The sequence below is a fragment of the Manacus vitellinus genome, unplaced genomic scaffold, assembly GCF_001715985.3.
Source record: "Manacus vitellinus isolate BGI_N305 unplaced genomic scaffold, ASM171598v3 scaffold_19_pilon, whole genome shotgun sequence".
NCBI classification, from domain to species: domain Eukaryota; kingdom Metazoa; phylum Chordata; class Aves; order Passeriformes; family Pipridae; genus Manacus; species Manacus vitellinus.
The window spans coordinates 1,015,411-1,085,803 of NW_021939395.1; the positions used below are offsets into that span (position 1 = coordinate 1,015,411).

General features: G+C 55.9%; 1 protein-coding gene across 1 annotated transcript; it reads right to left on the reverse strand.

Annotated features, from left to right (window-relative positions):
• Positions 1 to 3,203: 3,203 nt before the first annotated feature.
• EFNB1 (ephrin B1) lies at positions 3,204 to 53,389 on the reverse strand. The gene is made up of 5 exons (XM_018070819.3): positions 53,293 to 53,389; positions 24,029 to 24,306; positions 9,768 to 9,860; positions 8,734 to 8,862; positions 3,204 to 7,763 (listed from the first exon to the last, which is right to left on the reverse strand). Exons 2-5 carry the CDS (start codon positions 24,300 to 24,302, stop codon positions 7,375 to 7,377), a joined length of 885 nt encoding a protein of 294 aa, XP_017926308.1. The 5' UTR covers positions 24,303 to 24,306; positions 53,293 to 53,389; the 3' UTR covers positions 3,204 to 7,374.
• Positions 53,390 to 70,393: the final 17,004 nt, after the last annotated feature.

A 70,393-nucleotide genomic window follows, 5' to 3' on the forward strand; every position in this document is an offset into this window, starting at 1 on the left:
TGGGGTCACAGGCTGGCTCAGAGGCAGGACCCCCCCAGCTCGGCTCCTGGGGTGGCCCCTGCACCAATATTTCCCATTTTCCTCTCACCGAGAAGGAAAATCTCTGTTTTTCCTTCAGACGCCATTCCAGCAGCCAGGGGACCCTCTCCAAGGGTTGTGTTTCAGGAACATTAAAACCTTGCACATAATTAACTGATGTTTGCTGTAGAGCTGTACTTGTGTTCATTCCTTCTTAACGAACAAAAAAACTACTGGATTTATCCTGAAGGTCCCTGTTTTGCTGGGAGAAAGCTTCCTCCTCATCCCTCCATGCTTCCCAGCACGCTCCCAAGGGTCCCTTGACTTTCCCAGCCCTGCAACCTCTCCAGCCCAGCCCTTTCCTCGTGGTTATCCCACCAGGATACCCAAGGAGGTTGTTCACGGGCTGTGTGTGTCCCAGCTGGCTGACCAGGGAAGAGCCTTTTCAGGATGCTGGAAGCCCAGCCAGGGGAACAAGGCTGCATCCATCCCCCTGGCTCTGGGCCTGCCTGAGGAAAAACCTTGGCAGCACGTGAGTCCTTTCTCCGAGCACTTGAGCTCCGCCGGGTCGAGCTCCAGGGAACTGCGGGGCCTTTGTGCGAGCGGGGCTCAGCCCGGCTCTGCTCCGCCTCGGGCACAGATGGCTGCCCTGGCACAGGGACGGGGCTGGCAGCGGCACAGGAACACAGGGAGAGCGCTGGAGCCCGACCTGCTGCCGTGACAGCACCAGCCATGCTCTCTTCCTCCTCTTCCTCCTCCTCCTCCTCCTCCTCCTCCTTCCATCCCTTCCAGCGCCCAGCGCCGAGAGAGACCACCATCCGCATTCCCATCCCCATCCCATCCCCATCCCCATCCCATCCCCATCCCCGTGACAAACAGCCCCCCGGTGCATTCCTGTTATTGCTCTCATTACGGAGCCCGCGGGACTCGTTGCATTCCACGACAGCCTAATGGATCTTCCAGGCTCCTCTCCGTGGAAACCAGGTGCAGGCGAGCGGGTGGATGCGGCAGAAAGCCTGGCTGTGGGAAAAGCCCAGCGCCTCGACCAGGGGAACCTGTTAGTTATTTTGGATATACTGTGGGGAAAACAAGGATAAACTTCCCAATCCTGGCTGCCACAGCTGGCCCAGCCAAGGTGATTCGAAGGAATTGCTGTTATTCAGCCCTTACAGGCTGGGGGGGTTCAGATGCTCCCCTCGGAGCAGAAATGCCGGAGGAGGAGGCTGAGTGGGCTGGGAAGGGTGGCTGGGTCTGGGAATGAGCTGCAGTGATGGGGGAATGGGGTGTGATATTGGAAGGGGAACTTGGGGTACGTTGCCCTGCTCACCCTCAGCCCAGCCGAGATCCAGGGAATCACAGTCAAGGCAGGGAGGAACAGGGGCTGAAGGCACTGGTGCTCCAGCTCTATCCCCGCTGCCACCCAGGGCTGGTTTATCCCATGGATGGGCAGCAGCAACCACTGCTCAGGGCGGGGAGGGAAGCTCCAGGGATGGCAATACCTCGGCAGTGTTGGGAATAGGAGGGCAAGGGCAGGTGGAACTCCAGAGAACCCTGCCAGCACCAGTGCCCCCAGCACGGCCCTGGCACATGGAGCCAATGATCCGGGAACCCTGGGGGTGCCCCTGCCCTGTGCTCCCCACACTAGGGCTCATTCTGAGCCCCACAGCGGCCCTGGGTGGCCTGATGTCCCAGCTCCAGTCGAGCCTGGTCTCAAAGCAGAGCTGGGAGTGCTGTGGATCTGTCATTCCCTGCCACCTCCAAGGTGCTTTGAGTTTCCCATCACTTAACCAGGTCATAAAGGTGCTTCCCATATGAGCTCCCCTTCCATGTGGGTGCCACCCTGGCCATGGCATGTGGCAGTAGCACCACTCCCAGTATCCCACTCCCTCAAAACGCTCCAGCTCTGCTGACCTAGCAGCTGCCCCACTCCCAAGTGGGATTCGGCCAAGGGTGAGTTAATAAACTCGACAGAAAGCTCCTTTATGTGAAATAATTAAAATAACTCCTCCATTCCTGATGGACATCCAAAACCATCAGCAGCTCTGCAGCTTTAATGAACTTTCCAGATCTGGAGGCTCCGGGGTAAGATCCTGCCGATCCCTCCCTGCCAGCCAGCCCTCAGGAGCGGAGCCACTGCATGTCCTCGGCTCCCGTGTCCCCATGGGCACAGGCACTGCGGCCTGACACCCCCTCCCACCACAGCCACAGGTGAGGGTGCTCCCAAGCAAACCCTTCCCAGTCCAGGGGCTTCCACGGGACCTTGCACCAGGGTGGGATCACGGGGAGTGCGGAGGCTCCCAAAACTCCGTGTTTTGGGATGATGCAGCTCCGTTGCACCCCCGCCCCATGGAACCCCCCCTGCAGCAACCTCAGGACACACGTGGAGCACCAGGAGCAATCCTGTGGGTCTGGCAGGGTCCACACTCCTGAGTCCATGTTGATCCCACCCGGAGCAGGGGGGACCTGCCGCGTTCCTGCTCCTCAGCCGGGTGTGGGCTCCAGGAACCTGTTAAAGCACTTCTCCCTCCTCTGGCAGGTCCCGGCACGTTTGGCACTTACAGTTCTCCCTTCGGGCATCAGGGACCAGTGAAGCTGTTTAAAATTAAAAGTGTTATTTCATTCCCACTGGGATCAAAGCACGCAGAGAGGGAGGATTTTCAAACCAGCAAACCACATTTGAGCACCGCTGGTGCACCCAGGGCCCCCCCAGCCCGACCCCCATCCCGGCAGTCCCTGCTCGCTCCAGCAGACTCTTGGCATGGTCCCAGTGGCTCTGGTTGTGCTCAAGAACCAGCCCCTTGAGCCCAGGGTTTGTGTCCAAGGGGAGCTGGTGGCCTCAGAGGAGCCTCTGTCTCCTCAGGGACAGAACCACGGAATCAGAGTCATTTGGGCTAGAAAAGACCTTTAAGATCACTGAGTCCAACCGTATCCACTGAGTACCCAACCATATCCATCCACATCCACTCCTAAAACCATTGAGTCCATCCAACCCTGAGTCCACGCTGCAAATATCGGACAAAAAACTCCAAACTTTGCTGCTGACCAAACCAAACCCAATAGATCCCTCCAGGACATGCCAGTGAGGATCTGCACCAGCCAACTCTTCCCAGTTCTCTTCAGCCCAGGCTGTGGCTGTTCAAAACACAACCTGGGGCAGGAAAAAAGCACACAGGAGACAGCCGAGATTCCATAGGAAAAAAACCCTTTTATTTAACAATATATCAGGTTCCATCACGGCTCCATGGAGTTCAGCTGCCACAGAGCTGGTTACCGATGCCGATGATATGCTACTGGGAGGGAGAGCTGGGAGAAGGTGAAAGGAATCAAACCGAGGAACATGACACGAAGAAAGAAAATCTGTGGTGCCAGGGAGCACGGCCGAGGGGATCCCGGCACCACCGGAGCCCCACCGGGAGCCCAGGAGGATCAACCAGCGCGGGGATGCCGAGGCCTGATCCGGGATGTGCCCCTGCCCGGGAGCAGCCGCTCCCCGAGGAGGTGCTGGCACAGAGGGGCCTCGTTCCCTCCGTGCCCGGCATCCCAAACCATTCCTGCATGACCAAAGCCCCATCCCGTGTGCCCCACACGGGCACCGGCCGCATCCGGGCTCCAAGCCCACATCACCTCTCGGCTAACGGCAGCGGAGGATGGACAAGGGAACCGGCAGCCCGGATGCTCCGGTGAGGCCGTGGCACAGGGCTGGGCAGCAGCCCTGCGGCTGGTTGATCGTGGGGACAGTCCCCCCTCGGGACACGGGACGGATGTGACGCTGTGGGATGTGGACGTGGTCACAGCTCTGAAATGTGGGAGCGTGGTGCGGATGTGCTGGTGTGAGGCACTGCTGGGATGCAGGGAGGGACGTCCATCCCTGCTCCAGTGCCTCTGGATCCTCCAAGGACCCCTCTGCCAATATAATGCAGATCCCAGTCCAGCTCCTGTGAGCCACTGGGAGGACTGGGAGCTCTCAGCTGCCTTCCGGCTGCCCACAGGGAAGTGCCAGGCATGCCGGTGACACCAGAGGTGGCTCTGGTGGGCACGGCCACCTCCCTGTGGGCAGGGACCCAAGGTGGGCAGGGCTGAGGAGGAACAACCCAGCCCAGGCACCAAGCAGAGACGAGGCTACGGTGTGCTGGCAGTTGGCAGATGGAAAACAGGGATAGTTAGGAAAGGAATCTGCATCAGGAGCAGCTCCACAGGCCTGGAAAAGCAGAGCAGGATCTCAGGATGTTGCACTGAGTTCTGCATCCCCAGGTTGGGTTTTTTTTGGTTAAAGATAAATAAGGAGATAAATTTGATGCTCCTTTAGGTCACCGTGTGTCATCGAGTCTCTGCCTGTGCCCAGGTCGGGGCTCAAAGCTCTGCCCGGAACCAGGGCAGCCAGAAACTCACTGGGAATGAGCCAGGTCTGACCTGGAAACAATGGAATAGAATCCCAGACTCCCAGTTTCCCTCTCTGCTTGGAGCCCATCCGTTCCCGCATTATATTGAGGGCACAGCCCCCCAGTGCCGCCCCCCAGCAGCCCCCACACCAGCACAGCCCGTGGGCTCCAGCGCTGAGCACTATGACAATGTTTTACACCCGTTCTCGTGGTTAAAATTTCTTTTTTTTTCTTTTTTTTTTTTTTTTTTTTTAAGTTCTCATTTTGTTTTTCTAAGAAAAAGCAACCAGAAAATAATTCGGAGTTTATACAAAACATCTTTACATTATTTCTTCCAAAAAAGACTAGTATTTACACAAACAAAACGGGGAGGAAACAAAAAAAAATTAAAAAAAAAAAAAAAAAAAAAAAAAAAAAAAAGAAAAAAGAAAAAATCAACCAAACTTCAATACTTTCCATGAAAAGAACCCGAGGGACACACTCTGATCCAGGACCCAGCAGCCTGAGGTGCTCGACAAAAACCAAGAGTTCTGATTTCACCCTTTCTTCACATATTTACAAGGTTTTCCAGCTGTTCCCAGCAGGAGCTGGACTGATGGGGACGTCAGCTGGGGATGGCCACTGTGGGAAGCCACCAGCACTGTCAGATCACTTTTGGTACAACCCGTGGCCAGATTCCGTCCCATCATCTGCAAAACCAAACCAAAACTACATTGTCCCTCTCCTGCCCCTCCACTCCGGCCGCTGCTCCCAAGGGATTCCACTGTCACTGTCACCGCTGCCACCACCGCCCAGCCAGGGCTCTGCCACTTTGGGAACCACAGGCCGAGGTTTGGCAGACGGGAAAAGGAAAGGGGGATTTTTTTAAGACACAATTTTCTGGGATTTCCAAGAGCAGATCCCATTCCCCAGCAGGGAATGAATGGAGTGTCCTGGTGGGGATGGTTCTCGGGCCAGGGTGGGCAGCACTGGCACGGATGCCATGGAAAAGAGAGGGACGGAAGGTGCTACGTGGGGAAAAGCAGTGGGGGAACAGGGAGAGGGGCAGGGCAGGGAGGAGCACCCACTGCAGCTCATCCCTCCCTAGGGAAGCAGCTGGTTTGGGGCCCTGGAAACCAAATCACCTCGGGATGCTGAGGGCAGGAGGAGAGCTGGGACACCCTGCTCCGCTCCAGCCCGAATTCCTGCCTTAGAACACCACAAACCCAACAATGTGACACCCCAGGATGCTCCCATCCCGCTGGGGGCCAAACCCCAGTGCAGCACCCGAGCCACCAGAACCCCCGAGTCACCGGACACCCCGAGCCATCGGGACCCCTGTCCCTGCTCTGCCCCCCCACCCCTGCCCACTCCTCGTCAAGGCACTTTAGCAGAGCAGCTCCCTCGCTCTTTGGGCACTTCCTAACACGGGATTTGGGGCCCTGGGGACAGGTGGGAACAGCCCAGGCGGAGCAGCCCTGCTGGCCCCACTCCTGCTCCCTGAGCAAAAGCAGCTACTGCTGGAAGGAAAAGAAAGTGAGGAAGGGGGGACAGCCAGAGGACAGGTGGGTGACAGGGCACAGCCAGCTCCACCATGCCCACTGGCATTGGCCACAGCGCCAGCAGGTCCTCCCAGGAAGAGGAAGCAGGGAATGATCCCACCAGAAAAGCTCAACCCTGTCCAGTTTTAGGCAGGAGATGGGCAAGGCAAGGGTGGGGGAGCCCGGGCTGTGGGACCCCGAGGAGGTGGCAGGACAAGGACACTCCTGTGCCAGGAGCAGGGTGGGGGGACAGGCATGGCAAAGGCTGGTCCCCAAAGCAGGTCTCACCAAGGGGCATGGAAAAGCCTTTGGCTCAGCTCCCAACCAAGTCAAGCCTGGTACTCCAGACTCCTGGGGGGCTTCCAGCCCCAAGTGCCGGCCTCCTCCTGATACCTCCGGCATGAGCTGTGGGTCGGGAACATTTGTTTTCCAGTTTTCCCTTCCAAGGACAACCTCCCACAGCATGCCCAGCTTGGGGGTTCTGCAGCTACCCCTGCCACCCCCTACTTTGCTTCCAGCAGGCTCAGCTCCAGCCCAATGGAAACCCAAAGGCTTTTCTCCACAGTGGGATGCTCCGGAGGGGTCGGGAAGGGCTGCCGGGCCACAGCTGCTCCGCACGGGGCAGGAGCCCCGGCCCCTCACGCACTGAATGCTTGAGACAGGGTGTAGATAGAATATTTTTTTTTCTTTCTTTCTTTTTATAAAGAGACTAAAACAAGAGTCAACAGCTACGAACACAAAGGTTTCCAGGGGCAGCGGCGGGAGCGGGACGTGCCCCGGGGCCGGGGGGACGGCGTGCTGGAAGGAGGCGATGGCGTGTGCCCGAAGGCGGCGGGCCGGAGTCCCGCCCGGAATTCACAAAAATAAAAATGTTACAAAAAAATTAAAATAATTATAATAATAATAATAGTAGTAGTAGTAAATCGGGTTTGCCAGCTTCCTCCCTGCACAGTTGTCTGCATCTTGGCACCGTGGCAAAGCTTCCTCCTCCTCCTCCTCCTCATCCCCCCGCGGCCGCTTGCTGCTCCTCGGACATGGCCCCGGCGTCGCTCCAGGCTCCCGACCCCCGCGGCGCCGGCACACGGCCACTTCGGCAAGGACGAGGGAAAATCCAGAACCGAAAAGGGGAGGTGGAGTCTCCGGGTTTGCCAGCGGTGTCCCGAGCACGGAAAGGCACGGCGCCTGCCCCCACGGCCGGCCACAGTCTGGAGAAGAAGAGGAGGAGGCTGAAGGCTCACCCTCGAGTCTCGGGATTACAAAAGCTGAGAACTACAAAACTAAATACAAAGGGGAGAATCAGCACGTGAGCGTGAGCCATCCGCTCCCCGGCGCAGCCCCGGCGCTGCCCCGCCGTGCCGGGGGGTCGTTTCGCTTCCTCCCTCCGGCGCCAGCCCGGGCGGGCGGCCCCCGCGCCCGGCGCTCCCGCGCTCCTGCATCGGCCGTTCCCAGGCTGCTCCTCACACCTTGTAGTAAATGTTGGCTGGGCTCTGCGGGGGCATCTCCTGCACGATGTAGACGGGGTGCCCGTAGTCCCCGCTCACCTTCTCGTAGTGCGGGCAGTAGTTGTTCTCTGTAGTCCGTAAGGGGATGATGATGTCGCTGGGCTCCGAGCCCGCGTTCCCACTGCATTTCGGGCTGGCCAAGGTGCTGAGGGACAAGGCTGCGGCTCGCTGCTGCGTGTGCTTCCGGTGCCGCTTGCGGATCTTGATCAGGAGCACGACGAGGAAGATGATGATGAGGATGAAGATGACGCAGCCGGCACCGATGGCCGCGAACACGGCCACCTTGGAGCTCAGGAAGCCATCGCTGGGACCTTGGGTCTCCTGGCCATCCTGGTTGACAGAGCCTGCAAGGCAAAGGGAGAGGGGATTCAGACCCTGCCAGGTAGCCAATTCTGTGCTCTGTCCGTGCATGGATCACATATCTGGAGCAGGTGGATGAGTCGTCCATTGGACCCCTCTCTGCCCCCCAAACATAGCACAACATCCGTGCCTCCAGGGAGGGGAGCAGACCCCTCACCACCTTCCCACCCCAGTCAAACCAACACATCTCTGGGAAGGACTGGGCAGGACCCTGAGTATCCGCAGGGAGGGGAATCATGTGTCCTCTCCCTCACTCCACATCACTGCTCCCACTTTCCATCTGCCACTCTATGGAGCAGAGCATTGCTCGTGTCCAGGTGACCATCAGCCTGCACCCTGGGAGCCCTTGCTCTCCAAAACCAACCTGGATGTCCTGGTGAAAGTGGGCCCTGACACCCGGAGCCCTCTAATATCCAATTATTGACCCCAGGGCCAGGGCAGCCACAGCTCCTGAGTGGGAGCTGATCCAGGTGGGAAGAAAAAAACAACTCGTCCCTGCTCTGTCTTGTTTCATTTTGCTCTCAGCAGGGTCAGGAACTCAGGAAACCATCTTCAAAGGGCTCTCACATGGACTCAGCTCACAAACCCAAGGACCTCACCTCCTCCAAGCACTCTCAGATGCACAGTGAGGAACAGATGGGCAGCGAGGAGGAGGAGGAGGAAGAAGAGTGCTGAAACAGCACTTCCCTGCAAAGCTCCTGCCAGGAGCTGGGATAACAAACCCAAGCTGCTCCACACCACAGTCAGGCTGTGCCAGGCCTGAGGGTCCCTGGGCTGGGGCAGGAGCTGCTGTGAGCAGCAGGGATGGCAGAGACGGGTACAATGCTCATGGGAAACCCATCCAGATCCTTGATCCAGAGAGTCTGGTATCCCTGAGATCCATGCAACAAGGCCAGCATCCTCCAGCTGTAAGACAGAGCCCCATCCCTCTGCAGGGGTCCCTGGGAAACCCACCCGGCTTGCCGGGCTCCTCCACCGCCGGGATCTTGCTGCGCGGGCTCTGCGTGACCATCTTCACCGTGTCGTCCGACTCCTTGCTCGGCCGACTCGTCGTCAGCTGCTCTGGGATCACCGCGTTCGGATCTGGGAATGGGGAGGGGAGGGATGGATGAGAAACCTCAATTCAACCTGAATGGTAGCAGCTTGTTCTGCCCCTAAAGAACAACTGCCCCTAAATCCTGGCTGCTCCCACAGGGCACAGGAGTGATGGGAGATGCTGAGAGCAACCGAGCAAGGCTGAGCTGCTCCAGGGCTTGTGGGAAGCAGGTCCCCACCCTAATTCCCTGGTTTTCTCTTTTCGGAGCTCCTGTGCGTGGGCTGGGGCAGGTTTCTTGCTCGGGCAGGGGGAGGAAGGGAAGGGCAGGCAGGAGGCCAAGGCTGCAGCACAGCTTTGCCTGTTTATTATAAATATTGGCCCCAACGTGCAAACACAATAATGAGAAGCAGAATCGGGAGCTGTGCATCTGAGTCGGGGCCGAAACGAGCCCGGGGCATGGCTGGGGCTGGGAGGCAGCTCAGCATGGGGAGCAGGAGCTCCAGGAGAAGAGCCCATGGTGATACCCCTGGTGTCCCACTGCCACCAGTGACAGCTGAGAGCTGCCAAGCCCAATCTCTGACCCCTGCCCAGCTCCAACCCCTCCTCGGATACCCGGGAAGTCACGAGGGCACTGCCTGTGCCAGCCCCTCCCCAAGGCACTCGCACAGCTCGTGGGTTCCATGCCAAGTTCGCTTCCCACTGGGACACGGACCACGAGGTGACCGGGAACAATCACTCCCTTTGAATCCCAGTGCTCTGCACATGTGTGATATTGGCAAGAGAAAAAAGGGAGGAGAAAAGATCCTAAAAATGGAATTCTGCTGAACTAACCCGGGCTCCCGGGAGCAGCTGGTGTGGCCTCAGCTTCCCTGGAATCCTGAACCACCCCCAGAGCAGCACAGGGACCCCAGCTGAGGGGCAGCAGGAGACCCCAGGGCGCGGCAGGACTCACCCTGCCCCACTTTCATGACAATCTTCATGGAGCGCGTCTGGCAGACCCCTCCTTCCCGGTTCTCCAGGCCATCCAGCGTCCCATTGGAAGTGGCTGCAAGAAAAGAGAGGGAATGTTATAGGAAGTTCCTGGGAGAACAGGCGGGCAGGCACCCACTGTCCCCTGGCACCACTGTGCAGGTCCGATTCTCCATGGGCACCACCAGGCAGGTCCCCGCTGTCCCCTGGCACTGCCAGGCAGGTCCCTGTTGTCCCCTGGCACTGCCAGGCAGGTCCCTGCTGTCCCTAGTCATGTCCCCGCTGTCTTCTGGCACTGCCAGGTCCCAGTTCCCCCCCAGCACCTCCCACCTGAACCCACATTACAGCCACATTTTCACACCCCAGTCTGGAGCCCACTGAATTCCCAGCTCCTGCCCCTTCAAAGCTGCCTGCAGCAGTGAGGACGTGATCCCTCCAGCTTCCCCTCACTGCCACATCCACACAAGTGAGCCATTCTCCCTGCCTGCACCCTCCTCCCCCTTTAATTCCTGGATAATTTCCTTTGCTCCTGGTGCAGAATGGGAACACTTGCATATGCACAGTTTAAATTATACATCTCTAATTACACCCTGTGCCTCGGTGAAGAATGTAAACTCAGAGCCCCAGTGGGCTCCAGGGGCTCTAATTGCAGGGCAGAAGTCACTTAAATTCACATTAACTTTTCGCTGGAGCCGGCACAGATTCTGAAGCCTTTGGATCCTGCGGGAGCGCAGGGAACCGCACAGCTCCTGCTGCCATCCCGCAGGGAACAGCCCCACCCTCCAGCCCTCTCCCCACAGTGGGGAAAGCTCAGGGCAGGGGGGACAGGAGAGATCAAAAACCCAAACCAGGAGATTGCAGAATTAAGCACCTAAAGGGCAGATTCTGCTGACCACACTCAAAAATCTGGTTTTTGACCCCAAAAGGGCCCTGGACACGGACGCTGTGCCAGGTGTGGAGCAGCGCTGGCACACAGCCAGCCCTGCCCAGGGATCACAATGGTTCCCAAACTGGCACCTCCATCCATCGTGGCATCCCAGTGCTCCACCAAATCCAAGCACAGGGATTTATTCACCCAGGGAAGCAACAAAACCCAGGCAGAGCTCAGCAAAGGCGTCGGGAATGCGATGCGACGGAGAATCACGGAGCTACGGGGATAGTTTTCCAGACACAAGGCAGGACTTGGCCGGCACGGCGCAGCCAACACCTACCCAAGCCTCAACACCAAAGCTCAGCCCCGGGGTTTCAGGTTCCCTGCACAGCCCAATTCCTGCCTCCATCCTGCAAAAACGGGAGTGTGGGAGGGCAGGTGTCCAGTGGAAATTTGGGATGAATCCATTGGACCCTGCTGGGTGTCAGTGAGGGGATAGGAAGAGGCTGGAGTACAGAGCAAGGTCATCCTTCCTCACTCCCCTTCCCACAACAGGACCCTCGGGTGTCTCCATGAGCCTCCACCCTGGGTTACTCCAGAAAGCACATCCAGATCCCGCTGGGAAGCAGTTCCAAGTCCATCAGCTCTTTCCAAACACCTCTGTGCAATCCAGGCTCTCATCTGAAGCACCAGTAAATGTTTTACTAATCACAAAGTCCTTGGGCCGAGTTCTCTCCTCTCCCACGGCCCCTGGGATGGAGCTGTGCATCCAGGCAGCTGGGATCCGCTGGCGGGTGATCCGACGGGAGCACTGTCAGCACAAATCCCCACACAAACGCCTGGGAATGCGGAGGAAGGCCCCCAACAGCCCGCTCAGGCTCTTCAGAATCCAACCAGGAGGGGCCTGACCTCAGACTCCCCATAAAAACATCTCGGGGAGAGAACGCCAGCAGAGAGTACAACAGCTCAGTTGTCCCAGGCCAGAGGCACTGGTCTGGGGGTGAAATAAGTGGATACATCCCAGCTCACAGCACTGAAGCTGCTCCATGAACAGCTTCCCACCTTCCCAGCTCCATGTCACAGGTTGCTCCATGTCAAAGAGGTTCATCCATTCGGGGAGAACGGGGCATTCTGTAAAAACCAGGCTCTGCGAGGCCACATGAGTCTTGTTTATAAATAATTACCTAATTATATCAAAACGAGGTACAGACAAATCGTGGCTCAAGTGTGGAAGCCAGGAGATCCCACAAAGGCAGCAGTGACAGGAGACAGCAGTTCCTCCAAATAACTACAGAGACGCTGTGTCTGGATACAACAAAAACATTAAAGGTCCAAAGAGGACAGAGGGAGCAGCTGGAGTCACAGGGACGGAAGCTGAAGCCACAGGGATGGCAGCTGGAGCCACAGGGATGGACAAAGGGACACAGCTGAGCATCTTCCTTCCCGCCCCACACACAGGACTTGGGCACGAAGGTTCTTCTTGTTCTGCTCGTGTTAATGATGAGGGAGAAAGTAGCTTTGAGAGGGAACCACCTGGAAAAACTAAGCAGTTGCTTGAGGTAATGTAAAAAGGAGCAGCTAGAAGGGCAAAACACTTGTAAAACCCACAGTGATGGTCTTGGAATGGCCTCTGGAAACAAGGACATGCTGCCACGCTCCATATAAATCCACAATGGGGCAGAGCAAAGCTGGATGCTCCACACGGCTGGCTGGGCTTCCAAAAGTCAAAATTCCAAAATCCATCCCAATGGTGAAGAGTCCAATGGCTGGTGGGTTTGATATGAACACGCAGGACAGAGGGATGTGCTGAGCAGCAGGTCCAGCAGGGCAGGGGCTGTGGCTGGGGGTCCCCAAGGACCCAGAGGTGAAGGCTCCTCCAGCGTGGTTCCCTGTGAAGTTCAGCCATGGAGAGCTGGTCCTCCCACTCTGTTTCCTGCTCTCCCAGTGGAAGAAGCCCGAGCAGAAGGCTCCAGGATCAGGTCAGCCCAGGTCCAGTGAAGACATGGGATCCAGGAGGCACTCGATGGATTCCCGTAGTGCCTGTGCCACTCGTTCAGGGTGAGCGCAGGTGACACCCCCAGTCCTCAGCTGCCCATGGAATCCAGTGTCAGCAAACCCACAGGAACACTGGGGGAAAAGGTTAAATCCACAGGCACAGCAGCAGCTGCAGGAGAGGTGGGAGAGCCCTGAGCTGGAGAGAGGAGCTGCAGGGAGGCAGCAGGAGGCAGAGCTGTGACACCACGGAGGGACCAGGCAGGGAGTTGGGAATACCCAGGCAATAGGAAATGGCAGGTCTCAAACAACACTGTCACCTCCACTCACCACAGGAGCGAGGCTCGATCCAGCTCCAGTGACAATGAGTGTACAGGAGCATTTTCCAGCCCTGTTACACTCTGGAGGGATTCACGGGTTGGCTGTAGGGCTGGGAGAGCAAAAACAACCTCTGGCCAGGTGACTTCCACTGAGAGCAAGGCCTCTCCCAGCCCCCAGAGCCATCAGATGCCTTTCCCTAATGGAGCATTAAGCCCCTCTGGTGAGTGATGAGGATTTACCAGTGATACCATTAACCATGTAATTGCTTGTCAATTTAGAGATGCTCAGCCACCATGGAAGCACAGACAGGACCTCCACTCCTGGCATTCCTCACACCAAGTCCAGCCTCATGACACACACCAGGAGCCAGGATAGATGACTGAGAGCCCCCACAACCTCTTAGTCCCATCTCCAAGCAGGCGATGGCATGTGCTCTTGCATCTCACTGCTTCCCCACACCAGCACTCAGTGTTACCAAAGCTTTTCTTCTTCCCCTCAAAATATTTCAGAGGAGAACTCGGGTTTTGGCAGATGGGAGACGCTGGAAGTAATACCTGGCAGGAGATGAAGGCAAGGGTCTCTTAAATGGTCAGCCTTGGATAGAGCGAGATGTTTGGTTTCTCTCCTGGATTCCCTCTAGCAGGGCTGCGTTATGATTTGGGCCCCAAAGCACAATTAATGTGCTGAGACTGTAGCGAATCCAAGTCTCTTTCCTTTTATTGCTCTTAATCACTCTTCCATCTGTGCACCACAGCCCTGCTCCAGACCCAGCCAGGCACGGTGTGGCCGCAGCCCGGACGCCTCCCCCAAGCCCCCCTTACCTCCAGACCTGCATAAGGTTCGTGTTTCCATCACTTTAGGTGAGGTGACTGCATCCCACCGGTGCCCCGCAGCCTGACCCCAATCCCAACAGAGCTGAGGGACCAATCCTGGCAAGGGGCAGCTGGTGCAGAGCAGCCTTGACTCAGCCAAGACACTCGTGCCAGGCTGAAAGACCCTCCTGGCACAGGTGAAGACCTTATGGGTCACCCTGGAGATATGTCTCACACATCTCCAGTGTGCTCCAACACCGCCACAGATCCTTGCAGGAATCCACAAACACTCTACTTAAAATAAAAATCCATCTCCTGCCACCTCCCCTCTCCTCCGGGTTCTTCAAGTTGTTTTATGTCCCTTGGTGCTGACACAGAGGTGCTGCACTGGCGCCCAATCCATCACGGGCACCGAGCTCCCTCCTCCCCCATCCCAGCCAGGGCTGGCACCCCAGGGGACACGGAGCCACTTCCAGGTCACCGAGCAGAGGCTGCACACAAACTGCTTGGGGCCTCCAGAGAGCACGGCTTGGTTACAGCCCCTTCTCCTCCTCCTCCTCCTCCCTGGCAGCAGGGACACGCAGCCCCCACTCACGGCATCCCGTTATTATTTGTATTAATATCACTATCACTGCTACTTCCTCACTGCCCTGCTGTGGGGAGATGAGCCCCCCATTTCATGCACATGCCCCCACCCCACACACCTCCCCCCACCCTGCACACATCTCCCCAGCCCTTTCCATGAGCTCCAGCACATTGGCTGGGGGGTTTGCCAGGCCTGGGGCAGGGGCTGTGTGGGGGGAGCCCACCCCACGCTGTCAAGCTGCCAGCGGGGCCGGCAGCAGCTTTCCAGCCTTCCAGCCTTCCCGAGGCAGCTGCGCCGGGAAGGGGCCCTCCGGCCCCCGAAACGTGTGTTTGAGCCAGCCCGGCCCTGTCCTGTCCCCGCTCGGCACAGAAGGTGCAAGGCTTGGGTTTCACACACCCTCCTGCCAGCTCCAGAGCTGCTCCAGAGCTGCTCCAGCCGCCCGGTCCAGCATGGAAAGAGGAGGCTGCTCCTCGAGCACCGCTGACCCCAGGAGTGGCCCCATTGCTCACTGACCTGGCATCAGGGGCACTGCCGGCCCATGCAGCCAGCACCAGTGCCATGGAGCCAACCGGGATCGTTCTGTCCCTCCCCATCTGTACTGGGAAGGTGAGGGAGCCCATCCCTGCAGTCACTCTGCAGACAGCCAGTGGAGCCCTGGGAATCTGGACATCCCAGCCCACACTCCTGCTCCAGCAAACACAGTGGGAAAATCCCCAGTTCAAACGCACTGCTGGAAATGGGAATGAAAATCGTCACAGAGGGTCTGGCAGGGATGGGGTTCCTCTCCCCCTGTCCAAGGCCAGCACCCCCAAAATCAAATTAAAAGGTTAAATTAGCCCCAATCTTTATAGGGAGTGGAGGGACACGCACAGTGCAGGGCTGGCAGTGTCAGCCAGTGACAGGGGAAAGAAGAAGGGAGGAGAACACACACCACACTCATCCTCACCTGCTACAGCTCCACTCTCTCAACATACTTTCCTGGGGCAAAGGGAGAACAACAGCAAACACTTTCACTTAAGTGAAAACCTAATTTCCCATTAAATCAGCTTTCTGGTGGAAAATTATAACCAACCCTAATTAGTATCATAATTAAGAGTCACTGTTATATTGCAGGGAACCTCATCCAGGCCGAAAAGCACATCTTGGCTGCAAGACCACAGCTTGCTGACTCTCTCACAGGCCCTTAAGCAGCAGCACTGCAAGCTGTCCATGTGGATGAGCCGTGGAAGCATCATCCATTTCTGCCCTGCTCCCTGCCCAGCACAGGGGGAACATGGTACTAAATAAACCCTTTGTCTCCAGGTCTATCCACCCCTTCCACAAAAACTACGTGTTGCTGGAAGAGGAAGATGATTTGTGCAGATTCTGTGGTCGCCCCAAGCAACTGGTTACAGGTCAGGAAGAAAGTGCCACGTAATTCCCCACCTGATGCTCTGCCAGAGTCATTTGTGGGCCCCGCTGGGAGCAGGAGGGGAGGAAAGCACTTATTGCCTTTTAACAGGGTGTAAATCTCTCCTGTTAGGTAGGAAAACATCTGCAAGATGACTCAGAAATCCCTTGGGAAGGGGATGGGGATGGACAGTGCCATCCTTAACGCCAGCTCCTCCCCACATGGAGCCAACGCTGCCCCCAAGACCACTAAGGGCTCCATCCTCGCTCCAGTGGCTCAGAGAAAACTCCAGGTTATCAGGGATGGAGAGGCTGATTCATGTGCAAATGTTCTGGAAGCTCCAGCTGCCTGGAGGAGGTGCCCTGCAGCAGGCAGGCACAGGAGCTCTGGGAGGAAACCCCACTGCAATTAAAGGCAAACTTTGCATAAGCATCAGGAACCTGCTGGAAGTGGGGAGGTGACATGGGTGCAACTCCTGGCCCAGAGATGCAAATAATCCCATGGCTGGGAGAGGAGCCAGCCCAGGCACTGCTTCTGCTGTGGTCATGCACCCACAGGAGCCCAGCTTGGAGCAGGATCACCCTTGGCTCCCAGTGCTTCACCCCACAACAGCTGGAGCAGGAGCTCACTGATCCACTGCTCCCAGGGAGCACACATGGCAGGACCCCAGGCTGGTCTCAGCCCTCTGCTCCAGGATACCAGCAAGGCACCAAACGGTCTCCAGCAACACCCTGAGCTGCAGGATTTAGACATTTCCAGTACATGCCAAATAAGCCCCTGATTATCCAGACAAGGACTTGCCCTCTTGCTGAGTAATGGTGGAGGAAGGGGCCTCTCTGGCCCCCAACTTGGGGAAGATCCCACTGCAGAGGGGGGAGCAGCTGTGCCCTGATCCTGCTGCTCCTGCAGCCGCCTCTCCCTGAGCTGTGTAACCCCTGCTCTGCACTGCCAGGGGGGATCAAAGAGCACAGCCATTACACAGCAGCAAGAAAACCAGCAGTCTCAGGGCAAAGAGGCTTGGAATGGAGAGTGACACCAATCCACTCTGGAAAGGTGAGATGCCAGAGGTGCCTCACACCGCTGGGCAGCCCTGCCTGCACGGCTGGTCTGGTCCAGAGGTGGACAAACACAGATCTTTAGAAATTAGGCATGGAAAAGGACCCAGTACACACTGTCATGGACCCTTCCACACCAGGTTAGAGCTGTAGTGGTCCCTACAAGCCTCTTCCCCGCACTTTGGCAGCTACGGGAGCAGTAGAGTGCAATGGGGATCCCAGGGGAAAAGCCCGGGGAGAGGGTCTGGAAGAAGAAGTGGTTATTTTAAAAAACATGCCAAGGAAGTAGCTGCCTGCACTTATCCATGCACAAATCTCCTGGACGCACCAGTATGCCAGGATTTGTTTCAATTCCTTGTCGAGCTGATGGCTGCTTCTGCCTTGAGAGTCTCTTAATTAAAGTTTAATCCAGAAGGAGCCACGTTATCTCTCTTTCGTGTCATGGAGGAAGCCCTCAGAAGTGACCACTGATGAAGAGCCAGATCCACGAATGCCTGTGCAGCTGCAGCTCCAGGAGAAGCCCTGGGATCTCCATGTCCTCCTGCTGCAGATGTGCTGGGGGAGCAGGGGTTGCAAGGGGAGGATGAGGAAGGGGAAGAGAGGATGCACCACAAAAACTACAGGGCTGCTTTGCTGTGGGCCCCCCACCACAGCTGCTGAGGGAGCACTTCTGGGGGGACAGGCAGATTCCCAATGTCCCAGGAGTGGGGGCAGAGCAGGATCAGGCAGGTGATGCAGGGGGAGATGTCACTTCTTCACTGCCATCACCCCTGCACTTCACTACTGCTTGTCACTCTGTTTTCAGGAGCACTGAGGAGTTAAACACGTTTTATTTTCTACTAATGGGTCGTGACAGTGCCAAAGAGACACTCTTGAAAATCGTTTCTGGTGGGGAACAGCATCCTGGGATGCAGGGAGCCCAATTTCCTGGGCAGACACAACCCAGTGGCCATCTCCAAAAGCCTTGGCTGTGCCAGGGCTGCGGGCAGGGCCAGGCTGCCCAGCAGCCAGGGAGTTAAGCGGGCACCGGGACCCCCGGCCGGGTGTTTGTGGCAGGCAGGGCCCCCCGGCCCCAGAGCAGATCAAAGCACAGGGAATTTACCTCCCGGCCGGGTGCAGGACACCGGCCCTTTTGGAGGGGGCTTTTCATCCCTATTAGGGCCATGAAAGGCTGAGCCATGAGATCAGCTGCCAGGGGCTGTCCGGGGACAGTGCTGAGCCGAAAAGGTCAGGAGGGAGGAGGAGAAGAGAAAAGAGGCAGAGGCTTAAGGGACAGGGCTCAACAAAATCGCATTTACTGTGGTCACGGTCTTCAGACAAGGCTCCAAGACAAGGAACCGCATGTTGTCTAAGGGCCATTATTTGGGTTTGACATGTCCAGAGCCCGGCTTTGAAGTCGGGAGTGGGACACGTTAGAGATCCACCGGCTCCCACGCGGCATCTCCCGCAGGAGAGGGTCCCACCCACCCTCTGCCATCAGCTCTCAGCAGGACAGGGACAGAGAGCAAAGCCCCAAAATCAGATGGATGCCACCAGCCTTTGCTTGGCCCAGGTATGTGACAGGTATGGCCAAGGACTTGGCACGCATTTGGGGGAAGAATGAGGAAACCGGTTAATTGGGTTTTTATCAGCAGAAGTTCACAGCTCCCATCATGGCATCAAACAGCACTTGGGCTTTCAACTCACCTCCACCAAACAAGTTGTGGGATGGAAGATGAGGAGCACATGAAAGTGGCCACATTCAAATGCAATCAGCAAAGAGCTGGCAGGCTGACAACCCCCCCAGGCACAGCCCCCATCCCAAGGAACCAGGGAGGAAATTATCAAATCCCAAGGAAGGAGTTCCAGCGGCCCCGCAGACACACGCTGGCACCAGCTAAAGGCTTCCCAAACCAACGGAAGCTGGAGGAGCACAGCCAGAAAGGCAAGTATGGCAACGTGTCCCAAAAAATTCCAAGGGAGGAAGGATGATCCTGGCAGCTGGAGTCCATAGGTGACCCCTCTCTCCACACTGAAAACGCTGACGTAGCGCGGCCCAGGGACGAAGCCGCGTTGCAGCGGCAGCGCTGGTTTACAACAAATAACTCTTGCCAGGTTAAGACTAATTGCATCTAAAAACAGAAATGCAAGACAAGGGGTTTAACGCAACCCTCGGTAATACATCCGCTCCCGCCGGATCCCGCTGCCAAAAAGCGTTAGATTGGATTACGGATGTTATTACATCAAAAATGGATTGAAGGGCTTAAAGACTCCCAATAAACAGCAAACGCATTGGATTTATGGGGAAACATCTACCAGGGCCTCGCTTTTACTTCAGCATTGTCATCAAACAAGGCCTTTGTGCTTTAAAGAGGCTCAGGGGAGAGGTGAGACACTGCAGCCTTGCCAGGGGCTTGCCAGAGGGACAAGTGAGAGATCCAACCTGGAAGAACACCTTGGCACTGCTCACCACATCTGCAAACAGCTGCCTGGAGAGCACCGAAAGGCTGATCAAGGTTTGTCTGGCGGTCTCCATCATCCCACACCCCACTGAACACAGAAGGGGCTTCCAGGACCACCAACAACCCCAAAACCAAACAGAGAACGAACTGGGGAACCGAGTCCGAGGATGGAGCAAGTGCAAGGCTGAAGAACACACCACCAGGTATGTCCCTGCCAGAGCACAGAGGCACCAGCACAGCTGGGCACCACTAACACCCCTCACAGACCTGACTGAGCTGAAGATCATGGAATCATGAAATGGTTTGCATTGGAAGGGACCTTAAAGATCATTCTGTTCCATCCCCCTGCCATGGGCAAGGACACCTCCCACTAGACCAGGTTGCTTCAAGCCCCATCCAATCTGGCCTTGGACACTTCCAGGATAGGGCATTCCAGAGATGGGCTCAGTGACCTTTAAAAGTTCCTTCCAATCCAAACTATTCTTTGATTCTCTGATCCAGAGCTTTGACATGGCAGGGAGCCACACCGGGAGCTCCTTCTCACACCGCCCTGCTGCCAGGACATGGGGATTAATGGATCTCTATCCAGGCACCTCATTACCAGAGATAGTGAAACTGGAGCAAGTTCAAAGAGGAGCAGCAAACGCAATTAGGAGCCGGAGTGAATTAGGAGGGGAGGTGCAGGGAGCTGAACCTGCAGGGCTGGCTGAGCCCTGGCGGGGCCGGAGCTGCCCACGAGCATCCCGGGAGCACAGGCACCAGGGAGAGGGAAGGTCACTCCAGTGGGACACAGACTGCCATGGAAACAAGGAAAATCACCAGAAATCCACAAAACCAAGGCTGAGGAGAAAGGTTGGTATGGCCACACTCTCACACATGTGGCAGGGGACCTGCAGGCCCAAAGCAGGACCCCCACCCCACCTCTAGACAATATCTTCCCAGAAGAGTCCTCAGTTTCCCCCTTCCTGTGTCCTTTTGCTCCTGCCAGCCCAAAATGCAATTGAACAGATAATTTTGAAGCACTGGGATACATTCCTCCCTCCCATTTCAGCCATTCACAAGCCACCAGCCTCTCCACCAGCTCTGCAGGGACAGAAGGCGGAGGAATCACGTGCCTGCCTTGATCAGGATGCTGTGAATGATCCAAACCTCACTGCTGGCCAGGGAATGGCAGGAGAACCTGCATCTACACACCAGTCTGCAAGTACAAACCACCCCGGAGTCCCCATGGATGCTCCCAGCAGCCTGCCCATGGCTTTGTGTTTGGCCCAGGAACCAGTGAAAAGACTTCCCTTTGGGGAAAAAAGCAAAACTTCCTTCCTGTTGGACCTCGCCTTCCTACCTCCCACACAGCACAGCAGGAGTAACCGCCCGGAGAGCCACCAGCACACACTTCCCTCTGTCTGCCCATGGTGCAGGATGGTTTTGTAGGGAGGGGATGGGATGCCAGGGACAGGGAATCCCACCCAGGCACCAAAAGCAGGCAGGGAAGCACCTGGGAGACCAGGGATGGAAGAAATCACAGCCTGTCATGGAGAAGAACACCCAATTCCCAAATTCCCAGCTCCTCTGCCCTCTCAGCACCCCACCCTGGGGATGGTGCCTAGATCCTGCTGGAGCCTCACGGTCCCCCCGAGCCTCTGCATTCACCATGGACCTGCAGGCAGGAGATGCCACATCTTGTTCTTTATGGAAAGGCTTAGGAAGAAGCATCACCTTCCCCTGCCCAGCCTCTGGAGCAAAGATGCTTTCAAGGAAAGCCTGGAGCTGGCGTGGAGGGGGCCGGTGCGAGGCTCCGGAGAGGACAGGGACAGGGAATGTCGGCTTTCAAAAGCCTTTTCATTGCTAAGCCCAGGGCTGGGGCCGTGTCCCTCCGTGATAAAAGTGTCCCTAAACAAGGCTTGGCATATCCAAAGCGAGGGCGAGGAGCAGCCCTGAATGGGAGGGACCCTGGGAAGCCCCCGGCTCCCGTGGGCAGGTTTTCCAGCGGCACACGTCCTGCTCCCCTCGGCTTCAGTGGCGCTTCCCCGGCTTAGAAATGAAAAGGAAGGAAAAAACCCTTTGTGTGTCCAGGCAAAGCTTGGGGAGAGGGAGGGGGGAAAAAATGGGGGGACAAAAAAAAGACAACACGTGGGTGGTCTGCTCGGGAGACTTTTGACTTTGTTTTTTTGGCTATTTTATTTCTTGGCAGAAAGAACTCCTGGGGCTGCTCGGCAGAGGGTATGGCCAGATCACAGGAGCATCCTCAGCCCACCCAGGGGCCAAAGTTCAGCTGGCAGCTCCCAGCTCTGAGGGGTTTCGCATCAAAGCACGGAGGAGTCAAGAGAAATTAAAGTCAGAAACGGTCCAAGGAAGGGGCAGAGGGCAGTGCCGGCCCCCCGAGGGGAGGGGGGACACCCCACAGGGATGCTCCGAGCACCCCGCTCGCTGCTTCCCTAGACAGCCTGAAACTGGGAAATAGAGGATAAATAGGATTTTATGTTAAAAAAATGAGCTTAAAAGGCTCAGCCAAACATCCGACAGGACGCAGAGCCAGGATTTTGTAAACTGTGCTATGCCGGCTTTACAAAATCCAGGCTGTGCATCCCGTCGGATCCACAGCGAGCCAGAGCCAGAGCCGGTCACCTGCAGTGCCCCAGGTGTGCCGGCAGCGTTGGAGGGGAGCTGGCACCGACCCAGAGCCACGGGGGCCCTTGGGGAGCCACGTTTGGAGTCGGCAACACACTGTCAGCTGCTTGTGAAAACGCCTCCGAAAGCTCCAGGAGGTTGATTTTCACTTGAGTTTTTGTGTGAAATGAAAAATAGCTCCTCAAAATTTGGCTAATTCAGAGGCTGGTAAATCCCTCTGCCCCCACTTTCCTGGACTTGGATGACATATGAGGGATCTCACGTTTCTTCTTCCCAGTGCTTTGCTCCACTTCTGAGCTTGTTTTGGGGAACATATTTGTCTTTGAGGGCTCTTTACAGCTTGAAGGTCCCATGGGATGTAGCTCAGAGGACCCCTTCTTTCAGCCCTCGTTAGTTTGATGACCCTATGAATGCTTGAACTTGACCTCCAAACACAGAGAAGCCACTGACCAAGTGCTTCAAGATGTTTGCCTGACCCAAGGCTGTGATTTTGGCCCCTCTTTGCCCTCTTTGCCCACTGCGAGCAAAGCTTGTGTTGAATCAAGCCTTTCATCAGCTGAGGGACCACAAAGGGCTGAACTTTGGCATCCCAGGGCCATCCAGCTGGTGCCAAATATGGGGAGGAAATGGGAGTCTGCATGGCAGTTGTGCCAGGGCTTTTGGCATCCCAAACCCATCTCTGCGGTGCCCAGGCTGGAATCAGGGCTTCCTGCATCCCTGATGGCTGCAGAGCTGGTGTTCCCTGAGTGACAGGTGATAGATGTCCCCAGGCTGGCACAGGGATGGTGACCATCACCCCGGGAGAGTCCAGCCCCGCAGTGACTCAGCCCATGGTCGCTGCCAGCACTGCATTGTGCCAAGCCGGCTCAGTGGGTTGTTGTGCCAGGTCCTCCCCACTGTCACCTCTCCTGTTAGCAACACCTTCCTGTCTGACTATCCAGGAGCCACTCTGGCATCTCCATGGCCAAGCAGGGAGCAGAACCACCACTCCCAACCCACTCAGTCACATGTTATGAAGCACTAAGAACCATTTCCCATGACAGAACTGAGGGGGGCTCAGGGCTGTCCTGCCTGGCTGGGCCTGGCTGCTTCCTCTGCATCAGGTTTATTCCCAGCTACTCTGCAGCACAACTCCAGCCCCGGCTGGGCTGGTGGGGGATGTCCACACCGGCAGCCTCACCACAACACCGCGCTATGGCAGAGCCCCTCCTGCCCCCAGCTCTTGCACGGCCTTCGCCGGCCCCCTCCCGCAGATTCCAGGCTTAAAAAATACCCTGTTTACGGGGGGAAAGCGGTCGGCTCCCCCGGCCGGCGCTCGCTCCCACGCGGGCGGCTGACCCCTGTGCCGGCTGCTCGCCGGTGAGCCCATGGCACGTGACATGAGGGAGCCGAGCCACGGCCACCGTGCCCTTTGCATGCACGGAGCCAGGCGGGAACAACCAGGCTGAGCAGGACGGGAGGGGAGGAAGAGTGAGCTGGCAGCACTGCCTGGACATGGCCGAGCTCCCCAGCGTCCTCCTCCATCCACACCAGAGCCAGCACAGGCAGATACACCCCTGTGCAATGGTCCCCTACATGCACAAACAACAGGCCCCAAGAAAATTCCAATGTCCTTCACTCTCCCCTCCATAAAAAGCACTAAGACACAAAAGGGACAGGCCAACGTGCAGAATTCTGCAGCCATCTGGATCACAGCACACACTGCACACCACTGGCACTTCCCGCTGCCGGAGCTGCTCTTGGAGGCAGCACCCACGGACAAGGACAAGCATCTCCTTGGACACCATTCCTCTTTCTCCCAAGCAAAGTCCTGCAAATGACCTGTAATGCCTCCAGCAAAGATGGCAGCAAAATATAAGCTCCAGGCATGACAGTGCTCCAGACACACAGAGCCAACCCCGCCTGGGGACATGTTCCTGCTCCTGGCCACAAGCGGGGCAGGGACAGCAGAGCAGCCAGACACGGACCGGTGACCCCACTCAGCCAGTGACACATTCCTCCCCCTGCTCCCATCCAGTGGGACATATTTTCCGTACGTGTCAGCTCTTTGCACCGGCCAAGTCACACACAAGTGCCTGGCGACACTGTCCAGGCGCCCGCAGCCCTCCCGAGCCAGGGTCGGCGGTGAGGAGGAGGAGGGCGACTCACATGTGATGAAGTAATCCTGCTGCCGCTTGAACTCCAGGCCCATGTAGTTGGGGCTGAACTCCTGGAACTTGATGGTGAAGCGGATCTCCTGCTCGGGCCGGTTGCACGTCACCAGCACGTTGGGGTCCATGACGGTGCTGCAGGCATCTGCCTGCTCCTTCCTCACCAGGTACAGCTTGTAGTACTCGTAAGGCTTGGACGGCTCCGCCTTGGGGCAGATAATGTCCAGTTTATCCCCAATCTCCGGGTAGATGACCAGCCCCTTCCCAGTCATGAATCTGAAAGAGAGGAGGGTGAGAGGTTACCACATGCTGGAGCAGGAGCCACACCAGCCCATCCCACCCCACTCACAACATTTATTTTGTGCTTCAACTCTGCTGCTTCCCCTCTACAAGACAGTTGACACCAGAATTAAGTTCTCCTCTTCCCTCCCCATCCCAGCATATAACAGAGCCAGTGTGGGCTCCCTCCAACAAAACCAGAGCTGGCTTGGGTCAGTCCAACTCGCCAGCCATGAAAGGGCGGGCACCCTTCCCAGCCCCAAGCCTGGCATCCAACAGGGAATGGAGTCTTCCCACAAAGGGCTGAGGAGCAAGCGGGCTGGAGACGCCGTGGCTCTGCCCGACGGCCAGGCAAGGAGCTTCCTGCAGGGACAGGCAATAATTAGGCACAGGGAGAAGTCCTGACAATGGGGCGCAGGGAGGGATCTCTTCCACGCCCCGGCTCCCCAAGGAATTCCTGTCCTTAAATGGAAGGGAGGGAAGCATCCTGCAGGACAACTTCTGCCTCACCAGGCTCAACGGCGTGCCCAGGAGCGTGGGAGGACCGGATGGAGAGGAGCAAGGAGGGAGGAAAGCTATTCGGGGCTGGAAGGCAGGGCATTGGGAAGGGAAGGAAGGCAAGATGCTGATAATTAGCATTCGGATCTCGTTATGGTGGGGCAAGGCTCTGATTAGGTTTTTCCAGCATGAAGGAGAGGATTAGGGCAGCAAGGAGGGAAGCAGCAGATCATCTACTTTGATGTAGGCAACAAGCGTTCCTGATGGGAGATAAGGTGGGAATGGATGTTCCTGCAGAGTTATCTCTGCTGCAACTCCCTCATGTAATCTGGGCATGGCAAAAACCAAAGCAAGTGTTTTGGCTGCACGGTCACGCTTCCCCTTCCGCTCTCGGACACGGCCCATCCCTGTCCCAGTCCATCCTGGCGGTTGGATGGGGTCCGGGACACCTTCTGCCCCCAGCCAGCTGCTCCAGTTGGAGCTGCAGGCTCCATGGAAGGAAGATCAAACACACAAAACCAACCTGCTCCGTGGCTCCAGTACAAGTCTTAGCAAGAAGCCACGGAGCTGGAAGCAGCAGCAGGCCTCTGGCTGCGGGAGCCCCACAGATCCACATGCCAGGCTGGGAGCTGGCAGGCGGAGCCAGAGCCCACGCACCCCCAATGCCCTTGGCACGGGCTCCGGAGCTCGGTGCCAGCTCGGTAGCAGCGGGACAGACACACAGACATCATGTGCACCTTGCTGCCAGATCAGACGGGCAGCCGGGGTGCCCGCCCTTTCCCAGCCCAGGAGAGTTGGCACAGGGATGGTGGGTACGGTCCCATGGAGCTGGATTCAGGCAGGTTATCCGCCCATCCTCCCTGCGCGGCTGCAGCTCTGCCTCCACCATATCAGCCCCAGCAGTATCCAAAGCAGCTGCACAACGGGGCATCAGGCACAGGGAGATGGTCGGGATCATCCCAACCCTGGCACCGCCAGTACAGCAGGGCTTTGGCCTCAGTAGGTTTGGGAAGTGATTAAGTTTTACACAAGTCATGATTCTGGCAGAAGGTGACCATGAGAGAGTTGGGAAGTCGACCCCTGAAGGGCTTTCAGGGATGCAGGTGGGATGCTGACCGTGGTGCCAGCACGGCACAGTCCAGCTCCATCCGCGGCACTACCGGCAGGTAAGCCAGGCTTCGCTTCACACTACCAAGTAGGTCACCTGGCCGGTGGCCAGCACGGGCTTCCAAAGCGATAAAGGCTTCCCCACCCATGGCCGGAGCCCTGACGCAAGGCCGGAGCGGGGCAGGAGCAGGGAGCAGCCCCTGCCCCTCCCTCCCGGCCGCAGACACGCAGTGCAAGTGAACACTTGCACGCTCGCCCCGGGTTCCCACCCCGAGAGGCAGCTGGATCCCACACTCCACGGCTGGGCTGAGTCAGAAGCTTCCTGGCACAGGATTCTGGAGTGACTCAAGCTCCCTCCTCCAGCCCCTGCCAGCTCCCTCCTGCCCAGAAGATGCCAAACAGGAAGCCACAAACAAGTCAAGCAGATGTCTTGCACCGCCGGAGCAGGAGGAGAAAGCTGCTATCCACCCTCATCTCCATACCAGGAGGACCTATTACACCTCCATGGCCAAAACCTTGGCCAACACCTGCAAACCAACCGGTCCCCACGACACCAGCCTATTGGGATGGGGCCAAGCAGATTTTTAAACAGGGGAGGGGCCATGAAGCAGCTGGGGCAGCTGAGAACATCCCAGCACCACATCCTGCTGGCACCTCCTCATCTGAGGAACTCCAGGACCAGGGCCTACGTTTGGTTTATTTGTTTAAAGGATAAAACAAGGCGAGTCCCTGCCATGACCGCTCAGTCCCAGCTCCAGAAGCACATGGTTTCAGCCTGGAAATTAGCCCAGGAACATCTTCCAGATCTCCTACGTCAAGCAAGACAGAGCCACCTCACCATGCACGGGGCTTTTGAGGTGCTACCTCTGACTGCTTCTCTCTGCCAGCCACATTCCCCCCCCAGCATGTTTCCCTTTGTCCTCCAATTTCCTTGTTTTTTTCTTCTCCATTTCCCCCTTAGTGTCCTCTCTCTTCTCCAAAAGCAGGGCTGTTCCCAAAAAATTTTGCTTTGTCACAAGAACAGCTTGTAATGACCATCCTAGAGAAGACCAAGAGCTCCTACCACGCAAGAGGCCAGTTCTACAGGAAATTCTCCTTTAAAATACTCAGTAAAAAGCTACATTTATCACAAGAAAAAGAGAGGAAAAAAGGAGAGTCCAAAAATTGTCGCGTGTTGCCTGAACGCAGGATTGCAGCCAGTTCTGGGGACAAGGAAATTTAGTTCAGAGGGATGGCTGAAGACAAAAAGGAATTACACTCTTGACTTGTCTTCACAAGGACACGTCTTCAGATTTATCTTAACCGGGAGGAACGAACAGAGCAACTTCTAAATTAATAGGGAAATTCATCGTGCCCTCAGAGCACCCGCTGTAATGCCAGGGAGGGAGGGAGGGGGAAATCTGCTGTTCCTCCATAAAATACAGTTTGATTTCCCTGGTTTAAGGTGGGGAGGAAAAAAATACAAGGAAAACTAAAATTTAACTCAAACTTAATGCTGAAAAACAGCTTCCACCTTGTATGACTCTCCTTTACCTCGTCCATCACTCACAAGAATGGTCCAGTTTTATTCCTACCCCACCTCTGGAAGTGTTCAAGGCCAGGTTGGATGGGGCTTGGAGCAACCTGGGAGGTGTCCCTGCCCATGGCAGGGGGTGGAACAGAATGATCTTTAAGGTCCCTTCCAACCCAAACCATTCTGGGAGTCTGTGAATGGCCCGTCACCAGTTCACAGGTAACATCCTTCCTCCTGGAGTCCAAGGACATGGGAATGATTAACTACAGCCATTACAGCTTAAAACAAGTACTTTTTGCCAGCTGAGCAGGTGGGGAGCACTGGCCATCACTCCACTTATCGGCAGCTCCAACCATTAAAGCCCCTGGAGGTGGTTTTTGGGTGGCACCCACGGCTGCCCACCCGCAGAGCCGTGCTGGGACCATCCCAGCCAGGCATCCCCCCACAGCCCCCCGGCCCCCAGCTCCCGGCCCTGCAGGTTCCCTGGGACCGATCAGGTGGCGGCGTCCAATTTCCTCATTGTTTCAGGAGGTGTTTTCTGATGGGAAAGGTGAAAAGGGTATTTGTGAGCCTTGTAAACCGATTCCTCCGAGTTGGGTAAACAACGGGAGCTCTGTTGGCAGCGGGATGTCGGGATGCTGGAGCAGAGAGACGGGATTAAAGGGCAGCCTCTCCCCTGCCCTGAGTTGGGGGGCCGCTGCTGGGGACCCCCAGCCCTTGCAGAGCTCCCCCCTCAGCAGCACGGAGGGCTATGCTCCCTTAGGGCTCCAAACCGTGGGACCTGATGGACTGAGCGGGGTCTATAGGTGGGACCTGCTGGAAGAGCAGTGCCTGTGGAGGCAGCACCCTGATATCACAGAGGGGGGTTGCTGGGAGAGGAGGAACGGGGTAGTAAGGCTCCTCTCCTCCATGTGGGAACACATGGATAGATATGGATAAGCCAACACGTTCACAGCAACAGCTGCAGACACACGTGTCCTGCAGACAAGTCATCTGGAACCTTAAAATCCAGCAGTCCTTCAGATCTTCCTTAGAGGAGAACAGTGAATTGCTTAAAAACATATTTTTTTAAAAAATGTGTTGACGCACTTTCCAACCTCTCCTCTCCCCCTGATCCAGGCATTCCTTGCACCATGTCAACTACCAAATCTCCAGGGCAGCATCACCTTTCCCCACATCCACAACACACGATGCCCCTCACCTGACATCAGGCTTTGCAGAACAACATTTACCAAGAACCTGCTCCTCGCAGAAGACGCTCTAAAGCCGATGCTGACATACATACAAGATGACATATGCTAAATGCTGTTTGCTTCAAAGAAATCCAAAAATAACTGTATCTTACATGCAGGACATGTACGTCTGGCAGGGAAGGCTGACAGTGCCCGGCAGAGCGAGGCCTGCAGGAGCTCTGTGGTTTTCCTGGTGTCTGGGCAGCTGAAGACCCCGTGGGCCCAGCTCTCCACACCAACAGGTCCTTCCAGCCAGATCACAGCTCCCACGAGCCACCGCGGCTCACACCCACTGGGAACCGCCTCACAAAGGGATGGGAAAGGACCAGATCCAGTAAAAAAGCCAAAACTCCCTGTATGAACTGGGTGTGTGCTCCTGAAAAGCACTCCTGAACCCTGCGAGAGCTTTGCTGGTGCCCAGACACACCAGGTTCAGCCCCACCCCTCTGCCTCGCTCTCCCTCACTTCCCTGGGACATGGCAGCCATGTCCAGGCACTGGGTACTCTCCCAGGACCCTTGGCTACCAGCCAGAGAAATCAATGCTGTCCCCAGAGGAGTCCTCCAGACCCCAATATCACAGAGCTCCAGCCACCAGAGGGGCACTGCACAGCTCACGCTCCCACCATCACTCCAAAGCTCCCCTGCTGACACCCAGGCACCGCTGCCCTTGCCAAGGTCTGTGTTTTCACCAAGAAAGAGACATCGAGGGGCTGGTAGCAAACACTGGGATGTCTCTTGGGTGGTACCATCGCAGCTGGAGTCAAACAGCATCACTAGACAGGGACGAGTACACAGTCCCAGCTTGAGCCAAGAGCATCAGACACCCCATGTCACAGGGACAGCCCCCCCCCCAACTCACTTCACCTCTCAAGAGCTGAGGACAACCAAACCAGAGGAATTATACACTAATCCCAACGGCCCACCTTATTCCAGTACACCAACAGCATCTACAGCCCTTTCCCGGAGCGGTGCCAGCAGCTGGAGGCACAGGACCCATTCTCCTTTTTGACTCCCATTCAACTCTTGGGAACAAAGAAACCCCGTGGAAGGAAGTTAATTACAAGTGGAATGAAAAGGTTCCACACTCTCCTCTGCCCCCCTCTGTATCTGTCGCCTTCTCGCTCGTCCATCGCACTCCCCGTCGCCGTAAGAGGGTAAATCGGAGCACGCGAACCCCCACGCTCTCAGATCCCACTTCTTTCATGTGCTCCTCTATTATTAGTCTCCTTTAGAAGAGCCTTCCATCTTTTTTCCCCCTGCTAATCTATGTATAATTATTTTCCTTGCCCTCGGCAGACCTCTGCTATTTCTGCTCTGTCCTTCGGAGCCGAGGTGGCCACACAGACCCAACAGTTCCAGGTAATTCTAAAAGCAGCATCGTATCTCCCCCACTCTCTTGGTCTCTGGTGCTCAGAGAGAGATTTTCCACCTTCCAGCCCACCCAGCTCCTCGTTGTCCCCGGGAGGGGGAACAGCCTCTGCTGAGCCCCCACAGGCTGTCCTGTCCCGTCCCCCTCCCAGACACACTTTAAGGCCCTTTTTTTTTCCACATCTCGGGTTTAATGAGGCCCATTCAACCCTCCCAAAGACAAAAGGCCCTTCTCGTTTCCAAACGGATTTACACGACGCATCAGTGAGGCATAAACGAGTCACCATGGCAACGCACACTGGCCCCCCCAGCACTGGGATGCCATTTTCCAACTCCACTGCTCCCCAAAACCCCTTTGTTGCTTTAATGCAGCTAGGAGGCTCCTCACCGGCTGGGAAAATCCCCCACCCACCCCAAAGTGACCCCCAGGGCCAAGGATGACATTTTTGAGGTGAAGTTAAAAGATGTCCCCAGTGCAGACACCCCAGAGAGCTCCACGCCATGACCGACTCTGGGTCATGGCCAAGCCAGGGTCTGGATTGAGTGGAAGGGACAGAAACACCAGTTGCAGGGGGAAATGAAACCAAGCTGCCCCCTCTGCCCAGAAATGGGGGTGATGCCCATGGCAGCACAGTCTGTCCACGCTCAAACACCAGCCCCAGCCACAACCCTGCTCCCAGCACCTTTCCACAGGGAAGCCGGTGGCTTTGGGGATTCCCATAGCTTTGGCAATGATCAAGAGGTCACTCCAATGCTTCATATGGAGGTTTGGCAATCATGAGTCTCATGTTTGTACCATAACCCTCCCCAGTCAGCCTCTCATTGAAGCTCAAGAGAGCACCTTGCTTGCTCCATGCAGGGAAGACGGGACACAGGGAATGTGGGAAGCAGCGACGTCCCACCACAGCTCCTCAAGCTTTTTTCAGATGTTGCACAGTCGCTTCCATATCTCTGAAGACCAAGCCCTTACCCAACATCAAGGGGACAGCCCAGCTGTACCTGATTAGACAACAGGGAAAGACCAGAAAGAATCCATTTTCCATGAAAACACCTCCAGGGTTTCTGCAAGGGGAAAGGAAGCAGGACCCTGGTTACAGCTGCAAACCTGCAGCTTACAGATGGGTCTCCCCTCCTCCAGTCCAGACCCTTCTCCTAAGGGAGAGAGATCCAGAGCAACAGCCAGCAAGGTGACTGAAGACATCACTTGTCACAGGGCCCAGCACGTTCCCACTCGTGGAGATGCTCTTCAGCCTAAAGAGCCACCTCAGAGCAGCACTGCCACCCCTCTGCATGGGTTTGGCTTTTCCTGTCCCTGCACCAGATGCCAAGGTAGAGGAAGTCTAGAGGAGGGACAGCTAGCAGAGGTCACCAGGGACAAGGGATGATCCCCACAGATCCTCTCTGTCCCTGTGCCAGTTTTCCTGCCGCTGGGCTCAGGAGCCCAAGGGCTTTTGGAACAGGTGGCTCAGCAGTGGTCACACCAAGGTTATCACCAACCAAGAGCAGAGGAGGTCTCCAGCCATCAGGATGCTGTGGAGAACAGGTCACCAGGCTCAGGAAAGCCGGCACAGATGCTGGTCACACCTCAGCACCCATGGCCAGCAGGGTCACAGTGGCCAGCGATGCCTCTGGCCCCACAGCCACTGGCAGCCAGGGCTGGCCTCGGTGACTCAGAGCCCTCCTGCACCATGGCATGCCCAAGGAAAGCATCTGAGTCCCAGATTCTCCATCAGCTCCAAGGAGGATAATGGTGGCCCCCATTCCATCACCACACTGAGCACAGCCAAAGGCAGTGCCCATAAAAGAGGAATGTTTTCCTTTGTCCCATCATGTGCTTGGTCAAGATGGTTCCCAATGCCAGTCCATCATCTACAGGGATGGCTGCTGCTCACCCCAGCACTCTGAGGAGGAAGAAGAGAAGGGGCAGGAGGAGAAGGTTCACAGCCCTCGCAGGAGCCAGGCCTGACATGAGCTGCCACGTGCTGCTCCATGTTCCCACCCCGTGCACTCAGACACTGCTCCCAAACGATCCCAATCCAAACCCTGTGAGGGCGGGAAACAAAAAGTGCTGGTAATTGAGGGAGTTTGGAGGAGATTTAATTGGGGTCAGAGCAGTGGCGCAGGCTGCTGCTGCCACCTGCAGCCAGTGGTGTGGGCTCGGGGGACCCCAGGCTCCCACCCGCGCCGGCCTGGGGTGCAGACGCAGAATGAGGAGCGCCAGGGGTCCCCTGGGCTTGTCCCCACCCCACACACCCCCCTGCAAACTCCTTATTTTCAGCACAATAAGCAGCTCCAGCAGCGACGGAACCACGGGCTTGGCCAAGAAATGCAGAGAAAAAAAAGCCATATTTTCTCCCTCGAGTTGTATCGTCCCGATCTCCCCGCGGAGGAATCTGGAGGAGCCGAGTTATCTAATTAATGCTGGCAGAAGCAGGAGGCCGAGGGCCGGGGGGCGGCGGGGCCCACAAAGCCGGCGTGGGGAGCGGTCTCCCCGCCGCCGGCATCCCCCGGCAAAGGGGCCCCTCGCTGGGAGTGAGGTAAGAGGGGATTCAAAGGGGGGTTTGTCAGGGGTTTTGTTTTTGAAAACGGGGGAGGGGAATGGGACAGGGCTTGACAAGAGCTGACAGACAACTGAACAAAACCATAAGGGCCATGAATGGCAACACGGCGCTTTAATTGGCGTAGGAATGGAGAGAGAAGTGAGACAATGAGGCCGGGCAGTGGCAGTGGGGCCGAGGTGTGGGCAGCGGGCACTCACCTTCTCCTGCCCACACTGCCAACCCCATCCCGACAGAGGTTGGCAGCTGGATGGCCTCCATCCTGAAAAATAGCACCCAAAAACCCCAGGGAAAACATGGAAGCCGGAACGACAGAGCCCAGCACCCATCAGGCATCACAAAACCCTGACAGCACCAGAAGCAGCACAGTCCCAGCCCTGGGACGCTGCAGATATTAAATGATCCATCGGAAGCAGCTCAGGTTCCCGCTCGGCTCCGTGTGTTTTCCGGCCTCAGTTTGGCCGCCCGTGCCCTGGCTGCAGCCCCGCTCATCCGGAGGACGGGGGGCCGGGAGGGGGAGAGAGGGAGAGGCAGGTTAAAAGGGAACACGGTTGGATCAGCAGGGTTCCCACTCCTTCCCTGACCCCTCCGAAATAAAACGGAGGAGATTTCGCCTCCCGGTTCCAAAGCAAAGAATTACTTTGGCAGGGCCCGCGGCGGCGGCCGGGCGCCCACTTGGAAGGGAAAGCGGCAGGAATATGCCCAAGGAACCCAAGAGCAGGCCCTCCCCGCCAGGGCCTGCTCATTCTCATGCAGATCCATCCCCAGCCAGGACAGATCGGAGGCAAATTGCAGCCCGCCCTCCCCAGAGCAGGGGAAGGCAGGCAAGGGGCTCAGCCCACCAGACCTGACACGAACCCCACTGTTTTCCAAGATCCCCCTCTTCCCACCTCTCACTTTTCCAGCTCAGTTGGAAAAATGAAGGGCTGAAAGCCAAGAGCTGAAGTTACAGCCAGTGGTTGGGTCCTGGGAGAGAGAGAGAGCCCCTCCCTCCCTTCCTCCCTGCACCCCAGAACCCGGCACCCCAGAATCCGACACCTCACTGACCCTGCACCCCAAAATCCCAGGCTGCAGCCAGGAGCCTCAAACCAGCCCAAACCTCCCAACAGGACAGTGGAGACCCTCTACCCTGAACCAGACAACACTGAGTGCTGCAAGTCACTGCTGCTGCATTCCCAGGGGTACAGAATAGGTCCCCAAATCCCTCAGCACCCCCCTTCACACTCTACTGGCCACCTCCAAAGGAAGGGAGAGGAGCCACCAGCCTCCCCCAGTTTTCTGAGGACTACCACAAAAATAAAGCCCACACATGCCCTGGGGCATACACCAGCAGCTGTGGGGTCCTCCTGGACTTCCCCTGGCTCCCATGGTGTCCCAGGGCTTGTGTCTCCACCCCCAGAGATCCCACTGCTCTGGGTGACAGCCCCAGAGCACCCACCCAGGTCCCTGGGAGGGCTGGGGCTCTGGCTCACCCCAAGGATGCAATGCTGCGGTTTGAAGGATTAATCCCAACATCAGGAACCGGGCAGGGAGGAGCAATCCCTGCAGAGGGTTCCCCACAGCCCGGCTGCGGGATGGCCTGCCCTGCCCCGACAGGTCTCCCGGGTTTCGCCAGCCCTGCCAGCCCCTGGCCCAGGAGCAGCGTCACCCCCCTGACTCACCGCCAGGCCCTTTGATCCCTCGGCTCCCAGAGGTGGCCAAACGAGTTCTGTCATTCCAGCTCTGTCTGGAAGCGCCATCTTCCCAGGCAGCTGCAAATCACCAGCCCTCAGCCCTCGTGTCATTACCGGCAACTCGCTCGGCTGCCACCGGCCTTGGAACTTACTAAGAGCTTCTCAACCCCTGTCCTAATGCAGGGCACGTCCACATCTGCCCACATCTGCCCACAGCTGTCCACCCCAGCTGTGGTTGGAAGGGACCTTAAAGCTCATCTCATTCCACCCCCTTCCACTATCCCAGGTTGCTCCAAGCCCCGTCCAACCTGGCCTTGGACACTTTCAGGGATCCAGGGGCAGCCACAGCTTCTCTGGACAACCTCTGCCAGGGGCTCACCACCCTCACAGCCAAGAATTCCTTCCCAATATCCCATCTATCCCTGCCCTCTGGCAGTGGGAAGCCATTCCCCCTTGTTCTGTCCCTCCATCCCTTGTCCCAAGTCCCTCTCCAGCTCTCCTGGAGCCCCTTTAGGCCCCGGAAGGAACTCTAAGGTCTCCCCAGAGCCTTTTCTTCTCCAGGCTGAAGCAGGAACCAGGTCACAGAGTTCCTCACTCCCACGTCAGCCCCACCACCGGCACGTCGTGCTCGGCCGGCCAGGACCTTCGGCCCCACTCCATGGGGGTGGATGGGGCTGGGTTAGGTCTGAGAGAAAAAACTAAAGATGAGTCACAAGACCTCAAAAGATTATTTGTTTTCTCCCCTCTTGTCCTCCTGCACACACAAACTGAGCCATCACCAAAGCCTGGAGAGCCAGCTCCGCAGGAAAGCCTGAATCCAGTCTCCACCTTCAGCCCTGGATGTCACTCAGCAGGGAAGAAACTGCCCCTTTCTCCCCAAAACCTCTTCCCAGTGCTGCCCACTGTGCTCTTTACTGTGAGGCCCCATTCAGGTGCAAAAGCCCCAATTTTCTCTGTATCTACAGCAAAAAGACAGACCTTCCTAAAGGTTTCAGCACTGGGAGGGGCTGGGACACCCTCTGCTCTCCCTCTTCTCTGCTCCCAGTTTACCCAGTTCAGGGCTGATTGGAACAGCAGCAGCTGAAAGGGGGGGCAGGAGAGAGGCCAGCACAGCACAGGAGTGTCAGGTTTAAACCTCTCCTCCTGCCCAAAGAGATCTGGTTCAGACTTGCTTTTATTTTTAGGCCAGATACACGTACAGCTGAACTTTAATACAGTGTACAACATCCAGCTGGGAACGGGCGAGGGAGAGGAACCAGAACCCAGCACTGGCTCGGGTGTCACGGGAGCTGCCAGAGCCGGAGATCTCAGGACTCGTGCTCCTCTCTGTCCCCAAGGATGTCACTAGACATTGTTGGGACACACAGCTCCCACTCCCTGCGGAGCCTTTCACAAAGCAGTAAGGAAAGCTTGAGTTTAAACCTAAAAATAACTCAGCCCTTGGGCCTGAGGGGGAGGGGGCAGAGCACCCAGCCTGCCATCCCGCTCCAGCACCAGCAGTTTCCAATTGCCTGCGGACAGGGAGCGTTCCCAGTTCTCCCCCCCGAGACAAAAACCTCCGCCTTGCCACCCACACTCATGGAATAAAGCTGGCAAGAGCCACAGGAGAGACCAAAGTCTCCCCCAACCACATCCTGCCCCCCCCCTTTGCTGCCAGATGCGATTCCCCAGAGCCTTGTCCCAAAATCCCGCCAGCTCAGGCATTCCTGGTGGCAGTCCTCGTCCCACCGCCTGTGTGCCACCACGCTGGGGACACATCCCAGCGATGCCATCACACCAGGAGCCTGACAGGGCTGATGCCACCAGCCTAACGGGGAGTTTATTCCAAGGCTGGTGACTTGTCTGCCCCGCTGATCCCCCTTCCCTGTGTTCCACAGGCAGAACCAGTTCCCAACATGGAGCACAAGCATCAAACTCACCAGAGCTGGGAGAGCACACAAGGACCAACCCCCACCTTGCAGCGATGGTTTCAGGGTGCCCCCCAGGAAAGGGGATGATTTACCAAGGCTTAGGAAAACCCCAAGTGAGCACCAGTGCTGCTGCAGGAACACCCCATCCTGTCCTTTGGCCCCTGGCCGGACTCACCCCCACAAACCCCTTACTGGACCCCGAATCTTCTCTCCGACCCCCAGGACCCTCAGCTCCCCCATCCCTTCCTGCCTCCCTATCCCAGAAAAGCCATTCACGAGGCTCCAGTCTCTGACCATCCAACTCCCTAAATCCACTTCAGTCTTTCTTTGCACTTAAGGTGCTTTTTTCCTTTCCTTTCTCTTTTTTAAACTTATTAAGGAGAAAGTTCAAACCACTGGCAGCGACTGAGACGCACTAATTTGGAACTTAGTGTGGAGTCGACATTGCATTAAGTATTTCTGTCAACCGTGAGGACACACCATGTCTGTGTAAGAAATTACACCAGCAATTATAGCTAAAGAGGCATGTAAAATTTAAAAAAAAAAATTTAATGTATTCAGAAATGATAACTGACATTCTTATTAGGATTAATCTAATTTTAGTAGACTCATTTATATCCTGCCTCTGGATAAAAAATGAGTTTCAATTTTAAAACCTGGATAAAAACTGGCATTTTTTAAGAAAGTACTTTTAAAAGTCACCCTGCATGATTAAGCGGGATGATAATGTGAGGAAGCTTAACAAAAAGCTGTGCCATTAAAGAAGATATTTGTTAAACAAAACAGAAGCAGAGATATTTATCAACCCCAGCAGACTGTTCCAGGGTAACTCCGGACCTGGCGCTGCCGGGTGTTGCTTGTGGTTGCAGGTTAATGGAGAGAAAACTGGGAACGGCGGATAACGGGGAAGGGGTAGGACGATGCTCAGGGCTGGGTCGGAGTTTTGTCGGGATGTCAGGAGCACGGGATGCATCCTGCACCCATGAGCAGGGAATGGCAGGCATCAGTGAGAGCCATATGGTGCATCTATAGCCCGGATGAGCAACGCTGCCCAGTGTAGCCTGGACAGTCCCATGAGGCAGGGATGGGGGCAAGGTAAAGCACGGGAGTCACTCACAGACTGGGAAAAGAAACTCCAAAGGTTGAGTTAGTTTAACTTACCCAAAACCTGAGATTTTACACCGAGGTCCTTCGCAAGGAGCAGCCTGGGGGTGCCGAGGTTTGCCGGAACACTGAGCAGGGCTGGGCACAGCTCCGCACTGCCCACCCTCTGTGGCACCGCCACAGGCTGGTTACCTGGTACAAACACGTGCCCTTGGCCCATTGCTCTGGTCTCCATACACTGTAACCCCACGGAAGTGGATTGTTTAAATGGCACAGGTTCTGGCAGAAGCAGGTACAGGAGCATCTCTTCTCCCTGTCCCAACCTACCATGGAGGGTGGAGGACGCCTTTCACCAGCACAGGCTTCCTGCTACAGACACCTCTAACAACTAAATAACCCCAAATCACATCACTCATCAAACCCAGTCACCCCAGGAAAGGAACCAGCCGAGATGCCTCCTCCAGTCATGCCTGTTACTCCATGTCCCCACATTCAAATCCCCCACGGCAGCGGGGCTGCCATGGACGTGTCTCGGACCACCATACACCATGGGATACCAAGGAGATGTTCAGTCATCCCAGGGTGGGAAGATGGGAAGGCAGGAGGGCACATGGAGCCTGCACCCCCAGGATGGGAGCCAGGCACTCACCAGGGCTTGGCCCTCTCCTCTCACCCGCATCCCCCCATTTGAAGGGAATTAAGCATGGAAGCAAGGCACCAAATGATTTAAGGATACATGGAAGGAGTCAAAAGCCAATGAGGAAAAAAAAGTCCCAGGCTGATTATTTTATTTTCTCTTGACAGTTTGAGCCACAATGGCCAATAAATCCCAATTACGGATTTTAAAAATGCTTCCTGCAGACACTTGGACCATCAAGGCAATTCTGGGTTCCCATAACTCCTGCTTTATGATGGTCATACATGTCAGCTCTCCGCAGAGCCTAGCATTTCAATAAAATGACCATAAACCTAGATTAGAGATTAAAGGACTGACTCAGAAGTTGTCAGAGGAAGAAACAAGTTTCCCTGCAATTGCTTTGCCATTTTTACCGACCAACAGTTTGGCTTTTGGATGGTTTTATGCCAGCAGTAAATCCTGGCTGCTGACAGCTCGGTGTGGAGAGGCTGAGGCAGTGGGGAGGTGCGGGGAGGACCGAGCGCAGCCCCAGGCTCAGCGACAGCTCCGCGATCAGAAGTGACAGGTCTCCTCCTGGGCTCCCCAGCGCCTGCGACGGCACAGGGACGTGGATGCCAGCTCCGACCGACCTTCCCAGCCCCCCCTCCCAGCCCCCCAACCTGTCAGACTGCTCTCCAGGGAGCAGCTCTGTCCTCCTTTCTCCTCCTTTCGTTTTGGCAGGGTCAGGAGCTGCCAAGCACGCCAGGACATGGGAAGGTGACAGCGGAGGGGTGACCCCCCCACCCGTGGGCTCCCTGTGGCCAGACAGGACCAGGGAGCCCCAAACGATGCTCTGGGGGAGCAACCCCGGCCCCCCATCAGCAGCTGCCTCTGTCCCCCAGCCTGTCACAGCAGCAGTGACAACTCAGTGGAGACGCCTTTGGAAGGATAAACGCCGAGCGTTTGTTGTGCTCGTGTTTCCTGGATGAATGCGCCGCTTCCTTTTACTAAATGCTCTCCTAGGAGAAGGGAAAGGGAAAAATAAAACAGCAGCAGAAAGAAAGGGGGATGACTCACGGCGAGGCCACATCTCCACCGACACGCGAGAGCTGCGAGACAGTGCCAAGGACAAGGGCTGGGATCAAAAGCATAAGAGCGGATCAAACGCACGCCCTCCCCGGGGAGGGGGAAGGTTTGCAGGAGCTGCCAGGGGAGGAAGGTGGGATGGAGCCGGGCCCATCTCCCTTTCCTGAGGTTCAGCCGCTGTTTTCACATTCTGAACAGGATCTCTGCTCGTTTGAGTTCATTGAGACACGCACACAGTGCTCCACACCAGGACACAGGCAGGGATGGGGACGGGGAGGACCAGGAAGAACCGTGGCTGCACCCAACAGGAGGTGAAAAAATGCCCTTTTCCCGAGGAAATGAAAGAGCCGAGCCCGGAGCTCAGCACGCCAAAGGGGGCCGGTGCCCTTTCTGCCGGTGCCTCTCAAAGTCTATCAAAAAGTCCCATTTACATCAAAATGCCCTTCCAGACATGCTTCGATTTTACTTTTCCCCTTTCATCTCGCCCCCCTCCCGCCCCACCTCGCAGCCCCATTGTCCTCGCAGCACCGCGCGCGGGGGAGAGGGCCGAGCGCGCTGCCAGCGGGGAAGGAACGGCAGAGAAAGAAAAGAGCTTTAAACTAAGAGAGAAGCCGGAATCGCTCCTGGTCCCGCTCCAGCGGGAGCTGTGACCCCATCTCCTCCCGCCTGCTGCTTGGCGGCCGCCTCCCGGGGCCAGCGCTGGCCGTGTCCCCACGCGGGGATGGGGACTCGGGCTGCCCCAGCCTCCTGCCACCCGGGGCTTGGGTCAGGCCGGTGGCCACAGATGGCTCAATGAGCTTTAACAAAAGCCTCGGGCACGGGCTGCAGGATCCATGATCCTGCACGGCTCAGCTCCACTGTTCCTGCACGGGCAGCACCCTGCACGCCCGCTCCCAGCAAGGTGGCTACTGGTGGCACTGGGAGAGCCTGACAAAGCACTTTAGGTACCAACAAGCTGGTAATGAAGTGGCTCAAGTTTGTGTCCTTCACTCTGCAGATGAATCCTAAAATACGCCAGGGGAGCTGGAACACTTCCACCGGTGCCAGTGCCAGGCTCTGCTCTGCCCCAGCCCTGTCCCACCTGTCCTTCTCCAGCAATTCGGATTTATGGAGCTGTTTTCTCCGCCAGCCTTGGCCTCGGCAGCACCACATCCTCCCTAACAAACTCTTCCAAGACCCTTATGCAGAGGTGCTTTCCCCAGGGTGCCAGATGGACACCCAAGCCCCAACTGAAATCCACTCCAGGTTCCATGTGCAAATGCTGTTTAATTCCAGTCTAACTCAGTAAAGCCCAGCTCTAGCAGCTCACAACCCCGATGCCATTCACCAGGCTCTGTCCACCTCCTCTGACACTGAGCTTGTCCAGTCCTCCCTTCCTATTGTCAGCATCTATTTTTAACCCCCAGCATTATTTCTCCCTGCGTGACTTCAGACATTCTCCGGGGACGAGGTGGAATTGCTGAGCTGGTTCCAGGCAAAGTGACTCAACTCTCACCTTCACAAGCCACACAGGAATCACGGAAGGAGTAAATTTTCCTCCGTTCACATTTTCCTTTCTCCTGCCCACCAAGCTCTAAAAGCAGGGAAAACTGCAGGGAGGTAAAGTCCATGTCCATCAGCAAGAACACACAGCAAAGCCATTTCCCTCCTGTTCCTTCCCTGGCACCTTTATCATCAGCTGGATTTACCTCTGTGGCAGTTACCTCGGGAAAAATCCTGCATCAACACCCACTGCCGGTGTAAATGAAGGTCAGAACCACAACCTTCAAACGGGTGTTATGAGTGGATGCTCCAACCTGCCAGGCACGGGGAAGCTTGTGAGAGGCCCATCCCGGTGGAAGGGAGGGAGCAGCGTTCCCCTCGCGGGGCCCTGGGCTGAGCGCCGGTGCCGACGCTTCATTACTCCCTTTGAGCTGGTCCTCCCGGCGCCGCCGAGCAGTAATTAAGGAGAAGGTCAGCAGTGAAGCCCTTCAAAAATCTGTCCCTTTAGGGGAGTATCCAAACAACCCACCATTTGCCGCCTTCTAATTCCTAAAGCGCGCAAACCCAACGCCAACCCAACGCCGACCCAACGCCGAGCGCTCAGAGGTGCCTCGTGGTGCAGGAAGGCGTGCGCCGCGTGAGCCAGATGCTGGCATTAGTGGGCATTAAGAACCAATAAATAATCATTAATGCTGCTCCAGGAATGCGGCGCTCTGTGAGAAAGCCCTGATGCCAAAACACGGTGTTCACAGCACCGGGGGAGCCGGGCTCCTCTGGTGCAGATCCGGGACAGCCGCCTACCGCGCACAATGCAGCCGGCGCTGCCAATTCCGGATCACATCCCAGTCCCCAGCACTCAGCATTCCTCACGAAGCCCCAGCTCAGGGGCTGGCTCGGAGAGCTCCCACGAGCCGAACTGCTCCCATGGCCACATAGGACCGTGCTGGCCAACAGAAGCTGCGGTGACATGGAGAGCTGCCTCGCTCCGAGCTGTCGGACACCGCTCCGGCCAGCCCTGTCTTCTGGGATGACTTTTGCTCGCTGGAGCTGGCGGGATGCTGGAACACATACAGCCCCGGAGACAAGGGCAGGCAGCATCTGGAAGCAATTATCCCAACGCTCTTGTATCTGTCACCCGCTCCCCGGCCTTCTGCAAGGAACCACTCGCACCATCAGCAATCTCTCTCTCAGAAACCAGGATAAGGATTCTTCCCCCTCTCCCTGACAAGGTAGCAGAAACTTTCCCAACAGAGGGCATAGGGTGGGCAAGGTCCCTCCTGCCAGGTCACACAGGTGAACTGGGCACACCAAGAACAGGCCCCTGTAGGTAACTGAAGGAGGAAGAGCTCCCAGATAAGGAATACAACAATTTCTCTGCTCCATCCGTATCCCACAAACCTCCAACTGCTTTACAGGCATGGGTGAACTCCTGGGAGTTCTGCGGGATGGTCCACACGCCTCCAACACAAGTCATGCATCTCCATCCCCAAACCATGTGCCTCAGTCCTCAACCCACACGTCTCCAACCTCAAACCATGTGTTTCCATCCTCAACCCACGTGCCTCCATCCTCAAAGAGGAAAAGCAAGGAGGAAAGGGCCTTGTCTAGGAGAGCAGGAGCCAGGAGGAACCTACAGCCTTTCCCCAGGTTGAGGACAGCAGCAGGAGTCCCTCTACTCTCCCTGGCATTGTCCACATCCCACAGTGTTCCCAGGCACAGCATGCAGCCTGCATCCCAAAAGGAAAACCCAGCCAAGAAGGAACGGCTGATGGGCCCCAGGGCTTTTCCAGTTGGCTGGCACGTCCAGCAAACCCCCAGAACTCTAAAAGGGTGGCACTCCCACCCACCTCCCCAAGCCCACGGGCTCCACACGTAGTGGAGGGAGGTGGCTCAGGAAGACTTTCGTGCCTCTCCTGGATGTTATGAAACCAGGCAGGGAGCATGAAACTGCCTGCCGTGGGTGGGAGCACCCAGGGCTATGTGAAGAGAGCCGTAGGATTCTTCCGTGGTCTGGGAAAGCACGCGGGCTCCCCCGCCCCGCACACGCCCTCGCAGGGTGGGTTTTTCTTCTGGAGAGACCGGGTGAGCACAAACACCCAGCACAGCCCCACATGAAGGGGATAATTAGGGAACAGCACCCAGCACTCACCAAGTCAGGGCAGAGATCAAAAGCAGCATCAGGCATTAAACCTCCCCGGGATCGGGAACTGCTCCTGGGAAGGGACTCGTGTGGGACCCCTCCTCGCCCCTCTCCTCCCCCACACCCTGGCACCCCTCACTGCAGGGAGGGAACACCAGGACAAGCCAAGCCAGTGCCGTCATCCCCAACACCCCACAAGCACGCTTTCCTCCATTCCCTACTCCCATCAAGTCTTCCTGTAGCTCAGGCTCAAAAAAAGAAGGAAAACAGGAAAAACTTCTCCTACTGCCATAAAACCAGCAAGAGACACGAAGCTGCAAGGATGGACAGCTGGGGGGTCCAGGAGACACAGCTGCACAAGGGACCCTCCTCTCCTCTTCCCTCCCTCCACTGCTTTGCTGGGTTGTTGCTGCCCTAATTATTTCAGCAATTAGGAGAGCTGAGGTGCTGCTAATGGGGGGCAGGGGAAGGGGGACACAGGGAAAGGGAAGGACAGGGAAAGGGGGGAGCACACCAGCAGGGATGCAAAACAAGCCCACAGCCTCACAAAATTTCCATGAAAGAAGAAGAATACAAATCTTAAACCCAAACACAGCTGAAGGGGAAATCCCAGCTGCCTCCAGCCCTTCACACCTCCAAGCGCCTTCCTGAAATCCCAATCCGGCCAAGCCCCCCATTCCCCTTGGCCCAGTGAGAGGGAAGGGGTTGTGCATCCCCCCAGTAGCACCAGAACAGCCCTTCCCACCTCCTGGGGAAGCATCTCCTCCTCCTCCTCCTGCTGCAAAGGAAGCCAGGAACAATGGGATGCACCAGTGCCAGCTCCGGCTGGGATGGACGCTCATGGACCACCCGTCTGGGCTGCCCAGGGATGAGGAGCAGGCTGGGGGGGCAGTCGAGGGCAGAGGGCACAGGCAGCTGCCAAGACTCCCTCCCTTCCCTGGGGCGAGGGATATGGGGGGACGCGGGGGTTCGGTGACTGCAGGCAGTGGTCACTGTGACAGGGCTGTGCAGAGCCCCCCCAGCTCACCCCCACCCCAGCTCTTCCCACAGCAGAGGGGATGCCAGCTGATCCACCAGCCAGACCTTCCCTTACAAAAATAACATTTCATCTTTTTTTTTTTTTTTTAATTTCTTCTCTTAAAATAATTGACTAATTGGCCGAGTCCCAGGTCCGTGCTGGGAGTGGATCCCAGGTCTGCTCTTGCATGAAGGGTTTATTAAAGACATCAGAGGATGACAGGACAGGAGGGGGGCAGGCAGAGCCGGGGCGGTGCCCACAGCACGCTGGAAATTTCCCATCGCACCCAGAGGGAGGAAGCCCAAAAATTAATCCCGGCCATCCCCCGCAGCTCAGCTCTGCCCCGAGCAGGGCCTGAGTCACCCAGGGCGGCATCACCCAGGGTGGCATCACCCAGGATGGCATCCGGGCCCCAGCACCCTCAGAGCAGGAGCGAGGCTGAGAGCACATGCAAGAGAGGGGGTCCCCCTCCTCTCCTCCCTTTAATCCCCAGCCCCAAAGCAGAGCCCTTTTAGGGGAAAGTGTAACGCAATACCTGGAAAATTTCTCCCACCCGCTCTCCGCTGTCGGCTGCCAAATTTAAAACATATTTGCTGCTTGGCCTTGAAGAAACGTAACCTGCTGCCTAATTCCGACACGTTTATTCTTCGGGGGGCAACGAAAAAATTCGCACAGCCGCTGGTGGCTCCTCTCCTTACACCCCGCAGCCCTCGGGCTGGGAGCTGCCAAAAAGCTGCCTGGGAGCCGTCCACCGGCACGCACGGAAACACTGGGAAGGAACAGGAGGGAGGGAGCTCTGCCTGTCCTGCAGCACCAGGGCAAGAGGTTTTTGGCAGATGAGCCCAGAGCCTCAGCCTGGGGTGCCATCGGCCAAAAGCCCCTGGAATATGCAATGTCCAGAGCAATGCAAAGCTCCAGAGCATGGGAATGGGCTGGAATCACCACCCGCCTACATGGAGAACACTCCCACTTGTAAGCAAGGCCACCCCATCTCCCCTCACCACACAGAGACCCAGGACAACAAGTGGGTGCCCATGCAGCCCTCATCCCTCATCCCACCACCCCAGCTCCTCACCAGGTGGAATTTTCCAGCAGGGCTGGGGTTGCAGTGGGAAGGGGCTGGGGGAGGGCACAATGTGTTTAGCAGACTGAGCAATCCGACAGGGTCCATTAAAGGAAACAATTTGTAATACAATAATTATTATGTCGTTCCTCTGGCCTCTTTCCTAAGCCACTCTTTAAACAGTTTGAGGCTTGAGGGGCCTCTAGAAAGCAGATGGGATCTGTGGGGCTGAGGGTGCTTCAGTGTCCACGTGTGCCGGGACGAGGCAGATGGGACGGACACACAGGGTGGATGCACATCTGGAGCTCTCCAGTGCAACGGGAGCTCATCCCAGTTTGGTCATGGTCCTTGAGGGATCACCGGGAACACTGGGAAGGGGAACTGCTGCTCCCCAACACTCCCCAGCCACAGGGGAGCATCACCAGCCGAGGGTCCTCTCCCTGTGCACCGCTGGCTCTGGATCCATGCTCGCCCCAGGATCCACGGCCTGGCAGCACGGCCGAGCCCCGCGGCGGCTCCAGCTCAGCTTTTCTGCTCTGAAGTTCTCGGCCACACATCTGAAGAAAGCGGCGGTAGCGAACAACAGAGCGAGAGCAAGCAACACAAATCCCCGGGATAATGAGCCCGGAGGAGGGAGACGGTGGGCTCTGTCTGAGGAGGGAGCCGTGCTTTTATTGGAGAGGCCTAAAAGGGCTATAAATCCTCAGATTCAAAGGCGAACTCGAGCTCTTTCAAGTCGGAGGAAGGCCTGGGATGTGTCAGCCGGGAGGACTAACCACGCCGCGTCCCCTGCTGAAGTGGCCTCTTCAGCAAAGCCGCGGAGCAGCCCGGGATATTACACCCAGATCCTTTCCATATGCTGCCCGCCCGGCCGCAGGCAGGGCACGCCGGCATCCCTGCCGGCACCGGGAGCCGCCCGACCCCCCGCACGGGAAAAACCGGCCACCCTGCTTTAACGGGGAAGTGCCTGTGTGCCCATTCCCCTTCCCAATGCCCACGGATGATTTGCCCCTCGAAATCCTGGTGGGAGCAGGGGGCTGTGTCCCTCCCTCTCGCGTTTGGCTGCGATACTGCAGCGAGCCCAGACAAAGACGCTGGAGCCCAGCACCAGCACATCCCCGAGCATCCCTCCCCATCCCTGCATCCCTGACCATCCCTGCCAGATCTAGAGCTGCCGGTCCCGTCTGCCAACCCACACACCAGGCCCGGGCTCCCACGTTCCAGGAATCCATGAAAAGGGTAAAATTGGTGGCAAAGAGGAGACAGCGCCAAGCCCCAGCCCTGCACAGACAACCGCAGACACTTCCCAGCTCTAATGAGAAGGAAAACATGGATATGCTCCGGGATCAATGGAATGATGTGAGGGCATTTACAGCTCTTAAGCCATGAAAATGCACTTTGCTTTTCCTAAAGTACCTACTCAGAAGAGGTTGAATGGCAGGAGCCAGCCAGAGCAGCCAGTCCCCAGCGCTGGGCTCATCCTGCACACCAGGATGCCAGGGGCAAAGAAAGGGATTGCTGGGAAGTTGGATGCTCCTGTCCCATCGCCAGTGGTGAGGCAGGTGCCACCAAAAGCAGCCAGAAACCCCATCCAGAGAAGGCACCCACCCCAGCTGGCCCTTTGCACGTCCCAAACTCCAGCATGAAGGTGCTGGGACAAAGAGCTGGTGTGGCATCCCCTCCTGGCACCTCCGCGTTGGCACAAGCAAGAGCCAACCCATGCCAAAGCAGGTAACTCTAAGCCTCTCACCACAGCCCAGCCCTGGCAGACACGGCACACGTGGATCCCTGTGCAGGCACAGCACCGCGGTGGGACGGAGCCATTGGAAAACACCAAGGGGAGCTCACAGCTGGACACCAAACACCCCCTGTCCCGGCTCCCCACACAGCCCCCCCGGCAAAGCCCGGTCCCACGGCCTTGGAAAGGGCGAGCAGCCCACCTGGGAAGGGCCGGCTGCGGGGAAGAAAAGGTTATTCCCGAGCAGCCGAGCCAGGGTTATAAATAGCTGGCATTTTTGAAGTGCAGCTGCTCGGCTCAGCCTGGCCGGGGCGGCACTGCCACGCCGGCACCTGAGCCGGCTCGGATCCCGCCCGGGGGCTCCGGCAGGGAGAGCTCACACAGGAGAAGCCACTGCTCACTGGAACACCAGGAGTAACCCCCCAAACCTGTCCCCCACCATCCTCCAGCCCTCCCCAGGGAGGAGGGGCCTGGAGGCCCCAGAGTCCTGCTCCAGGCATCGCCCACAGCCTCGGCAGGCTTTGGCTCCAGCTCCAGAAGAACCTGCTCCACAAAAACACAGGGGCCAGGAAAATCCCACCGTGTGCACAGATCCAGCCTCACCGAGCAGGACGTTTAGCCCTGGCTTGTCCGACTCATCTGGGACCAAGCCTGGACAGGCCGAGGCAGCCAGGAGTGCCAGGATCCCAAGGCTCTGGCACAGCCAGGAGCAGAGCACTGGGGCTCTGACTGAAGATGGGATCCCGAGACTCCAGTACAGCCATGAGCTGAGCACCAGTGCTCCAATCAAGATATGGGATCCTGAGAATACGACAAAGTCAGGAGCAGAACATCAGTGCTCCAAACAGAGATAGCATTCCAAGACTCCTGCACAGCCATGAGCTGGTGTTCCAACAAGAGACAACACACCAGGAGCAAGAAAACCCTTCCCAAAGGATGGTGGGTGTGCACCAAACCTCTCCACGAGCAGGAGAACCACCACCACTACAACCACCATCCCTCCTGCTCTCCGGAGGAGGATCCTCTGTCATTCCACCCACCCCAAAACAAGGGATGGGAAGGAGAAAAGCGTCAGGAAGCAACAGCAAAGACCTGTGCTCTCTCTCAGCCCAGCACAACAAAAGCCCGGCCGCGCATTCCTGCCCAGATGTGACGCTGCGATAGCACCGAGCGAGTCCTTCTCCTGCTCCCCATCCCAGCAATCATTAATTAGAGACAGAACGGAATCAGCTTTGTTTCTCCCCACCCTGTTCCAGCTGCCAGACTCCAAGTAGCATGTGCTACTGATCGCTCCAAGATGTTTTCCCACCGGAGCCCAGCGCTCTTCGGGCAGAGAGGCTTCCCGGCAGCACGGCCACCGCTGGGCCAGGAATAGGGTGCCCTGCCAGAGGGGCAGGGACGTGGAGCCACGGGGAAGTCAGGGGCAGGTGGGACCCACAAATCCTACATGGAAAAAGGGATCATGCCCCGCTTTACAGGGGTAACCCAAACAGCTCCTGACATGCATCATGTGAGCGGCTGCACAAGCACCCCGACTCTTGGGACCCCGTGATCCCAACAAACATGGGCAGGGCTCGGGGGGACCCTGAGCACTCAGTCAAGCTGTTTAGGGGGACCCCCAAGCACCCAGAGAAGCTGTTTGGGGGGACCCCCAGCACTCAGTAAAGCTGCTTCAGGAGACCCCAGTCTACAAGGGAGCGCTGAGCACTCAGTAAAGCTGTTTGGGGGGACCCCATAGCACCCAGCAAAGCTGCTCAGAGGGACCCCCAGCCCAGCGAGGGCACAGGCTTATCCCACCCTGCCAGACACAGTCCATTAGGGATAAGGATCCCAGGAGCACCTCAGACCCCCAGAGCGGTGCAGGGGCTCATGTGCAGCGGTGGCACAGGGAAGCAACCCCCACTAGCCCCTGGCAGCCCTTCCTGGTCCAAAGTGGCACGGAAGGCCCGTCCGGCCCCGCTGCCAGGCGGCTCCGAGGAGCTGCAGCAGCTGTTTTGCTCCGAGAAAGCTCCGGCTCCTTTTACAATCAATCAGCCACCCCATCACGGCTCTTTTTTTCTTTTAAAGGAAGCAGTTAAATCCATTTTATGGAATCCAGCGGTATTTACCCGGCTACTGCAAGAGCCGCAGCCCTGCCTTCCCTTTTTCTTAATTTAAGTTAATGAAGTCATTCCCAAACAACCCACAAGGAGCCCTGGGTGCTCCTTCCCCTGGGCACTGGGAGAGAGGGAATCTCACTGGTGAAACCTGGGCTGGGCACAGGGGTTCTGCCTTGGGGGAGTGGGAGCACAAACTCCCCATGCTGAGAGAGCTCCCAACAGCCTGCGACCCAGGAAAGGGTCCCCCCAGCCCCCTCGGGAAGGGCTCCACCATTCCAGAGGGAAACTTCAACCAGGATGCAGGCCATCCAGGCTTGCTTTGTCCAAGCCTTCAGAGATGAAGCGAAGCCCTGGGAAGGCCCAGTTTTGTACAGGGGCCATCAGATTCCTGATGGGACCACAGAATCAAAAATCCTGGAATAGTTTGGGTTGGAAGGGATCTTAAAGCTCATCCAGTTCCACTCCTTGCCACGGGCAGGGACACCTTCCACTAGCCCAGGTTGCTCCAAGCCCCATCCAACCCGGCCTTGGACACTTCCAGGGATGGAGCAGCCACAGCTTCTCTGGGCAGCCTTTGCCAGGGCCTCCCCACCCTCACAGGGAAGAATTCCTTCCCAATATCCAATCTAAACTTCCCATGTTTTTAGTTTAAAACCATTCCCTTGGGGATCCCCCACCTCTCGGGCCTGGGAAGGGGGAGTCTCCGAAGGCTCCGTGAGCCATAAATGACTCTTAATTAAAAATAACCAGCGTGTTCTCCCTATTTCCCAACTCCCGACACCCCGGAGCGCGCCCACCGCTCCGGTAATTCCATTACATCTGCTCCGACAAGTGTGAGCCCCCCGCTCCGGAGCTCCAGGCCAGCCATTCCCCTCGGAAACAGCCTTCCCGCAAGCACTCTGTCCCTCGTAAAACGGCATTAAAAAAGGCAAAGATACGCCAGGCTTCAAACCCGGCGCTTATGGAATCCAACGGGACACCAGCATGCCATTAAAGGCAGAATAAAAATACCATGAAAGATTAGACTTTTGTCTGGGTTGTTTTTTTTTCCCCCTGTTCCCTTCACCTTTTTCTTCTTAAATAAATAAATTCACTTTGTTTTGAGCAAGTTGCTGGATTGCTCCGTGGAGCGAACAGAGCCGAGTGAAACTTTCTGTAAGAGGAAGAGGGAAAAGCAGAGGCAAAAGGAGCCGTTCTCCGGAGCCGCGGATGATGTGTCCCATTTCCCCCACCTCCTTATTAAAATACTTTCTGGAGAGGCGAATTCCAGCCTGAAATGAATTTTCCAAACCATATTTTATTAGGAATGCTTCCTTTTAACGGTCGGTACAGGAGCCCACCAGGGTCAGTATTTCTCCAAAATTACAGCCAAGGGAGTTGAGAAAGGATTTAGCCAGAATTTCTCGGGCAATTCCCGGCTGTTCAAGGAGAGCACGCTCCCACTGCCCCCCAGCTGGGCAGCAAAGGGGCCAAGCAAATCCCAAAAGCACTTTCTGCCCCCCTCAAAGCCCATGTTGGACTCTGTGGAAAAATTAAAGCCGTATTGGTTCCCCAAGACCCCTTCCAAGGGGTTCCACAGGCATCCCAGGAGAAGCTTGCTCAGAGAGGTGAGCTCATCCCAGTCACAGGTTTGACACAATTACCACTTTTTTTCCAACAAAACCATTCCTAGGCCTATTTTTTCCCCTTTAAAGACCCAGAATTATTCACAATGGGAAGACAGTGATGATTTCACCGCTGGCTTTGGGACACACACCCAGGAGCCGACGGGAAATGCTTCCCAACGCGGCGCTGCAGCTTAAGCCTGTCTTAACTCGATTAGGAAATGGTTCCGTCTATCGGATGTGTTATCAGAGTCCCTCCGATAACACCAGCAGCCCCGGACCCGCCAGAGCTTGGAGCCCACAGCCCTCAGCTGCCCAGAAAGGGTAGGAAAATATTTTCCTTATTTACAGCGATCGCTCCAAGGCCGGCCGGGCCCAGCGGGCCACGCTTGCTCCTCCGATCCGTTGGAAAATTCCACTTAGCCGTATTATTTTTAAAGGCTTTAGCTCTCTTTACTCTAAAAACAAGAGTTAAAGCTCGGCAGAGTGGGATGGGGGACTGGCACAGCCCCGGCGTCAGCCGAGGAAGGGGTCTGGAAGCCCAAAGTACGGTGGGGAGAGGGTTCAGTGGATCTATCCGGAAGAGTAATCCCAGTCAAACCAAGAGCACGGCTTTTCCTCAAGCTGGAGCCGGACTTTGCCCAGCACACTGATCTCAGACTGGTTTCCTCAGCCGGGTTTGCTGGGAGCAGTTGTGGAGAGGCTCTGCCCGACACCACACAACCAGCACAAATCAGAGGTGGGAGCACCAAGGGGTAAAAGGAAGCGACGGATCCCGGAGATGGATCCCGGAGATCAGGGTCCGGGGTCACTTCACGGGGGCACAGACCCGGATCATGGGATCAGAGCCTGGCCCTGACAGCCCCCACCAAGGCAAAACCCTTACACTGGCTTTGCCCACACATGTCCCAGCATGTTCCCAGTTGGCAACGCCAACGTTTCGGGCTCTTCCCACCCTCTCCCGTCCCTGTGGGGATACGGGGATGGGGAAGCACCGGGGCTGCTGCCCCACGGCAGGCACCCACGGGAGCAGCCCCACGATGGCACGTGCCCAGAACACTGTGCCGAGGGCAGACAACCTCTGAGCCCCGAACTGGGGGAGAACCAAGGGCAGACTGAGATCCAAATTCAGGGAGAATTGAGAGTGGCCAACCACCAAGCTCCAGGGAGAACCGAGGGGACACAACCTCCGAGCCCCGAATTCAGGGAAAACCAAGAGTAGGCAACCACTGCACTCCAAACTGGGGGAGAAACAAGGGCAGAGAAACACTGAGACTCAAATTCCAGGAGAACCGAGAGTGGGCAACCACTGAGCTCTAGACTGGAAAAGAACCGGGAACAGACAATCTCTGCGCTCTAAACTGGGGGAGAACCAAGGGTGGATGACCACCAAGTTCCAAATTCAGGGAGAACTGAGAGTGGGCAACCACCAAATCCAAACTGAGGGAGAACCAGAGGTAGACAACCACAAAGCTCCAAGGTGGGGGAGAACCGAGGGCAGACAACCACCGAGCTCCAAAACTGGGGAGAAACATTCGTGGACCATCTCCGAGCTCCCACACTGGGAGGAGAACTGAGGGTGGACGATCTCTGAGCTCTGAATTTGGGGAAACTAGGAGTGGGCAACCACCGAGCTCCCAAGTGGGGGAGAACTGGGAGCGGACAACCACCAGGCTCCCAGTGAGGAAACCCAGGAAGACCCTGAGCTCTCCCTGGACACCCCACTTGGAGGGACATCTCCGAGCGCTCCGCACCAGGGGTCGGTGCCGGTGGGAACCTCCCGGTGTGCCACCCTGTGCCAGCTGATTGCCACCACCTCCTCCAACTTCCAGGCCTCGGCAGCTTAAGGAAAGCCCAGGATAGCAAAGGGGACCAGGGAGACATGGCGTCCCCCACCACCAAGCCAGAGCTGCCTCTACCTCCTCCAGCTCTTTTTCCCAAATAAAACTGTATTTTCTGGAACTTATTTGCCTGTCCCTTGCCAACACCACGGGCTCACGAACACAGCAGGACAATTCCCGAGGGAGAAGGCTCTCTCTGCTCCCAGCCAACTGACACAACTCCGAAAGGAAGGAAAGGAAAAACACATCGAGGAGGAGAACGGAGCGCCGGAGCCGCCGTCCCGGCGCTTCCAGAGCTGGGCACATGCGTGAGCCGGCAAAGTTCCTTTTTCCCAACGAAATAAAGGAAATAAACGTTTGGTTGGAATACGTGTCCAAGCAGGAAGGTTGTCCAAATTGTTTCGCTTCTTTCCAACCCTCAAAAACTCTTTGGATTATTTTACGGGATTTTTTTTTTTGCCTTGAGAAATGCGGTGGGGAGAAAAAAAAAAAAATCAGGCTAAAAGCAGGATTTTTTTTTTTTTCAAGCTTGAACGGGGTAAGATAAATAAACATTCCGTGATCTACAAGATAAAGCTCAGCAAGGGCCACCAAATCATCCCGACCACCAGCCACGGGGCAGGGGCGACCAAACACCCTACACTCCTCCTCGTCCTCGCCCTTCATCCCGGCCCTTCGCATTGTTCCTGCACGGCAGCCGCGTCCACATCCACAGATACATAAATAAATACATAAAAATATATATAATTTGGGTGTCTGCACAGACGGAGCAGCCCCGCCGCCCGCTTTGTTCGGACCCAGCCCGGTTGGGGGGGGGGGTCCCTCGCCTTCCTCCACGGTCGATTTCGGATGAGAAAGCCCAGGAAAAAAAAAAGAAAAAGAAAAAGGTAATAAATCCAAGTGGTGGAGGGGAGCGGCGATCCGGGGGGGAAGAAAAAAAAAACCCCACAATTTAGCCGTGAAAAATTTAAAAAAAAAAAAAAAAAAAAAAAAACAAAAGGCGTTCTTAAAAAATAAAAACGGATTCAAAGAGAGGAAAAGCTGCGCGAAGCAAAAGCATCGTTAAAAACGGGGGGGAAAAAAGGAGAGGAGGTGTTGGGGGTTTTTTTGGTACAAAAAGCAGCGCGGCATCGCCGCGGGTCCGTCCTCAGCCGGGGGTCGCTCCGTCCGCCGCCCGCAGCCGCCGGGAGCGATTTTCCCTTGAAAACCTCGCCGTTTCCGTTAAATTCGTACGGCTACCGCGGTTTCGGTACATTTTTGCCCGCGGGGGGGGTGCGAGGCGCGTTTTCACCCCCTCCCCCTTGCTCCCGCCCCCCTTCTCGCCGCACGTACTTGGGGTTCGCGGAGCTCCACGACACCGGCTCCAGGCTCTTGGCGAGCGGCGCGGCGAGGCGGCACAGGGCCAGCAGGACACCCAGCAGCCACCGCCCGCCGCGGGCCGCGCCATCGTCCCTGGCGGCGGGACGGGCCGGGCGTCAGGCGCCCATCGCGCTCCGCCGCCTCTCTCCACCTCCTAGCCGCTCTCTCTCCCGACCCCGCCGCCTCCGCCCGCCCGCACCGCGAGGCGCCGCCCGTCGCGCAGCGGCTCTACCCCTCCGCGCAGGCAGCGGCGCGGGCAGCCTGGAGCGGCGGCCAATGGCGAGCGGAGCGGGGGGCTTGGCGGGCGGGCACGCCCATTGTGGGTTAAGGGGAGCGCGGAGATTTGGGGGTTTTTTTGATGACACCCCTCACCCCCAGTGGTGTCGGTTACTGTCGAGTTAACGGAGTGAGAGGGGGCGACGGGATGGGACGGGCCGGCGGGGCGCCGGGTACCGGTGCCCGCCGGCCCGTCCCCATCCCGTCGCCCCTCCACCCCCCCGCTGCGCGCCCCCGCTTGGCCTCGCCCGCCCATTCAGCCCGCGGTCCTACAGCACCCCCCAGCGGCCGCCGCTGGCCACGCCCCGAACAGGACCCAAAATATTCCAAAAAAACATTCCAGGATTCGGAGCAGATTAAAGGGTTTAAACGTTTTGGTTTTTTTTTTTCCAGCTTTTTAAAGATCTGGGTTTTTTCCCCCGCTTTTCTTAAATATTCGTTGTTTTTTTCTTACTCTTTTCCAGGGTTTTTAAAAAGATTTTAAAAAAGATTTTTGGACTTTTCCCCATGTTCTTAGTTGTGGGGTTTTTAAAGTCACTTGAAGTATTTTGAAGGGGTTTTTTCTTTCTTTTATATATTTTTTTCAGGTTTTTGCGATTCTGGAGTTTTTTTGAATTTTGGGAGGGATTTTAAAGTATTTTTGACGAGTCTTTTTTCCACAGGTTTTTAAATTTTTTTAAGTCCTCTGATTTTTGATTTTTGATTTTTTTAATTCTATTTTTTTTTTGTTTTCAGACTTTTTAGACGTTTTTATTTTATTTTTGTAAGGGTTTTTATTTTTCATTTTTTTGAGAGTTTTTGACCTTCTTTAAAGTTTTATTTAAAAGTTTTCTGATGGAATTTTTTTTTAATTGTGTAGGATTTTTTTAATATTTCTGGAGCTTTGGGAGTTTTTTGCCATTTTTTAATTTTTTGTTGTTGTTGTTTTAGTTGGGCCATGGGGAGGGAAAACCCAAACCCCAGAATTAATTTTCTTCCTATTAAGAAAATTATTGGAGTCAATTCACTTTCTATTAGAAAACCAGTAATAAACCCCTTTGGAGTTGGTTTAATTTCTATTAATAAAGTTTAAAAATAAAGTAAAAAGCCCTCCCGAGTCTGTTCACTTTTTATTAAGGAGATTATAAAAACCCCTCAAGTCAGTTTCTTTCTGTTTCAAAAATAAACCAACAAACTTTGGCGTCACTTTCGTTTTTACTGAGAAAATTGAAAAACAAACAAAAAGTCACTTTCGAGTACAAAAATAAACCAAAACCTCCCCAGTCAGTTCCGTTTCCATTAAAAAATTGAAATTTAAGCTCAAATCCCTTCACTTTCCATGACCAAAAAACTACAAAACCTTCGGGTTGGTTCAGTATCTATTAAGGAAATTATCAAAAAAAGAAATCTGGAGTCAATTTGCTTCTTATTAATAAAAATTTTTGAAAGCTAAAGATTTAAATGTGATTTTTCTGCCTTTTCAAGGAAAACCCCGATCTGGGGTCATGGGGGGGTCCCTGGGAGCAGGTGGGCAGCAGGATTTGGGCTGTTCCAGAGACCCAAATGATGGAATTCCAACCTAAAATAGGGGGAAAAATTTAGAAATTAGGAAAAATATTCAAAACTGTTATTTTTATGTATTTGGGTGCCTAGCCAGGCTCAGGTGGGTCCCAGGGGTCTCCTCCTTGCTTATTCCCTGCCTGTTCCCTGCCCGTTCCCTGCCCAATTCTGCTTTTCCTGCCTGCTCCCTGCCCATTCCTTCTCCCCCTGCCCATTCCCTGCCCTCTCCCTGCCCACTCCCCCTCTCCTGCCCCTCCATCCCTGCGCTGACATCAGGGCCCGTTGCCATGGCGATGCCGATCTCCCGGCACGGGCTCAGGTGGGATCCAGAGCCCTGGAATCCTTCAGAAGGAGGATCCTGTCCCCACAGGTTCCCTGTGTCCGAACCACCCCGCCACCAGGATCCCCTCAGGATCACTTTGGGAACAGTTTGGGATCAGACCAGTGGGCACCAGTTTGGTGGTGCTGGAGGATCCTCGGGATGAGGGGAAGGAGCAGGTGATCCAGGCACGGGGCGGGGCAGAGCCTGACGAGGATCCAAAGGTCACCAGGAGCCACTTTATGGAGGGTTCAACGGCACAGCCACACCTGGCACTCCGGGATGGCTGCGTGCCGGGAAAAACCCGGATCATGGGCTCTGCCCACTCTGGAATGTCTCAGCAACACCAAACCAAACACTCGTAAGGTGGGAGAGGCCCCGTGGAATGGGGCCAGGCCTCATGCGGGGCAGTGGGACACCTTGGAGAGGTGAGCATCGCTCCGGGAGAACAGGATACTCTTTCCCAACCCTTCCCAGTCCTGTCCCGCAGCGGGAAACACCTGCCTGGTAAAGTCACTCAAGGACAAAATCCTGCTTCTCCCAGCCAGCCATGGTAAGGGAATCGGCAGTGCCAAACCAGGGCAATTCCTCTGATGGTTCTGGGAAAAAAACCCAATAAATTAATTGGAAAAGGATTCCCAGGCTCAGCTGCCCCAGTGACACTGGGAAGTGGGCTGAGCTCCCGGCGGGAGCAGAGCCAGCAGCAGCAGGAAGGGATCGATACCCCGGAGGGTCTGAGCAGCTGGGGGCAATGGCACCCCATCCTTGTCCAAAATCCCAGGTGTGGCAGGTGATCCCTGTGCTTTCACCAGGAATGACTGGGATTCCCATCTCCCCTCCCTTTTCCTGCCCTTCTCCTTCCCCAGCACTCCCAGGGCTGACCCGGATGTCCCTGTGTGTGGGTGTCACGAGTTTTGGGGACTCAGCTCCCACACAGGCTCCGTCCCCAGTGTCCCAGAGGGTGGCACTTCTCCAGGCTCCCATTCCATGAGGGATCCAGGATTCTCCAGCTACCCACAGACCTGGTGCTCCCTGGAGTCCTTGCCTAGGACCGGTGAGGGATAAGAAAGGGCATCACTGAATTCCCAAATCTTCGTCTTTTTGGGATCCAGGAGCTGCCTCATGCCACATCCATGTGCCCTTCCCGCACATCCCACGGTCCCATTCCCTCACTGATCCTCTGGTCTCTTGGCTTCCCTCTCCTCCCTCTTCACCTGCCTTGAAACCTCATTTGAAACAATAATGACATTTTGGGGGATGATCCGGGGAATTCACCTCACCTGCTCCATTCTAAAAGGACAAAGTGGGACAGAAGTGACTGGAAATCCTTTGGCATTGCTCCCAAAATTCTCAGCTCTCCATCCCCCCCAGCTGGCACCGTCTCTCTGCACCCAGTCACACCCTCATCAGATAATGAGCTGCAGCCCTGAATGTGTTCCACAGCCACTTCACATTTAAACTACCTGAGACATTTCCTCGTGGAAAGAGAAATGGGATAAAACAGAGCAAAGAGAAGAAAATTTAGGCTGAACACCAGGAAAAAGTGCTTAGTGCAGAAATCCGGGGGATGGTTCCCCCAGGAAAGCACTGGAGTTATTTAAAACTCACCTAAATAAAACATCGGTGGGGAATAAACTTCTCTCATCCCAAAGGCACCGTGGGGCCAGGGAGATGTTTTCTGGGATGAAAGGGATGAGATCCCACCGGGCTGGATCTCAAGTGGCTTGGCACTTGAAAAGTGCTTTTCCAAGGAGCCCTGCACAGATGGGGCCAAAATTCATGATTAACCCAAATCTTTGTAAAAAAAAGACCCACGGGGATTTTTTTTTTAAGGGCATGGGATACATGGAGAGGTCCAACAAGCCCTGTACCCGTGGAATAGCAGCCAGCAGGGCAGGGCGGGTGCCAGGGAGGCAGCGAAATCAGAGCATCAAATCCAGCAATGAAGGTGATGTCAAGGATTTGCCTTTCCCGGGATTTATTCCATCATTCCTGCGCTCAGGCTCCGGGAAACTTGCACCTTCTGCAGATGTGCCGCCTGATTAAAATGATGCAACATATTTGCTGGCTGTGTCATAGGATTTAAATTAAAAAGCCCATATTCCACCTGAAAATCTGGCGCTTCCCACCTGCCCGGGGGGCCGGGGGAGCGGAAAAGGGGGAGCTGAGGGTGTTTAATCCATCTGGGAAGGACAGAGCAGGGAAATGCAGCAGCACGAGGCCATCGGGCTCCAGAGGCACATTTTATGGGGCTGAGAAGTCGCTGTATAATGGGCCAGGGAAGGAAGTATTAAAATCTTTAACCAGTTTTCAGAGACGCGATAATTAAGGTGTTGCAAGCTACAATTGCCTGGAAAAAAAATCCAAAGGCAGGGAATAAGATTTTTATCACTTTCAGAAGTGGCCACTCATGGATTTGGGGTTTTTTAAAAAAAAAAAAAATAAATTAAATAAGAATAATAAAACCCTGCAAGAAAGAGAAAATTTAAAAGGTGGTTGAAAAGGGGTTGGGCTGCAGGGAAGGGGAGAGAAAGCGGGAGCTGGGAGAGCAGCGGCCGGCACTGGGAAGTCAGGGAACCTGATTCAGGAAAGCACTTAGCATTGTCCGGGGTCCAGCACTTTAATCAGGAGCTTTAATGGAACTGGAGTAGAGGCTTAATGCTGAAACATCGTCAGTGGAGCTGCTCCCTTTCATCCGGAGCTCTGGGCAGGAAGGAATATCGGCCTTAATTAATGAGGCTGCAGAAATGGGTGAGAGGCTCAACTCCCGCCGGGCTCGACCCTCCCGCTCCTGCTCAGGGCAGGACACATCCCTGCCCAGCTCTGAGCAAATCCACATCTTTGGCTGTGCCCTGGATAAGGGCAGAGTGCAGCTGGGGGGATGACAGAGGGAGAGGGAAGCGACATGGAAAACCACAGGGCAAATCCCTGGCAGGCAGTTGGTGCCTCCCTAAACTGGGAGCGAGGGCAGCCGAGGGGAGACAGGTGTGAACATCCAGAAATGCCCAAAAATCCAAGCTCTTCACGCTACAATCCCACCAGAAGTGGATCACCTTGCTCTTGTAAGAGTAATGGTGAGGGGTGAGACGCACTGGGGAGCTGCTTTTAGCTCTTCAAACAATATTGTTGAAAATATAATGAAAATGCCTCAAATTGGTTGGAGTGGGAGCAGTGGGAACTACACAGTGGTAGATTCCAACAGAAATATGGGGGGGAATATTTACATATACTCATTTATATAAATAGTTGGATATATATGTGTTTTTATATTTATGTATATAGATTTATATGTATTTATCACAGAATCACAGAATATTCTGAATTGGAAGGGACCCACAAAGATCATCGAGTATAGGGATGATGTGTATTTATCTATATTTATATATGTATAGATATATATTTATACATGTGTATAAATGTATTTTTATATATTTATATATGGCTATACATGTATTTGTATATATAAATATATAATTTATACTAATAATAAATACAGTGTCCCCACTTGTGCAGAGCTTGTTGGAGGAGGCAGGAGATGCATGCAGGAGTATCCAAGGGGACACTGCCGAGGTCATTCCTTAGCATCTCCTTTAATGACCCGGCAAAAGGCACAACCACACGTTAATGACCTGGCAGAGAAGATAAGCAGCTTGTCGCTGAAATTCCCACCACTATCCTGGTGTGCCGGGAGCCCTTCCACAGGCAGGGAAACATGAAAGGGGCCTAAACGGCTGGAAAGGAGCACAGGAAACTCCATGGTTTTGTTAGTGGGGGGAAAAAAAAATAAATCTAATCGGATCTATCTGGGGCGAGTGATTAAAAACTTGTCGGAGGGGGAGAGCGGCAGCGGCACCTCGGGAAAATCCGCGGGGCAGGTCGGGTTTAGTATGCAGCTATGCCAGAGCTCCTCTCATCCACCTCTCCCAGGGAAAACACAAAGTGCAGTTTCAGGTCACCGATCCAGCGAAAGAAGGAAAAGCCCCAAAAAGGAGCAGAAGCCGGAGGAATGGTATGTAAGCCGAGATCTGCAAACACATGGATCTGTTTTCTTTGGAGCGGGAGCGGCGAGGGGAAGTCACCGCTGCATGCAAATGTCCCGCAAGGTTTGAACGCCGAAGGGGAAGTGGTGGAGGGTGGCAGAGGAACAGGAGGTGACCTCGGGCTGTGTCCTGCCTGGGGGAAGCTGCCGGGAGCCCGGAGGCTGTGCCGGTGTCGTGCTGCCGTGGGGTGCTCGCAGGATCAGGCTCGTGGCTCCCGGGGCTGCTTCCCTGCTGGCCACAGCCTTGGTTCCTTGGATTCGGTGGAAAACAAATGTGTTCCTGCCCCCAGGGCCAGATATTCTGTCCCCAGGGCCACATCTGCCATTCCCAGTGCCAGGCCTTCCATTGCCAACGTCAGACCTTCCATCCCCAGGATCAGGCCTGATCCCCAGTGCCAGACCTGCCATTCCTAGTGTCACACATTCCATTCCCAGTGCCAGACTGCCATCCCCAGGATGAAACCTTCCACCTCCAGTGTCACATCTTCCATCCCCAGGACTTGATCCTCAGTGCCAGATCTTCCATCCCCAGTGCCAGACCTGCCATCTCCAGAATCAGATCTGCTATCCCCAGGATCACAGCTTCTATCCCCAGGGTCAGACCTGATCCCCAGTGCCCCCCTCCCATCCCCAGGGCCAGAGCCCATGTCTGGGCAGCAGGGTGGGTTCCTGCTGGCTGGAGGAGGTTGAGGAATGCTGGATGTGGTCACATAGTCACGATGCCGCTGTAAGAGGGACCTGGAGGCAGAGGGGCTGGATGGGCTGAGCCCTTCTCCCAGTTCCCAACTGGCGGGCAGCCCCTCGGGGCAGGGTCCCACAGAGATCCCAGCACGTCCCCACCCGCGGTGCCCCGACCAAGACGGTGATCTCACGTGAATGAGCTCAGAGCTGGCTGGGTCCTGCCAGGATTTACATGGGAGGCTCCAGAGAGTCTGTGTGTACTCACAACCCTCCTGCCGAGAGCCACAGCTCTCCCCGAGGGGAGGAGGAGCGGGGCTCCCTTTCCTGCCTCCCCACCCTGCCCTGCCAGCTCCAGCTCCTGGCAGCCGGGCTGTGCAGGGGCCCACGCTGCCTTTGGGACAGCGAGACCCCGCACCCTGTACCCCACACTGCTGCACCCTTGCACCCCTACCCCCTCCTACCCCTGCACCCTGCACCCCTGCAATCCTGTATCCGTGTGGCCCTGCATCCCTGTGCCCCTGTGTCCCTACTCCTCTGCATCCCTGCATTCCTACGCCCCTGCACCCCTACAATCCTGCATTCCTCCATCTCTACATTCCTGCATCCCTACATCTCTGCATCCCCTGTGCCCTGCACGCCCGTGTCTCTACCTTGCTGCACCCCTACACCCCTCATCCCATCATCCCCACAGCCTTGGATCCCCAAATCCCTAGATCCCATCATCTCCATAGCCCTACATCCCTGAATCCCTAGATCCCATCATCCCCATACCTTTGCATCCCTGCATCCCCAGACTCCCCACACCTCCCAACCCATCCCCATCCACCCTGGGCTTTGGGAGGAGACCCCATTTTCCCACAGGGCTCAACACCCTAAAATCCACTCTTCAGGTGGATCGAGGTGCCATGGTGCCCAGGGACAGTGCAGGTTTGGGGGATGCACCCCAGGGAGCTGGAGACAGTGCCGTTGCTTTTCCAGCCCTGCTGGCTCCTGGTGAGGAGCAGGACAGGGTGAAAGGCAGGAGAGGAAAGCGGAGAAATTCAGCTTTATCTCAGCAATCGGGATAAACTGACATCCTGAGCAGTTGCAACGTATCCTTTGTGGGGCTGGTAATTTGTGACAGTGAACATCACTGGAAATATCTTAATTAATGTTTATTTTGATGGCTGGGTAGGTTTGGGGTGACGTGTCCCTGAGTCTGGAATGGGAGGGGGGCAGGGTGGCAGGGAAAAAAAAAAAGGCTTTTTTTTTTTGACTTGTTGCCCAAAACCACAAAAATGCCTTTTAAAGGCTCCCTCCCTCGCCTGAACAGGCTCGTCGGGAGCAGAGTAGAGCTCATGGAAAGCAGAGAGATAGAAAAGATAGAGATTCAGAGGAAGGAGGTGAGGGGCAAAGACATGGGAAGGAGACAGACAAACACACACGGAGCAATTTGCATGGTTTATGAGTCTTTGATTTCAGCCTATTTACAACCTCAGCGCTCACACCCCGGTGGGAAGTTGGGAGATTACTGTACTTACCCGCGATTTCGCTTCACATCTTTATCGAGGGATCTCTCTCGCCTCCAGCCAGAGTTTAACGAGCTGCAGCTACGGCACGGACCGGCCCGGTGCGGCCGAGCCCCTTCCCCGCCAGCCTCCAGCAGCAATTCCCAGCTCCAGCAGCTCCAGCAGCCCTGCGAGGCCACAGGGACACCCCTGAGAGAAAGGCAGACTCCTGAGAACAGAGGGACACCCCTGAGAGCCCAGGGACATCCCTCCTCTCCTTGTTTTTGCCCAGCTTCAGACATGGACAATGGCATTTCTGGGGTCAGACTGGACAGTTTTGGGTTCAGTGAAGGGGAAGGAGACCCTGAGCCCAGAGCATTTGGTTCCAAAGGTGCAAGAATTCCTACCCTGCCAGCATCTCATTCTTCTCCCATTTCTTTCCCATTTACCATCCCATTCTTCCCCCATTTTTTCCCATTTTCCTCCTCTTTGAGCCATTTGCTCCCTGCATTTCCACCAAAAAACCTGAGTTTCCTGCTTCCATCAGGCATTCCAGAGAAAGGAGATGGCTGGTAGGGTTATCAGATACAGTAGGAAGAAACACATGACCAATGGCTTTGTGTTCACTTGATATTTGAAATCTCCACATCAGCTCCAGAGCAACTTCCAGAAACCTCATCGAGGAAAGGTCTGTTTTACCAAGAAAAGGAGAGGCAAGTTTTGGCAAATTCCAATCCCTGGGAGAGTCCCTCATCCCACTGAGAGCCCCCAGCACCTGGACACACCAAGAGCAACCAGCTCACTCTGGGTTTTGTGGCCCCATCTTCCCAGCTCACCCCAGTCAGCACCGAGGAGAAGCACGGGAGTCTTTCTCCTAAAGCCCTTTCCAGCATGTTTTCTTGGGATGAACCTCATGATCTGCCTCCATCACTCAGGACACACCCAGAATTCATCTCCCGTTCCCCGACCCCCTGAACACGCCAAAGGGGGATCAAGGGAAGTTTTTTCCGAGGGGTTTTGGCTTCTTTTCGCTCTTGGATTTCCCCCAGGTAAATCATGATGGTTTTTCTCGCTCCCATTTAGACACCCACGCGCACAGAGGCAGGCGGGCTGTGCCAGGAGCGGGGCAGGGGCAGCTCTCCCTGCCTGGCAGGGGGTTGTGCCCGGGCTCGGCCGCCGGAGCCGCGGGAGCCGCTCCCTCCCCTTGGCTGCGACCCCCCGGTACCGTTTCCATTCCATAATTGGGCAAACGCTGCTTTTCCTATCAGATCTCAGCACAAGCACTAACTAGTGTCTGCAAGTCTTCCCCGAATAATAAGGAATATTCAAGGAAAACCGGGTGCTTTTTCTCATCTCCCCTCTGCCAGGAAGCTCATTTTTTGGGATGCAGGCTGGAGCACAGGCACGGGCAGCTCCCGCATGACTATTCATGGGCAATCTTCGTGGATTTGCTTAAACTCAAAGCAGATTTGGAGGCAAAATAGGAAACCTGGAAGCTGATGACTCCTCGCCGTAACTCCACTCAGCACCACGGGAAGCTTCTCTGCTCCCTCTTCAGCTCGTTTTTATTGAGCTTTTTTTTTTTTCCCTCCCCCTGACGTTATTTAAATCTTGTTCTTTAATAAGTCTACAACTAAAAGCAATTAAGGAGCTCAGTGAGCAGCATCCATTTCAGCTCTGCCTCCAAGGCATGTCCAGCCTCGATAAGCGCTGCCTGGAGGCAGGGAAGGGAGGGCGTTTGGAGCCCGGTGTGTGCCCAGCTGTGCGAAGCCCCACGCCAAGGTGGGCACGGAGGGTTCCTGCCACCCCCACCTCGAGCCCTCCCACCCTCCTGGATGCCTGGATGCCACCAGGCTCAGGGGGTGGATGGTTTGGGGGGCCCTGCCCACACGCCCCTTCCCCCAAAGGTGCTGCTGCGCTGATAAACGATGCTTAAAATAAAATAAAGAGAGAGAAAATCCGTGTTTTCTTTTCCCACGAGCAACAGATCAAAGCAATTCTGCGGCAGATGATAATTCCTGGCAACAACCCGCCCACAGGAGATACGGGGTGCGAAGGGGTCCTTGGAGAGAGGAGCTCAGAAATGCAGGTGACAGACAAGGACAGGGCTTTCTTTGGCCATGAAAAGAGACATCGAGCTTCGCCGTCGGGGCAGCCCAGATCGAACCCACACATCCAAAAGTGCCCTGCCCCGTCTTCCCTCGCCAAAGCCTCGGTACCTCCGTGGGCAGCCGGCACGGCCACGGCCGGATGCCCACGTGTCCTCACCAGCCCACGGAAAGCCCTTCCAGCCAAAACTCCTTCACATTCCCTCTGACAAAGGGCTCCTGCTTCCATCTGAGCAGCAACAAACACGGAGGCAGGCGAGGTAACCTCTTCCCACAGCATTTTAATGAAGAAAACACCCACTGAGATGCAAACGCAGCCGCAGCTCGCTGCCTGCCCATCCTCCTTCCACCTGGCCCGATCCTCCTTCCACCTGGCCCGGTGCAGGGATGCGGATAACCAGGGATGCCTCCGCCCCAGCATCCCGCCGGCCGGTGCTGGCGATACCGAAGGGGGTCCTCAAATTCCACGGCACGGGGCTCTCGATGCCAGGGAAATGGGCATCTCCAAGGCAGGGCACTACCAAGGGTGGGCAGAGGGCTGGGGGTCGGCAGCAGGAACAACCGGGAGGGCAACGGGCAGCGGCGCCCAGGAAAAGGGGAGGAAATCTGCATAAATTAGCAGGAGGCAATTTTACACTCATCTCCTAATCACCCGCACTCGCTCCGCGAGAACAACAAAGCGGGGCGGTTTTAGTCCATCAGCAGGCGTGAACAGAGGAGAGAGAGCGGGCTCTGAGTGTCAACACAGCCCTAACTACCGGCAGCAGGTCCTGGATCCGGATAAGCCAATGCCAGTTTTCCAGCAACAGGGATGCCCACACTTTGACACGACCAGCCCAGAGACCCCCCGGGTACCCCAGAACCCCCCGTGCCCTGGGCTGATCCCACAGGGATGGTGGGCAGCAGGGCAGGGGGGGATTCTGCCCCTCTGCCCCTGTCTCAGGTGAGACCCCCCTGCAGAGCTGCCTCCAGCCCTGGGAACAACAGCCCAAGGATGTGGAGCTGCTGGAGAGAGTCCAGAGGAGCCCCAGAGCTGCTGCCAGGGCTGGAGCCCCTCTGCTCTGGAGCCAGGCTGGGAGAGCTGGGAATGTTCCCCTGGAGAAGGGGAAGGATCCAGGGAGACCTTGGAGCCCCTTCCAGGGCCTGAAGGGGCTCCAGGAGAGCTGGAGAGGGACTGGGGACAAGGGCTGGAGGGACAGGACACAGGGAATGGCTTCCCACTGCCAGAGGGCAGGGTTAGATGGGATATTGGGAGGAAGTTCCTCCCTGTGAAGGTGGTGAGGCCCTGGCACAGGTTGCCCAGAGAAGCTGTGGCTGCCCCATCCCTGGAAGTGTCCAAGGCCAGGTTGGACAGAGCTTGGATTAACCTGGGCTAGTGGGAGGTGTCCCTGCCCATGGCAGGAGGTGGAATGAGATGGAATTTAAAGTCCCTCCAACCCAGACCATTCTGTGATTCCATGATTATTTCTTCCATGGCTCCAGCCCCTGGGAACTCCACCCTCTGAGTTGGAGACCTGGATGGAGGGACTGTAAATAGGAGGTGGGGAAGGTGTTCCCACTGATCCCCAGGAGCCACTCTCATCTCCATGCAGCTCCCTTGGCCTTGGCAGAGCCCAGCACAGCTCATCCCTGTCCCTGTGAATGGGCACATCTGACCTGTCTGCAAATCCAGCCAGCAGATCCAAGTATTGTCCGACAAGAGAATTAAATAAAACCGAGAACGATTTATTGGAACAGTCCCATTTCCACTGCAAACACAAAGGAATTATCCTCCCAGAAATATGGTTTGCAGCTGGGGTTTTTTTTAACTAAGAGTGTGAAACATGTGCAAACAAAAGACACTTTTTGGGGGGGAAAAAAAACAACTTGAAAACCCAAACATCTGCTGGAAAACCATTCCCAAAGTTTGGAGAGCCCCACAACCAACAAGCACCATGAAGCCAAATGCTACAAACACTTGGAGAAGACAAAGGGCCCTGAGCAAGGCAAGTCCTCCCAGGTGAATGTGGTTCCAGCATCCTCAGGGCTGGCACCATCTCCCCCACAACTCCCTCTGCACTGTGCCTTTTTTATGGAAAATCCGGGCGGTGGGAGCACTTTCCCAGCCTCGGATGGGGAGCGTGGTCCCGGGCTCCCCGTGGAGGGGGGATGCAGAGGAGCTCAGAGGGGTGAGGCCTGTGCCTGTCAAAACATTTCAGAATAATAGTCATAAAGCACAGCCAGATCAAAACAAGTTAAAACGGAGCCGCCAAGGTCTGGTCACCTCATAAAGCACAGATAAAGCCAGAAAGGCCTCGCTAGAGCAGGTTTGATCTTCCTCCCTTCCTGTATCTCTTCCATAAACATTTTGGGGAGCCGCAGGAGAAGAGTCTTATTGATGAAGTCCGAAAACTAACATCCTATGGATGCTGGGAACTATCCCACGCCTCATCCTCCCTGTCTGCGGCAGCACCAACCTCAGCAGCTCCTGCCAGCCCTGCCCAGTCCATCCTAAGGACTTCTCTGTTTATTTTAAGCCAATTCCTGTCGAGCTCCTCACTCAAGAAGGGAGAAAAATTGGATAAAAAGAAGCCCTTTGGCCGCCCCCTCCCTCCCGGCTGTCCGACCTCGGGGGGTGTTGGCTGAAGGAGTGGGGAGCATCAGCAGCATCTCAGAGCCTTTGTCAAGCCCAAGGAGCTTTTCCCAAATCCCCCTTTACCTTCCTCTAGCTTCTGCTGTTCTTGTGCTGCTGCATTGAGGGGCTGGAGTGTGTTCAGAGAAGTGAAGGGAGCTGGGAAGGGTCTGGAGCAGCAGGAGTGGTTGAGGAAGCTGGGGGGGCTCAGCCTGGAGAAAAGGAGGCTCAGGGGGGACTTTCTGGATCTGCAACTCCATGACAGGAGGGGGGAGCCAGATGGGGGTTTTCTCTCAGGTAACAAGTGACAGATGAGAGGAAACAGCCTCAAGTTGTGCCAGGGAAGGTTTAGGCTGGATATTGGGAAAATATCTCATGGAAAGGGCTGTCTGGTCCTGGGACAGATGCCCAAGGCAGTGGTGAAGTCCTCAGCCCTGGAGGGATTTAAAAGCCATGTGGATGTGGCACCTGGGGACATGTGTTAGTGCTGGCCTTGGCAGTGCTGGGGGAATGGTTGGTCTCCATGATCTTGGAGGGCTTTTCCAACCTCAGCAGTTCCACGATTCTAAGGATCATCCATCCTGGACCCCAACTCCTCATGGCTGGGTTGAAGCTGTACATGATTTTCCAGGTCACTCAGCTCATGCACTGGCTGGGACAGAGACCTGCTGAGCCTCCAGTTTGGGATGTTCCAGGAGGATCATCCAGTGGGATGGGCACCAGGCACAGGCAGTCCCGGGGCCAGGGCCGAGGCCAGGGCTGGTCTGCCCACACCAGCCCTGCTGGAACATGAGCTCAATTAGAGTAATTGAGCTCAGCTTTTGGAAGAGGCTTTGAGCACAGAAGTTGCAACATTTGGGGTTTCTGAAAGTCCTCTACAAGGTTGTTCAGGTGAGTCTGGTGAGGCAAGAGAGCTGCCCGGGTCAAATGGGAAGATCTTGCATGTTCATCACCGGTTAATGATGGCAGGATTTGAGGTGAACAGCCTGTTTCCACAACAGAGAGGACTTTCCACAAGGTCCCACAGCAGTCTGGCCAGGGACCTCCTCTGGTGCCCCCAAAAGGATCCCAGAGAGGGAAGAGACAACCCAGCACCGAGCTCCGACCTGACTCCAAATGACTCAGTGCCGACCTGGCACTGAGGAACTGCAGGGGAATGTAAGTGCTGGTGCAGAACAGAGCAATAAAATGGCAGATGAACTTCCCTGCTAACAATTGCTCAGTAATGAACATGAAAAGCGTTCCCCCCGTCCGCACACGGCGGCTCGATGTCGGCAATTACCGCTCGTTAGAGGGATCCCGGAGCCGCTGCCGAGAGCTCTTTGAAGGCATCCTTTCCACGATTAGTGGGAGTCAAAGAAGGCAAGTGGAATATTAAGAACTCTTAGAACCAGAAGAGAGAACAAAAGAGAAGATGTCCTTTTTTTCCTTCATCTGTTGCTGTGGAGCTTCTGCCCCTTGGCTGCGACAGATTGACACCATGAAAAGAGGAGATGGTGGGGGTGACACTGGTCTGAGGTTTGGGATAGTGCTTGTACAGAGGGAGCTAAAATAGGCCAGGACCCCACAGCCTGGAAAAGGGGATGAAGAGACAAAAAAGTTAAAATTATAGAGGTTTACAAAGGAGTGAGTGGAAAAATTGACAATGCAATTCTTGTAAAACAGCTGGGATGCTTTCCCCACAAAGTAGGAAGTGGTTTCAGTGACTCTTGGGACTCTCCAACCCCAGTATCAACTCACTGGGTCAGCTCAGCACCCAAGAGCAAAACCAGGATCAGCTCCAGGTAAATCCTGCCAGGACTCAGGCTGTGCTGCTGAGCCCGGCCCAGGGATGAGCCCGGCCCAGGGATGAGCCCGGCCCAGGGATGAGTCTGGCCCAGGGATGAGTCTGGCCCAGCAGTTTTCCCAGCTCTTGGGAGCAGCAGATGTTGCAGCCCCAGCAGAGCCCTTTGAAGTGCCATGTCGTGTTTGCCCATCGCCATCAAACCACACCTTGAGGTCCCTGAGACAGCACAGTCACATCCCACAAGTCCTGTGCAGCTTTCCATGAGGAAAAGTGGAGTAAAGAGGATCTGGATGGGCACTGAGTCTGGGTCCTTCACCTGGAACCTCCTGGGAAATTTCTGGAGCTTCCTAGGAATCCCCATACAACAGTTCCTATAGGTTTTTTCCTATGAATTTGGGGATAAATCATAAATCCTTCATCTTGATCCTTTCTTGCAATGCCAAAGTTTCCTAGGAATTTTCTATACCCTGGGAAATCCAGTCTAAAGCCTTTCTACATTTTTCACAAGTCTTCCTATGACTTGTGTCGAGAACATTTCCAGGAACGTTCAAGGGCTTCATAAGACTTCTCCAATCTGAAACATTTTCAAGGAATGCCCTAGAGCTTCATTGACTGTCCTCCATCTAGAAACTTCCCTAGAATTTTCCATTTTTCCAGTGAGTTTTCTGTCTCTTAGGAGTTTTCTGGCATTTCCTTATTGACAACTTGCCTGGGAGCATCCCAGTGAATTCCAAGATTCCCACAAGGGCTCTCAAGAAATTCCTCTGTGTAGGATAATATGAAATTCTGCAAATACTTTGAATAAACCTTCCCACCCAGGAAATCCTCAGTGTAGGACTTTTCTCAGACTTTTCCACCATTTTGTAGAAACTCCTCATACAAGGGTCTTTCTAGGAATTTTCCTGGTACCCACCATGGGGCAGAAGGGACCAGGTGCCCCTTTACAGGCACAGAGGAGCAGAGTTGGTGACAAGCAGGCACTACAGCCCCAGTGCCAGCTTGGGGGAGCTGCCCTGGGCACCATCCCCCTTGGCTCAGCCCCACCCTGCCCAGGCACTGACTCAGCCCAGGCAGGAGGGACCCACCTGCTCAGCAAACACGGTCTGAAGTGCAGCAGCGAGGCCGTGTTTGCTCGCTTTATCTCTCCAACATTATTTATTTCCTACCTGTCGATGAGCTGGGGGGAATGTCAGCACCAGGACCGGCTGGGCAGGGGCCCTGTTGACTTTGGCACAGGGAAGGAGAGCCCTGGCCAAGCTGGGCAGCGGCGTGTGCCGAGGAAGAAGCCAGGGAATCCAGGACAGGGAATGCTGGGGCTGGGGCTGCTGGTAGTGGGGAGAGCACATGGGCACGAGCAAGGGGCATGATGTGGAAACTGGTCCTGGGCAAGATGTGGAAACTGGTCCTGCAGCTCCATCTTGCAGGAATTTTGTTTGTGATGCCCCAGGAGCACGAGCAGAACCAAGGGCTGCAGCAGCAGAAAGTGCTTCTCCTCCTGTCCTGGGCTAATTCTGCATCCAAGAGGGTCACAGCAATCCCAAAGGCTGGATGGGTCAAACATGGTGATTTCTCTGGGCAAAGCAGCCCCAGTTCCCACCTTCCTCCTCCCTATCCTGCTCCTCCTCCTTCTCCCCCTCTTCTCCTGCTGCTGGACCTGCAGTCTGGGCTTTCTGCAGCCAATAACCACTTGGACTATAAAAAAGCCTGAAGGACCCCAAAACAGCATCGTCTCTCTGATCCCAGAAAAGAGCCACCCTGCTGATCTGAGCTGTCATCTGACACAGGGACAGGGGTGGGGTGTGACCCCCCTGGCTGGGGACAGGCCAGGTCAGGCATGGAGACCGACCTGGAGGCACCCGATGGTGTAAGAGGCGGCTTAGAGAGGAACTGGAGGATTTGGATCCTGTTTCTTGCTTAATTCCCCTGACATCCGATCCCTGGGGAGGAAGAGAGGATTCCTCTGCCCCTGTCAGAGGTGACTTAAGATGGGCCACTAAGAAAAGCTGAAACATCTGTGAGAGGAGCTCTGAGCCCTGCCCAGAGCCCCACACTGCGGGTGATGCCTCGGGTGGTGGGTGCAGGATGAGGGGGGTCCCAGGGCTGTGCATGGTCCCAGTGCTGCCTGGGAGAGCAGGGACGGGGGGACAGTTCCTGATAGTCACCCAGCCCCGCTGCTGAGAAAGATCAGTGGCCCTTTACGGAGTGGATTTCTAACAAAGCTGAGATCA

Excerpts from the sequence above, each read along its gene's own strand:
- EFNB1 (XM_018070819.3), bottom strand. The coding sequence starts at position 24,302 with ATGACTGGGAAGGGGCTGGTCATCTACCCGGAGATTGGGGATAAACTG. Across the intron at positions 8,863-9,767 it reads TGTCATGAAAGTGGGGCAGG|ATCCGAACGCGGTGATCCCA; the intron begins GTGAGTCCTGCC and ends CCCCATTCCCAG. Across the intron at positions 7,764-8,733 it reads GGAGGAGCCCGGCAAGCCGG|GCTCTGTCAACCAGGATGGC; the intron begins GTGGGTTTCCCA and ends TTTGCCTTGCAG.